Source organism: Nicotiana tomentosiformis, chromosome 4 (assembly GCF_000390325.3).
Source record: "Nicotiana tomentosiformis chromosome 4, ASM39032v3, whole genome shotgun sequence".
Lineage (NCBI taxonomy): Eukaryota > Viridiplantae > Streptophyta > Magnoliopsida > Solanales > Solanaceae > Nicotiana > Nicotiana tomentosiformis.
In genome coordinates, this window is record NC_090815.1 from 135,706,038 (window position 1) to 135,778,126 (window position 72,089).

A 72,089-nucleotide genomic window follows, 5' to 3' on the forward strand; every position below is an offset into this window, starting at 1 on the left:
TAACAAGGCATCATCATTCTTCCTCCTTTTATTCCCTACATTCCTACTCTACTCTAAAAGAAAAAAACTACCCGGTTCAAACTACATCCCATGGAAAAGAACCGAGGCACAAAGAAAAACCACAGGGGATTATTACTACCTAAAGAAAGCTAAAAGACATATTTTGAATTTTTGTTTAGACTTTAATCCCTCAAGAAAACTGTCTAGGAGATCAATCGTCGGGAAAAGTCTAATTTTTCTACTTTTTCGTTTTTTTTTTTAAAATTTCTTTTTTTTTTCTTTTTTTTTTTTCACAAAAGCTACTACACTTAAGAATGAGTACTACAACTAAGCTAAAATAGCACAGAAACTCACCCCACACTTAGTCCCTTCTTACTTCTTTTAGCGCTCATCTAACAATTAAAGTGCTTTAAGAGGTAAAAGGATCAAAACAATGTCAATTAAGAATAAAAAGGGTATATGCTTGTAATGTGGGTACCAAATAAAAGGTCTACAGGCTCAAAAGGGTTAACTAGGGATAGATTTTATTTGTAATAAGCAATAAGCTCAAAAAGATCAAAGAAAGCCTAAAATCATTTTTCAAACCGAGCATCACCTAAAATTTTGCTTCAACTCACATACTGGGCAAGTTCTAGACACAAGTACACTACATGGACTACACAAAAACCTTACCACACATGGCACATGACTCATTAAGGACGGTCACATTCCGACTCTCAAACAATGTAAGTATTCACGGAGCAACGAGATATTAAGCATTAAGCGCAAAGTGAACACAAGTCAAGAAAATGAGAAATAGGCGCCACAAAACATGCTATCCATTTTAACAAGGCATCATCATTCTTCCTCCTTTTATTCCCTACATTCCTACTCTACTCTAAAAGAAAAAAACTACCCGGTTCAAACTACATCCCATGAAAAAGAATCGAGGCACAAAGAAAAACCACAGGGGATTATTACTACCTAAAGAAAGCTAAAAGACATATTTTGAATTTTTGTTTAGACTTTAATCCCTCAAGAAAACTGTCTAGGAGATCAATCGTCGGGAAAAGTCTAATCAATCGTCGGGAAAAGTCCAATTTTTCTAATTTTTCATTTTTTTTTTCCTTCACAAAAGCTACTACACTTAAGAATGAGTACTACAACTAAGCTAAAATAGCACAGAAACTTATCCAAACGATCTCCTCACCCCACACTTAAAATTTTGCAATGTCCTCAATGCACATTATAAATAATAAGAGGGTAAACGAGACTCCCTGGTAGGCCAAAGGCCGAAGCAATAGCGGCTCACGAGGTACTCAGACTTCCCCCAGGCATCGTCCTTTGTGTGGGCACCCCACACTTAGTCCTCACCATCTAGCTCGCTTTTGCACTCTTCTAATGGCTTTGCTTCCTATGCTCATAATCCTACAAAACAAAAATAAATACTACAAAATAATAAAAATAAAATAAAATAAAAAGTAAACAAAAATAAAAGAAAGCAGTAACGCTGGGTTGCCTCCCAACAAGCGCCTGATTTAACGTAGCGGCACGACGTGAACCACTTTTTGCCTCCACCTCGAACTTATGAATTGAGCCCCTAACATGGCATCCAGTTTGCGGCTATGCTCCAGTGGTGGGGCTACAAAGATAACCAGGCCAAGTAATAAATTTTTCACTCTACACTTCTCGGCCTTTAGATGAGGAATGTATTTTTTGCTTTTTGGCATGACAAATTCAAAAATATAGGCATCATGTTCCTCTTCCATTGACTCCTCCAAAGGCTTAGATGACTCGATTTCCATGTCATCATCCAAATACAATGTCGAAAAATATTTAGAATGAGGACCAACACGCCCCAACTTTAGAATTGTATTACTATTTATATCCTCATATGTGCACACATTAGAGTCTTCAAATATAACATTATCTGCTACCTCGCATGGCTCTAGTGTACTTTTCTCAACATGGGCATCATCAACAGAAATATGCTCGAATGATTGGCTCTCCACTTTTAGCTCCTCAATTTGGCGTATAAGCTCCTTTTCAGCTTCTGACAACTCATTACTATTTTGTTGGGCGATAGATGCAACAACCTTTGCATTTAATTTATCTTGCAAGTCGTGAATAGTAGTGACAAATTTATAGATCCCTTGTCCCAGTTTAGATCTTCCCTCTATAAAGTGTCTCATCCCATCAGTAAGTTCCTCATGTTGAGCTTCATATATTTCTAACTTTTCAGCCTGTTCTGCCAGCCAAGTTTGGCTCAAAATCTCCTCTTTTTCAAAAATTTTCTCTTGCTGGTACTCGCTCTCTTCATTCAATTCTTCCATATTGGCCTTCATTCTTGTGATTGCTGCCCTCATTCTTTTCATATCTTTTTTGAGTTCATCCTGTTGCTCTGCTACTTGCCTCAGAATATCCCTAATATATGCATCAGGCTCCATATCCTGCACTTCATTGCCCCTATCAAACTCAGAAATATCATTAGAAAGATCATAATAAGGGCTCAGAGAAGGATGAACAAAATTAGGACAACCATCCCAATGGCCATCTTGACCACCACACATATTATAAATATTCCACTCAAAGGATTGAGATTGTGCGCACAACTCGCTCCTGGGAACATTCTGACAATTTTTCCACCAGTGGGGTCCTCCACAATATGGACAAAGATCATCAAAATAAGAATAACCATCATTCGAACAATTTTTATTCCAAGATGCCATGCTAAAATAAATAAAAAATACTAACTAAAATAAAATAATAAAAAAAACATGAATAGATAAAAAAATGTCTAATCTAGAAAAATAGCAAATTTCTAAGTCCCCGGCAACGGCGCCAAAAACTTGTTGCGACCAAACACACTCACGCAAGTATACGCGGTCGTCAAGTAATAAAGTGACTAAAAGTCGGATGTCGAACCCACGAGGACTTATGATTAACTATTAACTAAATTAGACTATCCTAATTATCTAAACAAGAATTAAACCTAAAAATATTTGATTCTAAACTAATTAAATAAAAAAATATAAATAATGAACTTTGAACAGAGAAAGATCGGATTTTTATGATATCAATGTAATGAAAACGATCTAGGGTTATGGGCTATCTAACAATCCTATTGTATTCTTCAATTGAATTGACAGACTAATTTATCTAGCTTATTGGTTGACAGGGTTAATATTGCTCATAAGAATCTGTCGAGTTCTTACTCGCCTATTCAAGCTAACCTAACGCCTATATGTCTATGGAGTTAGAATCAACAAGAACGCATTTATAAATCCTGTAAATCAACCAAGCAAGGCAATTAGGTATATGTCTATCCTAACCACGAATCCGTTTCCCGATGCCCGAGTTCAAGAACTTGCCCTACTCAATCCTGTATGCAATATAGAATTCCCACTTTCGAGTTCAATTCTAGATTCGTAGATAATATTCAATTGGTGATCAAGCAATTAAATAATTAAGTGCAAGATTGAATAAATAAACTAATATGATAAATCAAGAAGTCAAAATCAATATCCGAATAACAATAGTCATGAAAGAACCACAACCCTAGAACGTGAAGTTTAACTCCACATAGACATGGTAGCCAAACAACAAATCATACAAAGAAACATAAAAATTACTAAGTTTGGTGGGAGAAAGATGAAACTTGATGAATTCCGGCCTCCACAGCTTTTTCGTGGCTTTTTCCCCTTCCCAATATGTTAGATAACCTAAAATAGGCGTTTTTAGCTTATATATTGCGTACAAAAGTCGTGGGCCAAAGCTCTCCTATTCCTAGTCCAATTCGGCTTCAGGGATTGATGCTAAGGTGGATGCGACGCATCCACCTTATCCTCCATTTCAATTTTTGCCTGCGAAGGTGGATGCGACGCATCCACCTTGTCCTCTATTTCTCAGCTTTGCACGCGATGGCGGACGCGACGCATCCAGCCTTCTCTTCTACTTTCCAGTTTCGCACGCGATGGCGGACGCTATGGCCCAACTTCACTGCTAAGGTTGCATGCAGGATGATGTTTTCCTAGGTTGGATGCGACGCATCCAACCCTTCTTCCTCTGGCTAAACCACCTTTTCTTCATATTTTGCACTCCGAACACCTTAAATCGTCACACATAACTTAATTAGTCATCAAACCAATAATTACACCATGTTGGGTGTTTTAAAGATTAAATAACATCAAAAAGTGGTTAAAACATGGGCAAAGTAACATCAACACATATCGAAATATGCCAAACATCAGTTATCATCAGTAAAGCATTTGTGTGCTCTACATTACAATCATTTTCCTTAAGCAGGAAACAACTAATCATCCAATAAAAGGAGCAATACAAGGAATTAATAATGTTATGATCCAACATCACCGATTTACTAGCACCAATCTCTAAAGACGAATTTGAATGAGTTTCTGCGATGTATATAATAAGAAACATAAAATACAAGAGAAGTTATTGGTTATCCTTTAGAATCATATTGAACTTAAAACATATGGTATCTTTTCATTATATGTTAAACTTTTGGAGAAGGTAACCTTTTAGAATGTACAAAATAAGATCTATCTTTGGGAGAGTCCAATCAGGTCATAAGGTAGGATAGAGGAACTGAATTACACCAGGGCATAGCTTCAGCATGAGAATTTGGTGATATATCAATGTGAACTGTACATGCAGTAGAACAATACTTCTGCAACGCCACCTGAAGCTAACTTCCTAAAATCAGAGAATGAATGAACACAAGTTTGAGTCTACTTCTGTGCCTAAGGAAAAATTATAAGTACTGCAATTAAAAAAAATTAAATAATGCATTATCTACTTTGGATGTCTAAAATTTTGTCCCCTAATTAAAGTGTAGGACTTTTTATAGCAAAAGAACATTTGCTGATGTAGAAGGGAATGGTTATATAATGTGGACATCATGATATCAATTGAACACAGACAAAGCACTAACAATCAGTGTTATTAAAGGCTCATTCAAGTTGCGCTTATGCTTTGAAGCTTAGTTAAAGACAGGTTGTGCATTTTTTCTTCATTAATGCTTTTCTTTGTTCAGAATCACGCTTAAATTCCGCGATTTGCGCTTAAAGGCCCGACAGATTCAGCCTTTAACTGCGACTTACTTTTGACTATTTTTTTTATGGAGACTAGGCATTTCATTAATTACCAAGTGAAACAATACAAAACCGGCTAGACCAAAGCTCAGACTCTTGCTCCTAGAAACTGACCAGTCCAACTATAAAGACTAAACTGAGTGTATGAAATCTTGAAGCACACCTCCTAGGGAGAGTTTCTTCAAAGTTTCCATACTCAGACTAACAATTAAAAATCCTATTACATCATACAGACTAGTGGAAATATAACTTTTGAAGTAGACACCTAACTGTCTCTGATGTTCTCACATTGCAAATGCATGCTATGCAACTTGCAAACTATGTAGCACAGACTCTTTAAAATATTGCGCACTCGTGTCGGATTCTCCAGAAATATGCTATTTTTGGAGGATGTATTTTTGTAGGATCCAACACGCAACCGATGATGTTTTCGGAGAGTCCAAGCAACATAGCTTGCAAATAACTTTGATTACTTCGCTAACTATGCAGATTGTTGACATTATTACACTAAATATACCCTTGCAAATAGCTGTTGAAAAATAGTTTCATATAGTTTCTCCATTTGAAATTGGACGTCATATATTCCTTTTTTTCCCCCACCAAACTAAGCCCTCGTTTTCTATTACAGCCAAAGATGAAATGACTTCCTCTTTAACTACCCCAACAAAGTAAAATTAACTAAAAGTAATGATAATTTTTCACTTTGGCACCCACTTCACCAATTTAAGATTTTGTTGTGTGACAACATTGACAAGAGTGGGTTGTTCTAGTGGTGAGCACCCTCCACTTCCAACCAAGAGGTTGTGAGTTCGAGTCACCCCAAGAGCAAAGTGTGAAGTTCTTGGAGGGAGGGAGCCGAAAGTCTATCGGAAACAGCCTCTCTACCCTATGGTAGGGGTAAGGTTTGCGTACACATTACCCTCGCCAGACCCCCACTAATGAGATTATACTGGTTGTTGTTGTGTGGCAACGTTTTATGCTTAAAATCCTATATAGTCAGCCTATGGTTTTTAATTGGAAAAGAAGGAAGCAATACTTCATTTATTGATGAGCTCATTTAATCTGTGAAATTGTGGCCATCACTTTTAATAACATGAATATATGTTTGTTACAGTATTAGGGATACTGCAAAACATGGATCCTATTCTGCAGGGATACAGTAATTTCACCCTCCCTGCACATCCCAATCTTGATAAAACACCAATAATGACCTTCATTAGTACCTTAAACTTCTATCAAGAAAATATTTTAACCAAACATTTGAATTACAAGTAACACTGAATTTATAAGACTATTATACAAGCAGAAAACAAAAGTAAGAGGATACATTCTGTATCTACAGGGGTAACAACAACAACAACAACAACAACAACAACAACAACAACAACAACAAACCTGGTGAAATTCTATAAGGTGGGTCTGGGGAGAGTAAAGTACACGCAGACCTTACCCCTACCTTATGATGGTATAGATGTTGTTTCCGAAAGACTCTCGGCTCAAGAACGATGAAAATAAAAGAATAAACAAATAATAGTAACAATACGGTAATAAGACACGGAAGCAAATGGTGCAACGTGCAATAACAAAGATCTAAGAATACGACACTACAAGAATAGAGCCAATCCTACTAGAAATAATGATATATCGTGTAATAGCAAGGGGCTAGGAATAGGAAAATACAAGACTAGAACTAATACAGTAATACTACTGAAAAGACTAGGTGAAACTCTAGACTGCCTGTCATCCCACAACCCTAATTCTCGACATCTACATCATCCTATCGAGTGGCATGTCATCGGTAAGCTGAAGTAGAGTCATTACTACCTAATCACCTCACCCCACTATTTCTTAGGCCTCCCTCTACCTCTCCTCTGACCCGTCATGATCAACCTCTCATACCTCCCAACCGGAGCGTCAGAATCTCTCCTCTTCACATCTCCAAACCATCTCAATCTTGACTCCCGCAACTTATCTTCCATAGGAGCCACGCCAACCTTGTCCCTAATATATTCATTCCTATTCTTGTCTTTTGTGGTATGCCCACACATCCATCTCAATATCCTCATTTCCGCTTTTTTCAATTTCTGGACATGAGATTTCTTGACTGGCCAACACTCGACTCCATACAACATAGTCGGTCTAACTACCACTTTGTAGAACTTTGCCCTTATGTCTAGGTGGCACGTTCTAGTCATACAAAACACCAGAAACGAGCTTCCATTTCCTTGCAAGGTTTTTAACGAGACAACCAAAATGCGTATTGTTAGATATGTGTATTCTTTTTCGTTCATTAGAATTTTTTTCCCAGTGGGTTTTATTTTAGTTAAGGTTTTAACGATTCACATTATCTGTTGAATAGACATTCAAGGGGGAGTGTTATAAATAGAGTTGTATTTAAGGTGAATGTCTATATTTTAGAGAGATTTTAGGGATTATTACTTGGTGGCTAAGTCACTCTTTCCCTATAAATAGAGGGGTTCTATTCTATTATAATTCATCCCAAATCAATAAGAATTATGTCTCTCTACTTTTCTCTGCAATACTTTTCTTTTTCTTTTATTGTTTTATAACAGAAACCAAATAATCTAGAATAGTACATGGACCTTTTATCTTACTTGATTACCTACATTTTTAGTAGATAAAAATAAGTATTTGCAATTCAACCTTTCAAATGTACCGATAAGATTTGAGCTTTAAAACTTATTGATATATAAATAAATAATGCCTTGTATATATGATGAAACTGAAAAATTTGTGCATGACATATACATTAAAATAGAAAAGGCATGGCTTGAATCCAGAAAGAGTAATCGACCCTGAAAAGACAATTAAGCCAAAACGCAATTGTGTGATATTCTTAATCTTATGGATGGAGGACATAGAGAAGATAAAGTTGATAAAAAAAAAGTATTGCTTCCAACATCGTCTATTGGAGCAATAAAATTTCATAAGCTAAGGGAGGTACACTAAGTTTAATAGATGGATAAAAGGTTCTAAGGTTATGCGAGAATGCTAGCAGTTGATATATTTAAAATTCTAATCTATAACAATTAAATGTTTTTCAACTATGTACGCATCACTATTTTTGGTTTACGGCCAGACTAAAAGTGCTCAAGTTTTAGCTTCCGTTTGGCAATAGATTTTGGATTCATATTTTCAAAAAAAAATTAAAAATATTATTTGTTTATGAAATATGATCATGTTTTGGGAAAAAAATTTCAAGTTTCCAAAAACTGGTTTAGGGCAATTTTTGGGTGAAAATTTTTCTTCCACTCACAACATCAACGTTTCTTCAAATAAAATGCATGTCCAAACATAACTTCAACTTCCAAAAATTATTTTTCAACACAACTTCAAAAACTTTTTTTTGTAAGTTTCAATCAAATATATGTCCAAACGCTAGCTTACAAATAACAACACACTCATTATTATCCCACACTGTGCAAACGCTAGCTTACAAACTTGGAGAAAGCTAGCTTGCAAACTTGGAGAATAAATAGTGCTCAGGGTTATACTTGGAGGACAAAGTTTAGCCTATCCTCAAAGATAAGGGTTAATTTTGGCTAAAAATTCCACTTTTTTGCATGGACATTTTATACGAATTCACTTTATCTAAGTCGAGACTCAGAAGAAAAATGATCGATGCAGGAGATTGCATCTCTAGTCGAGGTATAGTTCGATATTAGAGATAGATTGCATGGCAAGCAGAGGTCAAAAGAGTAACTCAAGAAAACACATGCAACTCTGCCAAGATAAGTCCTGTATGTTAATCACATTACATTCACCTAACCTAGACCACCTCCATTCTCATTTCATTGACATCAACTCGACAATACCAAAAGCCACTATATTACACACACAAAATGTCGGAATGATTAAATATCATGTTTGTTGCATTTGCTTCTTCAGACCTCCAAGAGGACCATAACCCTTCTCCTCTACCTTTCGCATATGACAACTACAGCTACTGATGTTAAGATTAGAACCACATTTTAGGCATAGACCTTTGCACTTGGAATCACAGACAGCATTAATGGTGATTTCTATGTGCACCAGATCTCTAATTTGTTTTGAAATGTCGATAACTTTTTCTTCAGGAGGAAAATGCAGCTGGTCTTCTAAATCGATCCAAGCATCATCGTCCTCCATTTCCTCTTCGCCGTGTCCAAAACTTTTGAATTTGTCCTCCCCAAACATTACGCCCATATGTGTCTCTGGTTCCTTAATAGGTTCCTCACTGAGTAGGAGTGAAAAGTTTGAAAAGATACTTTCTGCAGCTGGTTCACCGCACCTTCACAAATACAATATTCACCATGAGCTAAATGACCAATATTTCTGCTTTGAAGTGAAAGGAAAGCGAAATTTGACAACAAACAAATACTGAGCATTAGAATTAGAGGTTATGTATATGTGCAAGACAAGAATTTTTATTTTCTGAACCATTTTTTAAGGCACGAAGATAATCTAAACGGTACCCAATCACTTTCAACGATAATAGGGAAGACCTGTTTTAAAGTGCACATTCCATTGAGTTACAGGACAAGTAAATGTCCTATGAAGAAAATCTTATATCCTCTTTTGTCCCCTCTTGAGCAATCTTTTAGTTCTGGATTAAATGGGTCTGTTTCGTCCAATCTAGTCAGTAGTCACCACTTGACCACCTTATGCAGATGTAAAACTAGGTACTAACTTCTTTTACAATCTCTAGGTAACACAAGTTATTTCATAATTTCCAGCCTAGTCATCATCAGAGACTCTTTTTTTTCCATTTTTTTAGGTGACCGAGAAATTCCTGAGAGCCATTGGCGGGTCCGTCCCTCTCCACTTAAATACCAAGCATATCAATGGCAGGGTTCGAACCAGTGACGTGCGCCGAACCTGCATATCTCACGTTGCTCTCTTACCACAAACCAAAGCCATGGGGGCTTCAAGGCTGGTCATCATCAGAGAATCTCATGAGGCATTCCTTCCAACTTGATGTACTTCGGACCTTTTTGGCTTCCACCGTGGCCAGTATTATTAGAAATCCTATACTTTGAAAGTCATTCATCAAACCATTTATGTGTCCTTATGTATTGGCAGAAGAAGTGCTAAATAAACTTAGGAAGAAGGAACCAAAAATCATGAATATATATTGATTTCAAAGGCATTCACTTTAACTCAAGAAACAGTCGGAACTCAAGAAAAAGGATAAAACCGCATGCAGGTGTCATCAAAGCTAATAAAGTTACAGAACTCACCCTTCTTTTTATTACAATCATGTCGATGAAAATCGTTAAGCCTGTGTTTCATCCTCTATCTAAAGAAGGAAAAATTGGTCCATTGATCACCAAGATTGGAACTCATGACCATCTTAACATCCCCATATTATTATTATGATTTACTATTTTTGCCTATTATTGCCGGAAGTTCACCTATTAAATTTATGACAGTCCAGTAAACTTAGAAAATATTTCGCCTCCTAGAAATATTTCGCCTCCTACTGCTTCAAGCTTATTTCTGGTCCCAACTCTCTATGGAACTTGACTTTAACTGCAAACTTCGGATAGTCCAATAAACTTTAAGAAACTAAGTTGAGAAGTATGAGACCTCCCACTCATGTAAGTTACAACCATTTTATTTCAGAAAGCAATTTTGCACTATTCAACTTGTTATCAGTCCTTCTAAGAACTGGAGCACTTATATTTGCTACAGAAATGGTTGATTAGCAAAATATACAAGAAGATACTTACATCAACAACTTTAGAAGCACATAAAATGTGTTAGGATTTTGATTTTACTGTGGCATAGATCTTAGAAGTGCAATATTTACTCTCATACAAATATTCATATAAGGGTGGAACCAGAACTTCATGCAAGGGATTCAAAAAATACTAGAACGTTACAGCTAGATTTGAACCTATGTCCTAAAACAATTTTTGAACCCCCTTTTGCCACTGCACCAGAATCTTTGCTTATGTCAAGGGGACTAACAGTTTATATACAACCAAAACAGTTCGTTTTGCCCTATTTTTCTAGCAAAAGGGATTGAATTGAACCCCCTTGCCTGAAATTAGCTACGCCCCTGTTAGGTATAGAATAACAACAACAACCCAGTACAATCCCACTAGTGGGGTCTGGGGAGGGTAGGTGTACGCAGAGCTTACCCCTACCCTGGGGTAGAGAGGCTGTTTCCGATAGACCCTCGGCTCCCTCCATCCAAGAACTCCCCACCTTGCTCTTGGAATGACTCGAACTCATAAACTCTTGGTTGGAAGTGGAGGGTGCTTACCACTAGAGCAACTTAGGTATAGAATAAACTCAAAAATTACATCAAATAACTGAAGCAACATGAAAGAGAATATGAAAGTTTACTACCTGAAAAATTAACTGTAAAACTACAGAAGCATAAACAAATGCAGTACCTGTTGCAACCAAGTGAGAGGACTGTCCTGATGATTCCATCAAGCCTCAACTTTTGCTTCTTCCTTGTCACATCAAGGGAAATCAATACGGGAGTTCCATCAGGATAATCTTTGACATCTTTGGTCACCCGAAGTCCCATTACCGAAGCCCGAGACCTCGAAACCCTTGTGGAGAGCTTGCCCAAACCCAGCCTTTCTAAAGTGGTGCAATACTCCAAATGTGTAACTGAAGAATTTCTTTTATACACAACCGCCCCTTCCCACGGCGACCCCTCATCTTCTTGTATGTCACCTTGCTCCTCATCCTCCCAATCAAAATCGGGATAGGTTTCCTCTAAAAGTAAATTACTTTTCTGGTTTCTAATTACAAACTTTGAGCTAGTAAGCGAGTACTTCCTAAATCTAACATTCCCTAGTCCACTAGCAGCAATATGACCGTAAGAGATGTTACAGTAACCCAAATGGACATTTGGGTGCAAATTGACCTTCTTTATGTGGTTTACATTTTGTAGTTTATATGGAATAGCACATGAAGGGGAAAAGGATGACGAACATACAAGAGGCATTTCCAACAAAGTAGAATAGAGAGTTCTTCAGAGATACAAGCTAACAAAGCAAAAGCATCTGCAAGAGAACAAAAAATATAGAACAATTACATGAAAGCGGCAAAACAATTAACTACCTATTTATTGAAAGATGGATAAACTTAAAACCCCTAAAACCCAGTTGCTATCTGACAAAGAAGTAGAAAAAGATTAGGAAATTTGAAGCAAATACAAAAGGAAAAAGAAGAAATTTAAGGCGAGGACAGCGATTGATTTGTTTGTGGCAGAGGGAATAGAGAGCTGTTGTTACGCTTGCTGCGGCTTCACATTCCTTATCCAAATGAAGTTTTGAGTTTCAGCTGTCTACTATGTATGAAAAATGGAACGAAAAGTTGTGACGCTGGGTGGCAGTTTTGGCTTAATACATATTTAATCCCCCACTTAAGGAAAAGGGCCACAGAAATGCCCTCAAACTGTGAGATATAGAACAATTATGCCCCTCGTTTGAACTTGACCCCAAATATACTTTTCTTTTTTGTTGAACCGACATATATATCACTAGTAAATTTACGAGTCCGGAACCAAAATAATATATTTTTGAATTCAAAGAACAAAAATATGTGAAAAATATACATAGTGACCAAAATATATATAGCGTCGTTTTAAAAGACGTTATATCTTAACGGTCGTTTGGCCAGTTAGGTATAGCGTCTTTTAAAACGACGCTATATATATTTTGGTTTAAGCGGGAACTAGAGCGTCTTTTGTTAAAACACTATATATATAGCGTCTTAACAAAAGATGTTATACATATAAATATACATCGTCTCCTTCCCTTCCCCAAAACAGAATCGTCGAGCCTCCCCCCCAAAACCCCCCAAAAAAATTAAAAATCTAAACATCCTCCATTTTTAATACAAAATAAATTGTGTGGAGCCCACCCGTCCCACAAAAGTAAAGATTCTCGGTCCCACGTGCTAGTTAAGGCGTTATCTTGGACATTGTTGCTTGTTTCGGATCTAAATCACAAAATCTTCGACTTTCTAAAAACCTTAAATTGAGGTATTCCGACTTAGTTTTGGTTAAAACTTGTATAAAAAATGCATATTAGTTATTTTTTATGTGCTCTATGTTATTTTGTGATTGTTTTGCGATTTAACTAATTTGTTATTTGTTATCCGGACTATAGTTTTAGTGTGCTAAAAAAATTCGTAAAATAGAGAAATTGTTATTAGTTGTTAAAAAAATATTAATTAGTTACTTTTTACTGTGGTATATGTATTTTCGTGATTGTTTTGTGTTTAAATTAATTTGTTATTTTTATCCGGTTTAGATTATTTATTTGCTAAAAGACTAGTAAACTAGATAAATTATTACTTTAGTTCCCTGTAGTGGTATCTTGTGGCCTAATGTAGTGCTCGTATTTATAATGTAGTGACCTTTTAGCTTAGTAAAATATAGTGTCCTTTAGCGTAGTATCCTTGTAGTTATAGAAATTAATAATTTAAGTATTTCTTATTCCCAAAAATACGTCAAAAAGCTGACAGTTCAAATACAAACTATCTCCAATTATAGTCAACAAACGTAAGAACATAAGAATTTAGGATATATTGGTGCTTCTGGGCCTCAAATATTGTGTCCGGAACCAAAATGTGAATATTTAATAATTAAATCTTGTATAGTTATGAAAATTAAATATTTAATTTTAGTATAGTAAAAAATAAGTCAGTAACAAACAAACAAACATATAAAATAATAAAACCAGCATATTAAATAATAAAACTAACATATTAAATAATAAAACTAACATATACAATAATAAACTAACATATAAAATAACAAACTTGTTGAGTGAAAAATTGAAAAACATTTCTCATCATGAACATAAGAATTCAGGATACATTGGTGCTACTGGGCCTCAAATATTGTGTCCGGAACCAAAATGGAAATATTTAATAATTAAATCATGTATAGTAAAAAATAGGTGAATAACTAACAAACATATAAAATAATAAAACTAACATATTAACATAACATATAAAATATAAAATTATAATATTAAAAATGTATCAACCTAATCAACAATATAGTAAAAATATCAAATAAAATTTAATATTCAAGGTATTACAATATATTTAAGCAATGGAAAAGAAAAATAATGTAATTAATTTTGTTAAATTTACAGTAGTCGTCATGGAGGTTCCGCCTTTGCATCCGGGACCTGCCTCTAGCTACTATTGCTACAGGCCGAGCATGGGTCTTCCTACATATGGGAGGGGCAGTTATTAGCCCAGACTTTACGTTCTAGGAGAGTAGACGATATGTGGGACTTTCTTAAGACCCGCCAGCTCCATCCCCGTATAGTCAGACGCCTGCAAAATACGGGTTTCTATAGGATCATTGAGATCGGCCGGCTGCAGCTGGATTGGTCGTTGATCACGGCTTTGATAGAGCGGTGGCGACCAGAGACGCACACATTCCATTTTCCCATTGGCGAGGCCATTATCACGCTGCAGGACGTGGAGATCCTGTATGGGTTGCCAGTTGATGGACTTCATGTTGCTTTGCCGCATGCCATGAGAGAGTATACGGGAGATCGGTACCTAGAGACGTTGCATCGGCTCACCGGTTTCCGGCCAGAGGATGAGGGTGTATTGATTGGGGCTAGTCGTCTTGCGTTGACGCCCGTCCGGCTGCATTTGGAGGCCATGCATAATGACATTACTCATGATACACCAGATCTCCATATTAACCGGTACACGAGGTTACTGCTGCTGCTTATGTTTGGAGGTGTATTGTTCCTGAATACTTCGAGAAACCTAGTCAGCTTGAGATTTCTTCATCATCTTGAGCGGCTAGATGATTTACATCAGTACAACTGGGGTGTTGTTGTTCTTAGTTACTTGTACAGGCAGATGTGTCGGGCATGCATGGGCACCCAGCGAGACGTTGCAGGATTTATGTCGTTGCTGCAGGTGAAAACATAGTCAATTACTCTCTTCATTATAACATACATCATAAAAATATACCTTAAAGTTTACGTCCAAATTGTATATTAGGTTTGGGCCTGGGAGTAGTTCCTGCAGTTTCAGCCACCTCTACCACCCATAGCTCAGGATGCACCACCTCCATTATTTCTCCCTTTGGCTAGGAGGTGAGTTGATAGGCGGGGATACGAACGCGAGTATAAGGCTCGACATAATCTCCCCTATTGCAGAGATTTATTGGATTTACTGGAGAACGCGCAGGTAATTCTATACTTAAGTTTACTTGGCATGGATTTATATGTATTACGTATACTCACGGTTCCTATTTTTACGTAATAGTTCATTTAGAGGCCATACAGCGACGAGCTAATAGCTAGTTTGCCCGATTATTGCTCGACCGGACGACTTATCTGGAGCTCTTCCGTCCCGTTGATGTGTCTCGATATTGTCGAGCATCATGCCACCGAGCGAGTCCTTCGCCAGTTTGGTCGACCGCAGCTTGTACCTCCACCGTCCGCTTAGCTTATGACATATTACCAGCGGGATAATCGTTCGAGGGTTGACCAGACATATGAGGCATGGCTAGAGTTGCAGATCGAGACTTGGGACCAGCGGAGTGACCTGATTCCGCCACCCCCTCCACCCGATCTTATGGATGGTGAGCATGCGTATATGGGCCGGTACTGTAGCATTACCCGACTTTTCATCGGGAATCCCGTTCATCAAGCTGACGGTCGGTTCGTTCCATACACCGGGAGGCATGAGGCGCTGGTATGTTATTTGGTATACTTAGTTATAACGTTAACATTACTATTTCACAATTAATATTTTACATGTTGTGTAGGTTATTGGCCTACATCTTTTCCATCAGTTAGGGCTGCAGATGCAGCAGCATACCGGCGAGGGAGCGGCCGCTTTGCATGACTATGGCCGGGGGGTTACAGATTTGGCTGCCCAGACATTGCAGCGAGCCCGGGATGATGAGCACTTAGGACACGAGGTTGATTATATGGCGCCAGAGCAGTACCATTGTGGGCTAGCAGTCCAACATGCACGTGGTCGACATGGAAGGGGTGTCCCACGAGGCAGGAGTGTCCCACGAGGTAGGGGTGTCCCACGAGGTCGTGGGGGTCGGCGAGGAGGTGGTCCCCAGCAAAGGGGCGTTGAGGCACCTATTGAGGATGTTGGAGTTGATCAGCCGGGTGACCACCCTGAGCCACAGTCATCTCCTACTGATATTCCATCATTTAGCCTGGGGGTTACTTCAGGGACTTCGCAGGTGACCCCGTCAGCTCCATTGTTGATCGCGGGCACGACCTTTATCTCACATGACTGGGATACGTATTTTCCTGACCCTCCAGAGGCATCGACTGTTGCTGTTGTTCGTCCGCTACGAGATGTAGATAGTGGGTGCCAACTGAGTTATGGCTCATCATCGAGGGATGCTGAGGATCTTTTACAGGATTTGATTAGTTTGTATTACTATTATTTATATTTGTGTTTATATCATTGATTAGTCATAAATATCTAAAGACTGTATTTTTTTGGAGCCATCTTCCTCGCCTGTCACGGACAGACCTGAGACAGATGATTATATTGAGGAGGCCGCTGAGACCATGGTAAGACATTTTAATTTATTTTAGCTAACACGTACATTACTAATATATATTTCATATACTAAAATATCTCATTATTTTGTAGGTTATTGCTGGATCGACGACCCTTTCTACCGAGCGTGCCAGCCTTACTGACGATCATGATGCAGCGCATCCTCCGATAAAGAGACGACGTGATGAGAATGATTCTGATAGTGTAGCCGGGCGGGATGGGATGCGCCTCAGGCCAGCGGCTGCTTTAAAGCATAAAGGTTGTAGGACACATTGATCTTTTTTGATTTTATGTACATATGACAATCAGTAAATAATAGCAACTTTATCTATGGTTTAGCATTATATGCGCCTTATGTTATTATTTCTCGGTTTCTTTGTTATTTTAATACTAAAACTGGGCAAAACAAACATAGCAATTTAACATAATTTAAATTCGATACAACTAATAAAAATACATGACATGGAAAATATAAAGATAAAATACCACACTCAACACATACATGTGTTTGTTTAGTCACTACCGCCCATTACCCTCTACTCCAACCACTTAAATTTCTCTTCCATTTTATTTTTTCTTCTTCCGTCTCTTTTAGTTTCTCCTGCAGTGCCGCAATTTCTTGTTGCATTTCAGAGATTTGGCATTGGTAATCAGCGTTCATATTCCAAACATACTACAAAATTAATTTGTAGTATTCCTGGTTAATGGGTTCATCATACCATTCCTCAAACATACAATGATTTTCGTCATTGCCTCCAAACCTGTATAGATACATCCAGTATCTACGCCCAATATTACCATCGGACCAACATGCCTTCATAATCGCACGTTTACCATAATAGCACCTTGGTTGGTTATTGCTTCCAGACATTTGTTAATGCAAGAAAAATAAAAAAATTTATGAAAAATTTTGCTATTTGTTTTGGTTAAGCGCAGATAATAACTAAAATGCTCTAGTCATTTATAGGTAAAAGAAAACACATAACGTGGTATGTAACCGCGCTATGCTTCGCGTGCTAATGATTCTTTACGGTACAATAATACTTTTCCAGAAGACAGCTTTTTCAGAATGGCAGCTTTATCATGTTGACAAGACAATACAAATAACGTGGTATGTAACTGCGCTATGCTTCGCGTGCTAATGATTCTTTACGGTACAATAAGAAAGCTTCATAAACTGAACCAAGCCATATGTATTTGAAAGACCTTTTGAATAAATATTAAAACATCCATTAAAAAAATGCCACTACGTGTATTAATGTTAAATATAAAAAAGATTGTTTTGAAGGTTTTTTTTAAATGGGTTTATGTTAGATTGTTATATTGAAGTATTAATGTTAAATATCAAAAAGATTTAACAGCAATGGAAACATAATTTTATTTCATACATTCTGCAAGATAAACAAGTACATACACATATTACAACTACATAACGGAATAAAAACACTATGTGTATCCTTGATTATTGGGCACATTAGATGAACTTCCACCAGGAGTAGGATTACCACCGACACACAAATCAGCTGAAGGACATTTACGACGGTCGTGTCCTGTTTGCGAGTATATGCCACATTTACGCGCATAAACGGTATCACCAACATCTATTTGGTTCCGTATACGTGTTCTTTGTTGCACTTGTAGCTTATGCAAATACTCCTTGTTACACACCATTTTAAATGATTCCGGCAACCAATAATGCTTAGCACCCACTGGCTGCAACTGCCCACTATAGGTGTTTAAGTATGCAGCAACACTATATTTCTTATCAACGTACCGGGTTATCGCGAAACCTGTATGTTGAAAGAACTTCATGGCATGTGAGTATGACATATGGTAGATGGACCATTTCCCACAAGAACACAACCTGCTGGCTTCATTTATAGTGTGTGTATTATTCCCCCAATTTTGATGGATAGCGGTGCGAACTTCAAAAATATTTCGCTCGTTGGAATACTATAAAAATGAATGCCAATGTGCTCGCCTCCTGTATTTCTCAAATCTTTTCATTGGTATTGGCATAAATTCAACACCCATCTACATCAATTCTGATGCACCTCTATGCCTTTCAACAAACCTCTCCGCCATCTATTTGAATGACATCCGCACCATGGCAGTGGTAGGCAATCCACATGCAGACTTCAATAACCCGTTGAAAGACTATAACACATTTGTAGTCAGGGTTCCCCATCGTCTGTCACCATCCGCATGCAATGTCCAATTGTCAAGCTCATGTTGCATCAACCAATGATAAGCTCTTTCGTCTTCCTGCCTGATAGATTCCATGCGCCTCCTGAATTTGCACTCCTGGTGATCAGTTGTAGCCATCCACATTAAATCATGCAAGTCCTTGTTGGGATGTGCCTTCTGGAAATTGGCCTTCAGGTGCCTCATACAGTAACGGTGGTATGCATACGGTTCCTGCCATTCAGGCAAATGCTGTACAGAACTTAAAATACCGCCATACCGATAAGATATTAGACAAATACCTGAATGTTGTTTGACAAAGTGCTCCTTCAAGTGGTTCAAAAATAGCGTCCATGTCTCTTGGCTTTCATTGGCACAAATAGCAAATGCTAGGGGAAATATTTCTCCATTAGCATTTACTGCAACGGCGATCAACGGCTTAATATCATACTTTCCATAGACATGAGTGTCGTCTATGGATATTACCGGCCGGCAATGCACAAAACCATCAATTGCTGGTTTGAAGGCCCAGAACACGTATCTGAATATATATTCCGGTATTCCCGGACTCTGCTCAAGCTTCCATTCAACAACAGTCCCGGGATTAAAGTGTTGCAATGCGGCCACGTACCTGGGTAAAGATGCAAATGACTTATCCCAGTTACCGTAAACAATTTCAAACGCACGTTTGCGCCTCAGAAATGCCTTTCTTTTGGTAATGGTACACCCATATTCCTGGTAGACAGATGTAATATTCACTCTTTGATCTTGTACCTTATGGAGGCTTCAATGTGTGGAATCAAGATAAGAGAAATCAAGTCAACATCCAAGTTAAAGTAATTTCCGCTGAATGTGTCCATTTCACAATTGTGGGTACCAATGTATTTACCCACAACCCACATATTTGTTTTCTTCTTCCTCACACGCAGCATCTAATTATAACCCGTAAACCATCTACGGCAAACAACCTTATATACATTCGGAGATGACTCCCATACCATCATCTCACAGCACTCTTTTATGCTGTATATTTTCACCGCCCTGATTAGGCGCGCCTTATCAGGAAAAAGCATTCCCTTTGACAGCACTGTTGGTCTAGATTCATCCCATATTGCTGATCGAATTTCATCAATATCCCTTGTGAGGGCATCCATATTTGGCATACTTGGCAAATGATCAAGGTAGGGAATATGCCTCGAATGAAACGACATGTAGGACTCGTATACTTTTGGTCTAACGGGAGGTGAAGCATGATCCCTCGTCAAATCAGGTTCGACATTTATTTCCTCCTTAATATCACCCTCGTCAGGGAAGGGTGTGTCATCTCTAGACTCATCGGCATTATTGTCATAATCACTATTCTCTTCCTGACTCTGCGCATCTACCAGATCCCGATTAAATATGCCGTCTTCGGGAAATTGAGTAAGGACATGACCATCAAGTTGCTCGTTTTCACTGCACAACCAAAGAAATAATGAGTTACTCAAATTGGTCCAAAAAATACATATAACTTTATATATTCACTTTCAAATCATAATGTGTTGATATCCCATGATGCACATTATCTTGTTGATGCTGACTCCCAGATGGACCACCATGATCTAACACACCAAAACTCGTCATATTCCAACTGACCGTTGGTTCATAACTTGTAAAATTCATATCTGGTCGGTACCCCCTGTAGAATATATGAGTGTTAATACAAATACAATACACAAAAATATACATCGTAACATAATAGAAAAATTGAAGTTTACCACTCTACTTGTGGATTATGTATACTATGGGAGAAATTATATTCTCGCTCCTCATGCGCCCGTGGAGATAAGTTTAGATCCGGCCAAACTCTTTCAGCTGGAACCTGTTCGGCTAAAACTGCTCTAAAATAATCACCCGATGATTGAGGAATTTTCCTACTTTGCGCAACCACATTATTGCGAACGTCTTCAGCCTTGACGTACATTTTTAATATTTTTATCACAATAAATTCTCGGTATTCATCTGGAGTCCTCAAAAAATCTCTCATAGTTTCATCGTCTTCGATGTTAAACTCAGTATAACAAGCAACCCCTTGCGGAGTCACAAAATACGGATATCTTCCAGTTATTTTAAGATTCATCGAACGTTTTCTCACACTCATTTTTTTACATAACAACGATACCAATGTATCGTACTCCATTGTAAGTGGCAACTTAACATGAGACTGTGGAGATAAATTATAGCTTACTGAGTTATTCACCACCACAACCTCACCCCCCCCAATATAATGAAACCCTAATTTTTCGCTCTTCAGACATTATGACAAATGAAAAACAACTAAACAAATAAAAATTTCACAACACTTAGAGTAATTCTGAATAGATTTTTACAAAATCCTTAACGTCCTTAAATAAGGCAAAAACCATTCCGGGGGTGAATTATTTGAGGTATAGCGTCTTAGCTTAAGACGCTATACCCAGTTGAATTATTGTTATATCAGTTAAGCCTAGAAGAATTATTTGTGGGCCCACAATAATACATATAGCGTCTTTTAAAAAACGTTATATATATATATATATATATATATATATATATATATATATATATATATAGCGTCTTTCTAAAGGACGCTATACTTAACTGGCCAAACGGCAGTTGAGGTATAGCGTCTTTTAAAATGACGCTATATATATTTTGGTCACTATGTATTTTTTCTACATATTTTTGTTCTTTGAGTCCAAAAATGTATTATTTTGGTTTCGGACTTGTAAATTTACTCGCGCGGTTATAAAAAATAAAAATGTGGCTAAATAATTAATGTGCTATAAAAGAAAATCAATCTTGATCAATCAAACATTTTTTCATGATTCTTTAATGAACTATTATAATGGGCAAAACTACATTAACATTTAATAATAAAAATCTTTTACACTTCCAGTGTATATCAATTAAAATTTGCAATTTTAGTCACTCGAAAGTGAAGGCCAAATATTCATGTAATCTCTCTAGCTTCACCTACGTAAAGTATTTCCTCCATATTTTTATACTTTAGAAAATCACTGTAAATAACAACTTAAAAATAAAAATTGGACAATATATATTGTATTATACTAATGTAAAAGTTTTGAGAAATCAGAAGGAAACATTGTTTGAGAAATTGCGAATTAACTTACAGAGGATAGGTAAGGAAGAAAGAGATAACAATGTTAAAGAAAAATAGCTCAAGTTTTTGTCTTCTTAAAGTAAAAGATGAAAGATGGAAAAGGCACCCCAAAAAAATTATAATAAAAACTTGTAAATATAGTGGAAAGTTCCCCAGTTAAATTCATGTGTTCAAATTAAGCCTTTGTTGGTGCTTCTTCCACATTTGCTAATACTGCTTCACTATTCAGCAGGGCGGATGCACGTAGGCTCAAGCGGTGTCACATGACACGGCTTTGTCCGAAAAATTTAACTAAATTCGTTTATGGTAGATGATATATAAAAACAAATAAGACATAAAATAACTAAAGTGACACAACATTTCAAATCCAGGTCTCAGTCCATTGGTCCACCGTCTAGCTCTCAAACTGAATGTCGGGTGTTTGATACCATATGCTTTCATGAGTTTACTTTTTGGAGCATCTTTTGCTACTAATTAAAAAAGAGATGCTCCGGTTTGCACAGGTTCGAACTGCACCCCTCCTACAAAATACAAGGAACAAGCCAGTAGACCAAAAACACAATGACTGTTTAAGTACTCATAAGAATTATCTATTTAAATACTAATACTCTACTTGGCTTTCCATCTCTCCTCTAACTTCTATGAGTCACCGTCTACCGATTAATTGTGACACCCCTTACATAAAATTCTGCGTACACTACTGATTCTCAGTCCCTGCTTCTGCAGGAGGAGAAGCTGCGCAGTGTCATGGTGTGAGTTCCTCGTCTTCCTCACTTTCTGCCTAAAGTTTCAACAACTATTTTCTTCTCCTTACTACGTCACAACACTCTGATATATCTTCTCAACAATGCCTCAAAACTCAGCCTGTAAAACTTGCTTATCCTCTGTATCAAACTGATTAAACAAACAGAAATAAATATCTTAATATCATTATCTATGCATAAAAAGTTAGATGAAAAATTCAGTAAGTGAACCCATTCAAGATTAATCAAATCTCACTAAAATGGACAACAAAATAACCAAAAGATCCAAACCTTAATGCTACAAATCAAGAAGAATTCAACAATATTGAATAACAGATACATTTTTTTTAATTTAAATAATTATACTATTTGTTTTATGAATAATGAACAATGCCAATTTGATGGACACAATACTGAAAGAAGTAGTTACCATATGTTACAATGATGCGATAAGCTTCTGAACAAAGCACTCTTGGTAATATCATATCAAGCAGACTGAATTTGGTTAACTCGATCTTTTTGAAAATATGAAAACTTCAAAGGTCATTGCTATTTTGGTTATGAATACCAGAGAGTTATTTGCAGTGTATAAAAATATTGAATTTTGAGGAAGTCCTCGAGTTGGAGGAGGATATTGATCCGTGATTTGATGACTGCAAAATTTAGTAGTAGTTTTTTTTTCCACAGGTAACGTAGGATTGTAGGTCTCAATGCCATGAAATAAACCTGCGCTTTGTGAATAAAATCAATTGCCAACAATCAACATATATTTTGTAGAAAGTGCAAAGCGCTAGTTCTTCGTACGACCTACATGTTATCTACGATAAACATTTAAAGACTAAACATTTCCATTCCTAAACACTAACGGAAAGAAATAATATTGATTTCATTATAATTGCAGTTGCAGGTATCTGAATGTTCCACCTGAAACTATTAAAGCTATTGAGTTTTGAAATAAAATAGGCCATAACAGAAAAGACAAAGAGTGAAATAATAAACAGAGAGCTGACATTCAGACAAAATTTGGAACACTAAAAATTACAGAGCTAACAGTTTCTAATACTCTCTTCTTTAAGAATTGAAATGGCATCGCAGAATATCCTTCAATATGTAGAACTTTAGATCATATGCAATCGGCCACCTACTTTAGCCATGGCCAAGTGAAACTAAAACTCCTTTTTTAGGGAATGATAAACTATACTGACATACATTCATTTTATGTTAAGAACATAAATCGTTAAAGCATACATCGATAAACCATCAAAAGTTAGATAATTCTTTACTTCTTCGCAAGCTAACTAGTCCTGATAGATGAATGCATGTAAGGATCTATAAAAATATGTTAGTAATCCACACTTGCATGGCTAAGGTGAATTGTATGTGCATTATTTACAGTAGAACACAACCTAAACTACAGGTTATGCAAGTTCATCACCATAATTCTGTAATCTTGTCATCTTTGAAGATATTACTATGTGTCTATCTTTTTTCTTTTCTGATGAAAGGTAAACTTCACTGCTACATACCAAGTTGGTGCCAAAAATGTACAGCGGGAAAGGATTTATGATATAGAATATACCATCAGGTACCAATACCTCAAGTAAGTTAAATATGCTAGAACAAACATTCAATTCAACATTCGGCATTGAAAGCCAATTAACAGGATTATATTTTGGGTAAAATCTCCTATAATAGTAATAACAAAGCAAACCTTATTTACGACACAAATCTTATCAACTGTAATTCATCTTTTAATTTTTTATTCACTTTTCCACCTATCGTCAAGCTTATACTGCAACTAAAAGAATAAACCGATGATAAGATCACAAACAAGATAGGTGAATGAGTACCAACTAAAGCAAATCATAAATTGCCATATTTTCTTTCACGAAGGTTATAAGGAAGGTCCTTTATCTCCTCCTTTTGATTTCCAGACATTTAGTCAGCGTAAATTTTTTTTAACTCAAACACAAGAATAGCCTCCTGGTAAAAAAGACATTAAACACAGAGTGTAGACTATCAGATGATTAGGAAGTTGTTGCTCTAAATAATGGTTTATGCTGAGAAAAATATGCCCATCTATGTACCTGTTACGACCCAAAATTTAGCATGTCGTGATGGCGCCTAACGTGGTACTAGGCAAGCCGACACCGCAAAACATTTCCAACACTTTTAAGTAAACAATGAAATAACACAGGTTTGAATAATTAAAGTTCTCATAAACTAGATAGGAAGTCAAAACTCAATACGGAAGTTCCCAAAATCAGGTTGTCAGTGAGTACATGGGCTTCTATACAACACAGGTCTGAAAATACTATCTATGAAAAACTGAAACTAAATACATAAAGTTGAAAGATAGGGGAGAGTCAAGGTTTGCGAACGCCGGGCAGTTACTTGAAATCTCCGAAATGGTGGAGCTGCTCAGATAATCAACACCCACCATATCTGAAAATATCTGGATCTACACACGAAGTGTGGGGTGTAGCATGAGTACAACTAACTCAGTAAGTAACAAGACTAACTATTGGACTGAAAGTAGTGACGAGCTTCACAGATACAGTTCAATTTCAGAAAATACAATACAGAAAAATAGGCATGCTTTCAAGTTTGACAGTTAAAGCTTAAACAGATAGTTCATGCCAAATTCAATTGAAACAGGATATATTATCTCTCGAAAATTTCATGTCAGTGATATATGCCAGCTGAAGTACAACAATAATGAAATCAAGTGCATATTCTCAGAGTGGCAGTCACTCAATCCTCCCACATTCACTCCAACCTCATAGTCACTCATTCCTCACAATCTCTCATTTCTCTTAGACACTCGGCCATCGCGCTCGACACTCGCACTCGCACTCAGTAGGTACTGTCGCTCATTGGGGGTGTACAGTCTCCAGAGGGGCTCCTTCAGCCCAAGCGCTATAACAAGCTAATCGTGGCATCAATCAATAAAACATGCTATAGCATGCACCCCATTCCCATAAATATCCTTACAATCAGACCCTCAGCCTCACTCAGTCATCAATCTCTCCAGTCTCTCGGGCTTTCAAAAATCATGATAATCAGCCCAAACAATGATGATATAATGTATCAATAAAGAATAATAGAGAGTGAGATATAATATGCAGTAAAACTGTGACTGAGTACAAAATAGCAATTTAAGAGATAATTCAACATGTAATATGACCTTTGTGGGTCCCTACAGTGCCAACACATAGCCTAAACATGATTTCTAATATGATTTATAGTTCAATTTTTATAACACATGGAGAATATAGGGATAACAACATATTATTCAACTATACAGTTCTATAGAATTTGACCAAGTCACAATTCCTATGGTGCACATCCATATGCCCATCACCTAGTATGTGCGTCACCTCAAAACCAATCATATGACACATAATACGGGGTTTCATACCCTCAAAACTAAATTTAGAACTGTTACTTACATCAATTCCTGCAAATCCATACTGCAACATACCCTTGCCTCGCGAATCGACCTCCAAATGCCCCGAATCTAGCCACAAATAGTTCGATACAATCAACACGAGCTAAATGAATCAATTCCATAAGAAAATACTAAGTTATTAATCAAAAGTCAAACGTCAACTCAAAATCCAGCCTCGAGCCCACATCTCAAAATCCGATAAAAGTCATAAAATCCGAAAGTCCATTCAACCATGAGTTTAACCATACCAAATTTACCAAAATCCGACACAAAATCGTCACTCAAATTCCCAAATTAAACTCTCCAAATCCCTAGCCTCAAATTCCCAATTTATACCTTTAAACCGCACAATCTAGGTGGGAAATCAATGGGGAATCATAATTATTGAAAAAATTAAACCACAAGTGACTTACCTCAAGAAACCCCTCGAACATCCTGTCAAAAATCACCTAATCCCGAGCTTGAAATGTTCAAAATGAAAAAACATCGTGAACCCTTGAATTAATATGCACCGCCAGTGGCTCTGCTTCTGCGGCACCGCTTTTGCGGTCAAGGATTCGCGCATGCGGTCTTACACTCGGCCCCGACCTACCGCTTTTGCGGCGAACGTCTCGCACCTGTGAGACCGCACCTACGGCCTCGCGTCCGCTTTTGCGCGCCTAGAGCCAAGACCGAATTCCGCACCTGCGACCACAATCCCGCTTCTGCGGACACGCAGGTGCGCTTCTCCTTCCGCACCTGCAATACACCCAAAGCCAGACCAACCTCGCTACTGCGCCACTCCATCCGCCTCTGCAGCCAAGACCCTCACAGGTGCGATCACACAAGAAGGCTCCCAGTTCAGCAATGCATTAAATCTCATATTCGATCAGTTAACCATCCGAAATCAACCCGAGGCCCCCGGGACCTCAATCAAATACACCAACAAGTCCTAAAACACGATACAAACATAGTCAAGCCCTCAAATCACATCAAACAACATCAAAAACATGAATCGCACCCCAATTCAACCCTAATAAAAACTAAGGAATTCCAACTTCTATAAACGATGACGAAACCTATCAAATCACGTCCGATTGACCTTAAATTTTGCACACAAGTCACAAATGATACCACGGGCCTACTCCAACTCCCAAAACCTCAATCCGAGCCCGGTATCCACTAATTCCACTCTCAATCAAACTTCCAAATTTCTAACTTCCGCCATTTAAAGCCTAATTCTACTACGGATCCCGAAATCACAATCCATGCATGCTCCTAAGTCTAAAATCACTTAACGAAGCTTATGAAATAATTAAAACTCTATTCTGTAGTCGTCTACACATAAGTCCATATCTGGTCAACCTTTTCAACTTAAATTTTCATTCTTGAGACTAAGTGTCTCAATTCATTCTGAAACCTCTCCGCTCCCGAACTAACTACCCTAACAAGTCATACAACAATTGTAAAGCATAAAAATGAGCAGTAAATGGGGGAACGAGGCTACAACTCTTGAAACAACCGGCTAGGTCGTTACATCCTCCACCTCTTAAACAAACGTTCGTCCTCGAACGGATCTAGAAACGTACGTAGAGTCTCAAATATGTATAGATATCTGTTCTGCATCTCCCAATCGATCTCCCAAGTAGCCTCCCCTCCTCAACTGGCTAACCTCTCCACTGAAGCTATGTCCTTTGACCTCAACATTCGAATGTGCCTATCCAAAATGGCCATCGGCTCCACATCATAGGTCAAATCACCATCCAACTGAACCGTGCTGAAATCCAAAACTTGAGACAGATTGCCGACATACTTCTGGAGCATAGAAACATGAAACACTAGATGCACACTCGACAAACTAGGTGGAAAGGCAAGCTTGTAAGCCACATCTCTAATCCTCTAAAGTACCTCAAACGACCCAATATACCGAGGGATCAACTTGACCCTCTTCCCGAACCTTATAACACCCTTCATGGGTGACACCTTGAGTAGTACCTTCTCCCCAACCATAAAAGAAACATCACAAACCTTCTTATAGGCGTAACTCTTCTGTCTCGACTGCTCCATGCAAAGCCGATTCTGAATAAATTTAACCTTGTCTAAAGTATCCTGAACCAGGTCAGTACCCAATAGCTTAGCCTCACCCGACTCAAACCAACCCACCGGTGATCGAAACCATCTCCCATACAAAGCCTCATATGGAGCCATCTGAATACTCGACTGGTAGCTGTTGTTTTAGGAAAACTCCATGAGCGGCAAAAACTGATCCCAAGAACCCCCGAAATATATGACACAAGTGCGTAGCATATCCTCCAATATCTAAATAGTGCACTCAGACTGTCCGTCCGTCTGAGGGTGAAATGTTGTACTCAACTCAACCTAGGTCCCCGACTTTCACTACACAGCTCTCCAAAACTACGATGTAAATTGTGTGCGCCAATATGAAATGATGGACACCGGCACACCGTGAAGGCGAACAATCTTGAGAATGTAAATCTCAACCAACCGCCCCGAAGAATAAGTAGTCCCAACTGAAATGAAGTGCGTGGACTTGGTCAGCCGATCCACAATCACTCAAATAGCATTAAACTTCCTCGAAGTCCGTAGAAGCCCAACTACAAAATCTATGGTGATTCGCTCCTATTTCAAATCTAGAATCTCTAGCCTTTGAAGAAATACACCTGGTCTCTGATGCTCATACTTTACTTGCTGATAGTTAAGGCACCGAGCTACAAACCCCACTATATCCTTCTTTATTCTCCTCCACCAATAATGCTACCTCAAGTCCTGGTATATCTTCGCGACACCTAGATGATGGAATACCGCGAACTTTAGGCCTCCTCAAGAATCAACTTACGTAGCCCATATACATTTACCACACAAATTCGACCCCACATCCTCAACACCCCATCATCCCCAATAGTAACATCCTTGGCATCACTGTGCTGAACTGAGTCCTTAAGGACAAGCATATGGGGATCATCATACTAGCACTCTCTGATGCAATCATATAAGGAAGACCGAGAAACCACACAAGCTAGAACCCGGCTGGGCTCCGAAACATCTAATCTCACGAACTGGTTGGCCAAGGCCTGAACATATACTGCAAGTGGTCTCTCACCATCACAAATGAATGCAAGGCTACCCATACTCACCGCCTTTCTACTCAAGGCATCGGCCACCATATTGGCCTTCCCAAGATGATACAGAATAGTAATATCATAGTCCTTTAGCAGCTCCAACCACCTCCGCTACCTCAAATTTAGATCTTTTTGTTTGAATAATTGTTGGAGGATCCGATGTTCCATAAATACCTCACAAGACACACCGCAGAGATAATGCCTCCAAATCTTCAATGCATGAACAATGGTAGCAAACTCCAAATCACGACCAAGGTAGTTCTTCTCATGGGGCTTCAACTGACGCGAAGCATAAGCAATCACTCTACATACTGCATCAATACGCACCCAATACCAATTCGAGAAGCATTAAAATACACTATATAAGAACCAAAAGCTGAAGGTAGAACTAGAACCAGAGCTGGGGTCAAGGCAGTCTTGAGCTTCCGAAATCTCTCTTCACACTCATCCGACCACCTGAAAGGAGCACCCTTCTGGGTCAATTTGGTCAAAGGCGATATAATAGACGCGAAACCCACCATGACGTGACTATAATAACTGGGCAAGCTGAGAAATCTCCGAATCTCAGTAGCTGAGGATGGCTTGTGCCAACTCTGAACTGCCTCTATATTCTTTGGATCAACCCGAATGCCCTCACTCGACACCACGTGCCCTAAGTACGCCACCGAACTAAGCCAAAATTCACACTTGGAGAACTTGGCATAAAGCTTCTCCTCCATTAATCGATGTAACACAATCCTTAAATACTAGGCATGCTCCTCCTTGCTACGAGAGTACACCAGGATATCATTAATGAATACTATGACAAACGAGTCGAGATAAGGCCGAAATACACAGTTCATCACATGCATGAATGTTGTTGGGGCGTAGGTCAGCCCAAAAGACATCACAAGGAACTCATAATGACCGTAATGGATCCTGAATGCTGTCTTTAGAATATCCGAGTCCCGAATCTTCAACTGGTGATATCGAGACCTCAAATCAATCTTAGAGAATACGCTCGCTCCCTGAAGCTGGACAAATAGATCGTCAATGCGCGGCAAATGATACTTCTTCTTGATTGTAACTTTGTTCAATTGCCTATAGTCGATGCATATCCGCACAATTGCATCCTTCTTCTTCACAAACAAAACCGGTGTACCTCAAGGCGACACACTAGGCCTAATAAACCACTTATTAAGAAGTACTTGAAGTTGTTCTTTCAATTCCTTCAACTCAGTTGGTGCCATATGATACGGAGCAATAGAAATAGGCTGAGTGCTTGACACCAATTCAATACCAAAGTCAATATCCCTGTTGGGTGGCATGCCCGGCAGGTTTGCAGGAAACACATCTGGGAAATCTCGCACCATTGGAACGGAATCAATAGTAGGGGTATTAGCACCAACATCCCTCACAAAGGCCAAATAAGATAAACAACCCTTCCCAACCATTTGTTGGGCCTTCAAATATGAAATCACCCTGCTGGGAACATAATCTAAAGAACATCTCTACTCGATCCTTGGCAACCCATGCATCGCCAATGTCACGTTCTTAGCGTGACAATCCAACATAGCATGACATGGAGACAACTAATCCATACCCAATATCACGTTGAAATCAACCATACTAAGCAATAAGATATCAATTCTAGTCTCCAATCCCCTAATAGTCACTACACATGATCGATATACACGGTCCACAATAATAGTATCGCCCACTAGCGTAGATATATGGACAGATGAGACTAAGGACTCACGGGGGCATATCCAGATAATGAGCAAAATACGATGATATATACGAATAAGTGGAACCAGGGTCAAATAATAAAGAAGCATCCATGAGGCATTCTGAGACAATACCAATGATCACTGCATCTGAAACAACAACATCTGGCCTGACAAGAATAAATAGAATTGGGTCTGATCGCCACCTGATCGGCCTCCCCCTCTAGGTCGACCTCTAGCTACTTGGGCCCCGCCCCGAGCTGGCTGGGCGGGTGGTGAAGTAATTGGTGCTGAAGTCGTAGCCTGATTCCTATGCTACACTGGACCTTCCGGGCGACAAGGATATTGTCTCCACATATGCCCAAACTCCCCGCACTCGAACCAACTCCCCGGAAGTGGTGGTAGGGACTGAATCGAGCCCCGAGTACTAGAGTAACTGCTAGAAGGGCCTGGCATAGATGAACCCTAAACTGATGGAGCACAAGACGAACTCTGAGCTTGAAGGGCACTGAGAGATGATTGACTCTGATGAGAACTGTATGAACCATGGCTGGATGATGCACCACGATGAACTGGATGGGTCATCTGAGCGTGCCTGTAAGGACGACCCCTGTTGTGGTAAGACTGTCCCCCAGAACGAATACTACTGGGACCACTCGAACCATGAGGCCTCTTAGCCTCCCTCTCCTCATGCTCCTGACTACAGACCATCTCTATTTGCCGAGCAATATCGACCACCTCATAGAAAGTAGCACCAGATACCCTCTCCCTAGTCATGAGCAACCGCAACTGATAGGTAAGGCCATTAATTAACCTCCTAATCCTCTCCATATCTGTGGGAACTAAGCAAACTGCGTGACGAGCTAACTCGAAAAACTACATCTCATACTGGGTCACAGACATGCCATCCCGATGTAGCTGCTCAAACTGTCTACGCAGTTCCTCCCTGCGAGACTGTGGCACGAACTTCTCCAAGAAGAGAACGGAGAACTCACGCCATGTAAGTGGTGCCACACCGACTGGCCTGCGCCTCTCATAAGCCTCCCACCATCTGAAGGCATCCATAGTAAATTAAAAAGTAGTGAATGAGATCCTACTGGTCTCCAGAATACCTGTCGTGTGAAGAATCCCTTGGCACCTGTCCAAACAGTCCTAGGCATCCTCAGACTCAGCCCCACTGAATGTTGGAAGCTGGAGTCTCCCAAATCTCTCTAGTCTTCTCTACTCATCATCAGTCATAACGAGACCCACCTGGGGCTGATCAACTGCAATCGGCTGGGTGGTGGTACCCCCGGTGTCTGAGGTCCCTACATCACCTGCTCTGGTGTACCGGAAGTGGGAGTCTGAGTACCTCCCCCGGCCTGAGAAGTGGCTGACGCGGCCAGAATAGAAACTTCTTGAGCAAGGCTAGTGCACACAGTCAAAATCTGAGTCAATGCCTCCTGAAGGCTTGGAATCACAATGGGCATGGCTAGTGTCTGAGTTGTCCCCATTGGCTCCACCACATCTGGAACCTGCTCCTAAGCTGGAGCAATTGGTGGACCTACAGGTGCTGCTCTAGCTGTTTTACGAGCTACACCTCTTCCCCTACCGTGACCTCGGCCTCTCGTGGCCCTTACTGGTGGTACTGGTGGGTGGCCGTCTTGTTCGATAGCACGTGTCCTCACCATATGTGAGAGAAAATAACAATAAAAGTTTCGTTTTTGGAATCAACAAATTTGCACGACAAAAAACAAGAATGTGAAGTTTCCTAAGGGTTCGGCAGCCTCTCGAAGATAATTACAGACGTCTACGTACCGATCCGCAAGACTCTACTAAACCTGCTCATGATTCGTGAGAACTATGCAACCTAGGCTCTTATACCAACTTATTACGACCCAAAACTTAGCATGTCGTGATGGTTCTTAACGTGGTACTAGGCAAGCCGACACTCAAAATATTTCTAACACTTTTAGGTGAACAATGAAATAACACAAGTTTGAATAATTAAAATTCTCATAAACTGGATAGGAAGTCAGAACTCATTACAGAAGTTCTCAAAACCAGGGTGTCAATGAGTACATGAGCATCTATACAACACAGGTCTGAAAATACTATCTATGAAAAACTAAAACAAATACATAAAGTTGAAAGAAGGGGGAGAGTCAAAGTATGCGAACACCAGGCAACTACTTTGAAATCTCTGAAATGGTAGAGCTGCTTAGATAATCAACACACACCGTGTCCGAAAATACCTGAATCTACACACGAAGTGTAGGGTGTAGCGTGAGTACAACTAACTCAGTAAGTAACAATACTAACTATTGGATTGAAAATAGTGACGAGCTTCACAAATACAGTTCAATTTCAGAAAATATAATACAGAAAAATAGACATGCTTGCAAGTTCGATACTTAAAGTTTAAACATATAATTCATGCCAAGTTCAATTGAAACAGGATATAGTATCTCTCAGGAATTTCATGACAGTGATATATGCCAGTCGAAGTATGACAGTAATGAAATCAAGTGCATATACTCAGAGTAACAGTCACTCAGTCCTCCCATTCTCTCCAATCTCACATGCGGTTCATTTAACCCGCGTCTGTGGCACTGCTTTTGCGGTCAGGGATCCGCATATGAGGTCTTACACTTGACCCCTGACCTACCACTTATGCGGACAAGGTCTCGCACCTGCGAGACCGCACCTACAGCCCCACGTCCGCTTCTGCGCGCCCAGAGCCAAGAAAATTCCGCACCTGCGACCACAATCCTGCTTCTGCAGACTCATAGGTACGCTCTGATGAGTGGTAATTTTACCATTTATTCTAGTCTCTTTTCTTTAGTTTTTGTGTCCTTTAATTATAAAATAAGGTGATTTATGGTGTGCATTGCTAGATTTTCAAGTAAATGAAGTCTCGAAGAGAATTGAAATTAAATGAAGTGGAATCGTGCAAACAAATAGGGAAAGAAGTGCAAAATGCCTTTAGTGAAATCACATCTGCGGGATGGTGCCCGCTTTTGCGGGCCCGCATCTACGAAAAAAGGGTCGCATCTGCGGAATAGAAGAAATTTCACTGGAAGCACACCTGCGACCACGAATTCGCTTCTGCGATTGAGGTCCGCATTTGCGAAGCCGCTTCTGCAGTGACATGTTCGCTTCTGTGAAGTAGGCAATTCTCCACAAAAATCGCTTCTGCAAACAGGTATCCGCTTCTGCGGAGTAGGCAATTATCCACAAAAATCGCTTCTACGAACAGGTATCCGCATCTGCGAAACCGCACCTGCGAGGATTCTTCTGCAAGTGAGATCAACGGGTTTTCACACCTGGGCAGTCTTAATAATTCACATTTTTCTCATTCCAAACCCACAAATACATGACCTAGCTTAGGGAAAACACATCCTTTGGCTTATTTTCAGTCTCTTGACTAGAGAACATAAGTTTTAGAGCTGGGGTTCTTGCACTCACACTTGGGTCTTGAAGATTTGAAACTTTTGATTGAGAATTTCTTACCCATTTATGTTCATTTCTTCATTTCCTTGCTTTGTATTGTATATCTAAGTGTGTAGTATTTTTTTCAACACTTGAATCTTGTTTATGGGAATATTCGTATTTAAAGTGTGTATTAAATATCTTGTTGTGCTTATGTATTGAATAATTTTTATTTATTATGAAGTGAGTTATTGTTTATTTAGTTATTCTTGTTCTTTAATGTTTCCAAAGTGATTAGCTAACCCTAGGACTCGCCCATTTACTTCGAATTAATTTTGAAAAAGATAATTTGGGGTTGAAAAAGATTAATTAACAAGAATTTGGGGGCGTTAACCCTCATTTTATAGATTCTACCTAGAGATAGGATTGAACTACTTGTAGCCGTATCGGGTGTGCTTAATCTCTTAATTGTTTTAGGGATAATTTAATTAGGAAGTCTTGTTAGTTTTTGGAAGAAGCTAATATAGAATTATTACCCGAGACTAATTAACATAAACTCGCTCATATTTGTAAAATCGTAAAATACATTGGATCGTTACTTGAGTGTAATTCCCCATGTATCCATGCTTGTAGCCATTGATCATTTTACTTGCTTTCTAGGTTAGTTTATATTTTTTGCATTTAGACATAAATATTTTCCCAAAACCCTTTTTGTGTTTGGCTTAGCATAACAAGTGATAATTATCATACACGCCTAATCGCTTACATATTATTCTCTGTGGGATTTGACCCCGACTCATAGTTGGATAAATTATATTGCATGCGACTGTGTCCATTTACTTTTTCGTAGTGGATTTTGACGTCATCACGCTCCTCCTTCCACACCTACGATACACCCAAAGCCATACCAACCTCGCTTCTACGCCACTCCAGTCGCACCTGCGGCCAAGACCCTCGCAAGTGCGATCACACCAGAAGGCTCCCAGTCCAGCAATGCATTAAATCTCAATTTCTATCTGCTAACCATCCGAAATCAACTCAAGGCCCCCAGGACCTCAATCAAACACACCAACAAGTCCTAAAACACGATACGAACTTAGTCGAGCCCTCAAATCACATCAAACAATATCAAAAACATGAATCACACCCCAATTCAAGCCTAAGGAAAACTAAAGAATTCCAACTTCTACAAATGATGTCAAAACCTATCAAATCACGTTCGATTGACCTCAAAATTTACACACAAGTCATATATGACACCACGGGCCTACTCTGTCGTGACCCAATTGTCCTATAGGTCGTGATGTCACCCAACGTTATCGCTAGGCAAGCCAACAGTGAATTAAACCATGTTATTTCTCTTTTAATAAGTTCTCAAGTAATTAAATTCCATTAATTAAAAGGTTAAGAAACAACAAATTTAAATAAATAGACGAAAGCAGTTGAGTGCAATCATAACAATAGAATAATCCAAAACCATATGACTGCTAGTGCGTGTGCCAAGACCCGGTGTCACAAATATATGAGCACTAATAAATTATACAAAACTCTAGATATTGTCTGAAATAAAAATAGACAGAAATAAATGCAAAGGAGAGATTCTAGGTGCTGCAGAACGGCTCAGGAAACAGCTCACCACTAGGCCTCGGAATATCTAGGATGCGTGCCGGTAGGACCGCCAGATGCACGTGCCTCAGATCCTTCACGATTAGTGCAGAAGTATAGCGTGAGTACATAAACAATATGTACCCAGTAAGTATCTAGTCTAACCTTGAAGAATTAGTGACGAGGGATCGACTTCGACACTTACTAAGGGCTAACAATATGAATACAGAAATTCTAAATAAGCATGAGTCATGAAAATAATTATAATAACTCATTAACAAGCAGGAGCAAATAATTATTTCACAATTTAATAAATCCCACATAAATTCCCGTCATTAAAAAGAGTACCCTCATAAACCACAAAATAATATCAAGTATGATTAGGCTCCGAGAATTATTAAGCATGATTTATGCTGAGGTCATATGGCTTGATCCAGAATAATGTGTACACTGCTGAGGGACATACGACACGATCCATAGATGCATCTATCTACTGCCGAGGCATTCGGCTCGCTCCACAAGAAGAGAGGATACTTTATAAGCATTTGACTTAAACGTTATAACAAGGCTAATACACAATATAATAAAATTTTCATTAACGGTCAAGTAATCCGCTAAAAAATCAAGTAAGTGAAATTCTATCTTTTGCAATTCCTCGAACAAGTTCTAATATAATTATGCACTTAAATTAACAAGTAGGGTACAAACATTACAAATAATTCATGATTTGGGTCCTAAACTACCCGGACATAAGCACAAATTGTAGCTACGCACGGACTCTTGTCACATCGTGCGTACGTAGCCCCCACAATTAGAAGCAAATATTAATTTAAATCACCTATGGGGAAAGTTCCCTCTTACAAGGTTAGACAAGAGACTTACCTCATCTCAAGGCTCACTTTCCGGTCACAATTTCGTTCTAAGGCCTCAACTTGGTGCCGAACAATCCAAAACTAGTCAAATATTATATAAATTAATCAGTACATGTTCAAAAGTTCATATTCCAACTATTAGAGTGATTACCCAACCCCAATTAAAGGATTCCTAAAATTTACCCCCGGGCCCACGTGCCCGGACTCCGAAAATTGTCGAAGAAAGTTGTTACCCATACCCTCATGAACACTCAATTCCATAACCATTTTCGTGGTTAAATCCCATTTTTATCAAAACATAGATTTTTCATCTAAATCCATGATTTTTATAATTTTACATGTTAAAATCTACCCATAATCTATGTATTTAACTCACATTGTATAGAAATTACTTACCTCAAGATAGGTGAAAACCCATCTCCAAGAGCTCCAAAATCGCCCAAGAGATTGAAAGAAAATGAGTCAAAATAGCCTAAGTCCCGCATTAAATGGACCATTCTGCAACCAGGACTTTCGCATATGCGGCTCCGCATCTGCGGAAGGTTAATCGCAGATGCGGTCCTCTCTTGGCTGGCCTAAGTCCGCATTTGCGGATTGAGGGATCACTTCTGCGATGCCTCTCCTACGACAGATGAGCCACACCTGCGTAAGTCCCCGCTTCTGCGGTCGCCTTGTCCGCATATGCGGTTTCTGAGCTGCCCATGTTGGGCCGCTTCTGGGGCTGCTGGCTCGCTTCTGCGAGCTCGCACCTCCGGCTGGCCGTGCGATTACACCAGAAGTTGGGTGCTTCAGTTGTTCACCCATGACTAAACAACCACCGCGCATCGTCCGAATGGCATCCAGGGAGGCCCTGTCCAAACATGCCAACAAGTTTGAAATTATATAACGGACTCGGTCGCACCCTCGGAATGCGGAAAACAACATCAAAACTAAGAATCTCAACCCAAAACCAATAGAATCAACTTATGATCTTCAAATTCTTCCAACTTACTCTGAACGCACCGAAACATACTTAAACTACTCGGAATGACTTCAAAATTTACGTGCAAGTCTTAAATTACCATACGGAACTATTCCCAGGCTTGTAATCCCAAACGGACCTCGATAACATCAAAACCTACTAGCAATAAAATTTAAAACCCTTCCAAATCCCGAACTAATCATCCCCGCTAGCAATAAAATAGTAAAAGCAAATACAGGGAGTCTTATTTAGGGGAACGAAGATCTAGAAAGTAAAACGACTGGTCGTGTCGTTACATACTCCAACTCCCAGAACCCCAATTCGAGCCCGGTATCCACAAAGTCCACTCTAGATCAAACTTCTAATTTTTCAACTTTCGCCATTTCAACCCTAATTCCATTACGAACCCCCAAATCACAATTCGGACATGTTCCTAAGACCAAAATCACCCAACGGGGCTAACGAAACCATCAAAATCTATTTCGGAGTCGTCTACACATAAGTCTACATCCGGTTAACCTTTTCAACTTAAGCTTTTATCTTTGAGACTAAGTGTCTCAATTCATTCTGAAACCTCTCTGGTTTTGAACCAACTACCCCATTAAGTCACATAACAACTATAAAACATAAAATGATCAGTAAATGGGGAAACAAGGCTACAACTCTCGAAACGACTGACCAGGTAGTTACAGTAACAGAATTGACACAATATCGTAACAAATTCAGTTAATATAAGACGCAAAGGATATTAAAAAATAAAATCAAACAATAATTGATTTCGTAGCCCAAGTGAAAAAAGACACCATTACATCTAATAATTCAGAATTGACACTGAATATTTAAAAAAATATAGGCATGTGCAGAATAGAAAAGACAAAGAGTAAAAGAATAAACAAAGAGCTGACATTCAGACAAAATTTGGAATACTAAAAATTACAAAGCAAATGGTTTCTAACGCTCTCACCTTTAAGAATTGAAATAGCATCACAGAATATCCTTCGATATGTAGAACTTTGGATTAGATGCGATCGGCCACCTACTTTAGCCATGGCCAAGTGAAACTAAAACTCCTTTTTTTAGGGAATGATAAACTTAACAGATATACATTCATTTTATGTTAGCACATAAGTCGTTAAAGCATACATCGATAACCCATCAAAAGTTAGATAACTCTTTACTTCTCCGCAAGCTAGCTAGTCCTGACAGACGAAAGCATGTAAGGATCTATAAAAATATGTTATTAATCCACACTTGCATGGCTAAGGTGAATTGCATGTGCATTATTTACTATAGAACACATCCTAAACTACAGGTTATGCAATTTCATTACCATAATTTTGTAATCTTGTCATCTTTGAAGATATTAATGTGTGTCTGTCTTTTTCTTTTGTGATGAAAGGTAAACTTCATTTCTACATACCAAGTTGGTGCCAAATATGTACAACGGTAAAGGATTTATAATATAGAATATACCATCAGCTACCAATACCTCAAGTAAGTTAAATACGCCAGAACAAACATTCAATTCAACATTCAGCATTGAAAGTCAATTAACACAACTATATTCTAGGTAAAATCTTCTATAATAGAATTAACAAAGCAAAGCTTATTTACGACACAAATCTTATCAATTGTAATTCTTCTTTTAGATTTTTATTCACTTTTCCACCTATCGTCAAGCTTATACTGCAACTAAAAGAATAAATTGATGATAAGATCACAAACAAGAGAGGTGAATGAGTACCAACTATAGAAAAACATAAATTAGTATATTTTCTTTCACAGAGGTTAGAAGGAAGGTCATTTATCTTCTCCTTTTGATTTTCAGATATTTAGTCAGCGTAAATATTTTTTAACTCAAACACAAGAATAGCCTCTTGATAAAAAAGATATTAAACACAGAGTTTAGATTATCAGATGATTAGGAAGTTGTTACTCCAGATAAAGGTTAATGCAGAGAAAAATATGCCCATCTCTGTAACGGAATTGACACAATATCGTAATAAATTCAGTTAACAAAAGACGCAAAGGGGATTAAAAAATAAAATCAACAATAATTGATCCATAGCCTAAGTGAAAAGCAAAATCGTTACACCTAATGATTCAAAATTGACACCAAATATTTTAAAACAAATATAGGCATGTGCAAAATAAGTTAAAAAATAACCAAAGACAGTGCTAAATATAGAATAGGCATAATAAAATTCAGTACCTTGTAGAAAATAGATAATATTTGCCTATGAAGTATGAACTGAAGAGGGAAAATTCCCCAAATCAATAGACCATTGTAATTGCATCTTTGTCGGATGTCCAAAAACCATTGCTAGAGGCAATCAAACTTGACTTAAGATTTTCCATTGATAAGTTGTTGAATTTTGCCCGTAGTAGTGAAAAACGTCCCATAATCAGCACAATTGCATTATTTTTGGTTATTAATACCACAGAGTTATTTGTAGTGTATAAAAATATTGAATTTTGAGGAAGTCCTCGAGTTGGAGGAGAATATTGATACGTGATTTGATGACTGCAAAAGTTAGTAGTTTTTTTTTTCCATAGGCAACGTACGATTGTAGGTCGCAATGCTATGAAATAAACCTGCACTTTGCGAATAAAATCAATTACAAACAACCAATATATATTTTATAGAAAGTGCAAAGCGCTAGTTCTTAGTACGACCTATATGTTATCCATGATAAACATTCAAAGACTAAACATTTCTATTCCTAAAACACCAACAGAAAAAAATAATATTGATTTGGTTATAATTGCAGTTGCAGGTATCTCAATGTTCCACCTGAAACTATAAAAGCTATTGAGTTTTGAAATAAAATAGGCCATAACAGAAAAGACAAAGAGTGAAAGAATAAACAGACAGCTGACATTCAGACAAAATTTGGAACACTAAAAATTACTGAGCAAAAGGTTTATAATACTCTCACCTTTAAGAATTGAAATGGCATCGCAGAATATCCTTCAATATGTAGATCCAAAATATCCTTCAATATGTAGAACTTTGGATCAGATGCGATCGGCCACCTACTTTAGCCATGGCCAGGTGAAGCTAAAACTCTCCTTTTTATGGAATGATAAACAATACAGACATACATTCATTTAATGTTAGCACATAAGTCGTTAAAGCATATACCGATAAACCATCAAAAGTTAGATAACTCTTTACTTCTCTACAAGTTTGCCAGTTCTCACAGACGAAAGCATGTAAGAATCTATAAAAATATGTTAGTAATCCACACTTCCATGGCTAAGGTGAATTGTATGTGCATTATTTAATATATAACACATTCTAAACTACAGGTTATGCAAGGTCATCACCATAATTCTGTAATCTTGTCATCTATAAGGATATTACTGTGTGCCTGTCTTTTTCTTTTTTGATGAAAGGTAAATTTTATTTCTACATACCAAGTTGGTGCCAAAAATGTACAGCGGGAAAGGATTTATGATATAGAATATACCATTAGCTACCAATACCTCAAGTAAGTTAAATATGCTAGAACAAACATTCAATTCAACATTCAGCATTGAAAGCCAATTAACAGGACTATATTTTGGGTAAAATCTCCTATAATAGTAATAACAAAGCAAACCTTATTTACGACACAAATCTTATCAACTGTAATTCATCTTTTAATTTTTTATTCACTTTTCCACCTATCGTCAAGCTTATACTACATCTAAAAGAATAAATTGATGATAAGATCACAAACAAGAGAAGTGAATGAGTACCAACTATAGAAAATCATAAATTTCTATATTTTCTTTCACTGAGGTTAGAAGAAAGGTCCTTTATCTCCTCCTTTTGATTTCCAAGCATTTAGTCAGCGTAAATATTTTTTAACTCAAACACAAGAATAGCCTCTTGATAAAAAAAGACATTAAACACAGAATTTAGATTATCAGATGATTAGGAAGTTGTTGCTCCAGATAAAGGTTTATGCTGAGAAAAATATACCCATCTTTGTAATGGAATTGATACAATATCGTAACAAATTCAGTTAACAGAAGTTACAAAGGGGATTATAAAATAAAATTAAATAATAATTGATCCATAGCCTAAGTGAAAATCAACACCATTACACCTAATGATTCAGAATTGACACCAAATATTTTAAGAAAATATATGCATGGCAGAATAAGTTAAAAAATAACCAAAGACACTGCTAAATACAGAATAGGCATAATAAAATTCAGTACCTTGTATAAAATAGATAATAATCGCCTATGAAGTATGAACTTAAGAGGGAAAATCCCCCCCAAAAAATAGACCATTGCAATTGCATCTTTGTCGGATGTCCAAAAACCATTACTAGAGGCAATCAGACTTGACTTAAGATTTCCCATTGATAAGTTGTTGAACTTTTTCCGGTAGTAGAGGAAAACGTCCCATAATCAACACAATTGCATTATTTTTATGAAGTTTCAAGGTAGAATTGCAAACAAATAAATGAACACTTCCCCTGAAATAATTTTCTTCTAAGAAAGAAGTAGAGAATACTATCACCGGTGATTATGGTTTTGTTGGGATATTTCAATTAGTGTTTTTATCGGATGGCACCGAAGCGATGCCTCTTCAATAAGTTATGCCACGATTTTTAAATGATGAGTTTTTGGGGTCAAAAAAATAGGGAAAATCTGTAAAAAGGAGAAACAAATTTAAAGGGAATCCCTGGTGTGACGACCCGACTTGTCGTTTTGAGAATTTACGTCCCATTCAGTGACTTAAGGTCCCAAGCAATTTTGTAATATGTATTGTGACCCGTGAGTGTGGTCGAGTTTGGTTTTCAGAAGATTCAGAATTTAATTAGAAGAATAATCCTTATTTTGAAGTTTAAATGAAAAAAGTTAACCGAAGTTTGAATTTTGAGCAAACGACTCTGGAATTGGATTTTGACGGTGTCAATAACTTCGTATGGTGATTTCGGACTTAGGCTTATGTCCATATTTGGATTTGGAAGTCTGTAGGACAATTCGGCGCATTTTGGCGAAAGTTGGAAAATGAAAGATTTTTAGAAAGTTTGATCGGGAATTGACTTTATTGATATCGGGTTCGAAATTTGATTCCGGAAATTGGAACAACTCCATTATATCATTTTTGACTTGTGTGCAAAATTTAAAGTTATTCCGGATTGATTTGATATGTTTTGGCGCAAGTTATAGAATTTAGAAATTTCATAAACTCATAAGTTTGATTGAAGATGCGATTCGTAGTTTCGTTGTTATTTGATATGATTTAAGGCCTCGACTAAGTTCGTATCGTATTTTAGGAATTGTTGCCATATTTGGTTAAGGTCCCGATGGCCTCGGGTGTGTTTCGGGTGTTATCGGATCATTTTGATCAACTTTGGATGCTGGTTTTCTGATGTCTAGTGTTGTACTTCATGTTCGCGAAGTAGGATTTGGCTTCTGGGATTTTGTTCTTCGCGTTCGCGAAGAAGGAATTTCTGTTGTCCGCCACCCGACTTCGGAAGCTTATATATTGCAATCTATAAGGAATTTGGAGATGATTCAAAAATAAAAGTTATAGCTCTTTATGTTTAGTTTTCATAAATGCAAACTTTTTGCCATTGGAGTTGTGTACAAAGAGTTATTGTAGATATACTACAGGTTGTTCGGGAAGAGTTTAGCGAAGAAGAAATTTCTGCTGCACTAGGCTAACTGTGGAAGCTTATATATTAAAATTTATAAGGAATTGGGAGATGAGAAAAATATGAAAGTTGTAGTTCTTGATGTCTGGTTTTCAAAAAGTTAAACCATTTATCATTTGAAGGTGTGTATAGAAAGTTATGACCATTATACTAGAGGCTGTCTAAGAAGAGTTTGGAAATAGTTGTGGAAGAATTTGTTCATCGCGAACGCGAGGGTAAGGTCACGAACGCGAAGAACAAACCCCTAGGCAGTAGAATAAAGTTAAAAAATGAGACTTCGTCTCATTCTTCCATTTTTGGACGAAGAAATCTCGGGTGAGGCGATTGTTCGAGGGTTTTTCGAGGAAAACATTGGGGTAAGATTTTCTAACTCGATTTTGGTTAAAATACATAAATCTATTATTGTTTTTACCATGAAATTAGTGAATTGGGTTGAAAATAGTAGAAATTTTCTATACCTGAAATTGAAGATTTGGAGGTCGATTCTTTATCGGAATTTGATAAAATTGGTATGGTTGAACTCGTATCGGAATGGGTGCTCAGATTTCGTAAAAATTCTTTCGGTTCCGAGAGGCGAGCCCCGTGTTGATTTTTTATAATAAAATTTTAAGTTGATATTTTATTATCCGGAATTATTTTCGATGAATTTTGAAGAAGTTGTAAATTAATTTGGATAAATTTGAGCTGTCCGGAGGTCAATTCAAGCAAGAAGGTTATTTTAAAATATCGGCATAACTTCAAAAAGGTAAGTATCTTGCCTAACCTTGAGTGGGGGAATCACCCCTTAGGCATTGAGTCTTATGTGAAAATTATATGATTGAAGGCCGTATACGCAAGGTGACAAGTACTTACTTGATTTATATGTGTAAATTATATCGGTTAAAATTCGTAGACACCCTTATATATTAAATTGGAAATTTTTGGAACTTAGTAAATCCTTGATTTGCCATGCCTCATTCCTTGTTTATCGAGTTTGTATTTTATATGATAATTTAGGGTGATCGCCACTTGGATTTTTATGTAAATTCCGTGTGTTTGTTGATTTGATATTTCTTGGAATTAATTTCATTATGGATTTTCCATCTGCAAATAATTATTAAATAAGTTTAAATTGAGGCGTTAATATATTTATCAAAATTTAGATTTAAGAAGGTGTTGTCCTATGTTGAGTTACTTTTCCATCTCTGTTGTTGTTTTTGAGGTGTTATATACGTTGTGTGGAGTCTTGGGCTATTTGTTGTGAAATTTATTGATTTTGTTATATCTTTGAAATTTGTTGTTACCATTGGGGAATTCGTGATATGAATTTATTGTGTTTTGTTGTCGTTATAATATTCCGTGTGAATTGTTGTGTGATTTGAGTTATTATTATGAGGACATAAGGGTGGCATTGCACTGTTAATATTGTGTGGGTATAAGGGTGGCATTTTACTGTGGTTATATGTGTTGGGATATTGTCTGAGTTGAGTGATAATGGTGTCTATTAAACGAAGCGATAAGGGTGGCTATAGGAGCGATAAGGGTGGCTATAAGAGCGATAAGGGTGGCTACTGATATTGTCAGGGCGGAGGGATAAGTGAGGCTATTATAGGAGTGATAAGGGTGGCTATATGAGAGATATAGGTGGCTATTGTCAGGGATGATAAGTGATGATGTAGGGTTATTGTGTTGGTAATTTTTATTTGATGATGTGGGGTTATTGCATTGGTAATTTTCATGTGATATTGTGATTTTCCTTGTGTTTATTCTTAAATCTTGTGCAACTTGTCTTGTTGTTTCGGTAAACTTGATAATAGTCTGATCTATGTTAAAATCGTGAGCCTGTGGCTATTGCCGGGCAAATTATGTTATATAGGATCGGGTTGCACGCCGCAACAGGTATGATTAATGTTATATGGGATCGGGTTGCACGTCGCAACATAAATGCAATGTGGGCACGAGGTGCCAGAATAAATATGATGATTTTTATTATTGGCATGTGAGTTGTCCGTGCGGTTTTGATAGAAATATGGGCACGAGGTGCCGTAGAAACATGAAAGTGGGTTGGGACCCGTATTACGAAAAATATAAAAGTGGGCTCAGACCCGTATTTTATGATTATAAAATGAGGTGTCACAGAGTGACTTTTATTTGAAAGAATTTATATTCGAAAAATATTTATTTGAAAGAAGTATATTCGAAAGATATTTATTTGAAAGAATTTTATATTCGAAAGAAATATATTCGGAATGTATTTATTCGATAGAATTATATGTGAAAGATTTATATTTGAAGGATTTGTTTAATTGGTTGTACTTGTGTTCCTTATTCGTTTGAATAATAATTATGATGTTCTTGTAGCCTTGCTGTTTATATGACTGGTTGATTTTTGTTGCTATCACTGCTAGTTATTTTTCAGTACTATTGTATGCTGCTATATTGCCCAGGTTATTTGACTAGTGAGTGTCTTGACTGTACATCGTCATTACTCCACCGAAGTTAGTCTTGATACTTACTGGGTACCGACTGCGGTGTACTAATACTACACTTCTGCACATTTTTGTACAGAGCCAGGTATTGGAGATATCGGACTCGGGCAGAGTTAGTGTGTTGATCGCAAGGATTCAAGGTAGAGCTGCTTGGTCGTCGCAGTCCCTTGGAGTCTTCCCATTTTATTGTACTGTTAATTATTATTCGAACCGTATTACATATTCGATCCTTGAGATCATTTCATGTATTCAGTTAGAGTTCGTGATTCAGTATTACCAGTCTTGAGAGGTTGTTATATTTGTTTCCGCTGTTGGTTTCGATTATCTATAAAAAATAAAAATAAAAAATGGTTCGAAATGTAATTGTAATCGGCTTACCTAGTCTTAGAGACTAAGTGTAATCACGACGCATGTGGTGAGATTTTGGATCATGACACCTGGTTAGTGAGAGGTGCCACGTCACCGTGCTCATGGCCTTGAATTTTATATATATATATATATATATATATATATATAAATTATACTAGAGTAGGAAGCTTCTAAAATTAAAGTTAGATTCCTAAAATGCTCATAAACAAATTAAACAACTATTTCACCCTTCTTTTAAATCCTACTTCTATAATATTTTTGTAACAAAAAAGTAAATTTCTTTTCTAATAAATGATCAGTAAATTTATACTACAATCAATCAGGTAATAGAAAAGACGTTGCTGGAAGATAACTATAATGAACAGAGTAAATGATAATTAAGTTGTATTGATACAGTTGATAAAGTTGTATCACTGTAGCCTTTCAATTCCTCCGAATCACTTTTCTGTTCTCTCCACCAAACCATAATAATGGAAACCATTAAAGTTGGATTCTGAATTTTAGATTCTTTATTTGAAAAGCTAAGAGTTTTAAATGGGTGAAGGACGAAAGTCTGCAATCGGACATTTAAACTTTTGTGAAGACACGCTTCAATGAAGATGCATGTGTATTGGCAGATACTGAAAATATTAATTACTGCAGGCGATCCATTAATTTTTACTACTAAAACATGACTTTCTTTTGGCTCCTAGTATAATTCTTTACTTAACCTTATTTATATTTTTTATATTCTGCCCTTCAAATAATTATTGAAGGTGAAGATTTTAGACATGGAGATAGTACTTTAATTTGTCTATTCCAGTATCTCATATTTCTTGTTGCATTTTCTTTGGCATTTTCATGTTGCTATTATTCTTATTTTAATTCCTTAATTCTTCTTTAAACGGCGATTACCATTAGGTATTGAACCCACGAAAAGTAAATTCTTTTTAATAGTATTCTTAAACTCAGATAAGGTGTTTCGCATTCCTCTAGTGCCTTATTTTTTCGATTTTAGATGTATCTTGCTTGAATAGAGTAGTATATAAAATTATAACATAATATCTATATATATTATATCAATGTCTATAACTAATACCTAACATCATTATAAACTTCAAGTTCAAATATCTTAACGATTACTCATAAAGTTCAATTAATCAAAATCTAGAGGAGATTAATAGACTATGCACCAAGTTTATCATTTAATTTATTTATGTTTAGTATATTATGCTAGCTAATCTCAAAAGAAAGAAGATAATTGGATAACTTTGGTAATAGGAGGTAAAGCGTGAAATCATAACAAAACATTTTTTCTTTTATTTTTATTTAATAACTCAAATATATTATTTTAATATTATACTAGATTTTTAAAATTTTATACTCATTGACATAGAACACATGCGCAAAGAGCGTGCCCAGTCGGTGAAGCGTTGTTGCTCCCAAATGGTATAGTATTTAAATCTACATTACCAGTAACAGACAAGACAGGATTGTGATGACCCAAAAGGTCATCTTATGTTTTAGAACTTGAATCTGCGCTCTTAAGCCTTAAAAATCTCATTTTTACCCTCTTCGATTTGCGTGCACAGTCCGGGCAAATTTTCGGAAAGCTTTTATGTTGAAAACTAATGAAAATAAGAATTTTTCCCTTAAAAGTTGATTTTAGTTGACTTCGGTCAACTTTTTTGGTAAACGGGCCCGGATCCGTGCTTTGACAGTCCCGGTAGGTCCGTATCGAATTATGAGACCTGGGCGTATGCCCGAAATCGAATTTGGAGGTCCTTAGCTTGAGTTATGAATTTTTGATGAAAATTAAAAGTTTGGAAATTATTTATTTTTAAGAATTGATTGATATTTGGCATTGTTAGTATCGGATTCGTATTTTAGTTCCGGAGCCCGGTACAAGTTCATTATGATATTTAAGACATGTCTGTAAAATTTGGTGAGAAATGGAGTTGATTTGACGTGATTCGGACGTCCAGTTGAGAAATTAGAAGTTTTAAAGTGTTCTTAAGAATTTTATTTGATTTGGTACTAAATTTAGAGTTCTAGGTGTTATTTTGGCGATTTGATCGCGCGAGCAAGTTCGTATAATATTTTTAGACTTGTGTGACTGTCGCCCAGCACTTAACAGAATCCAAAACAGGAGTTTTGCCAAAAAACTTATTTTTCTCAAAAATCAAACGGTGAGGGGCGATTTTTCAAGAGTCATTCCTTCCCCACATTGTTGGTAAGTGATTCTAAACTATTTTCTTTCAATTACCCATTATATTTCTTGAATTTTCAACCTAAAATCTAGAGTTTTCATGGTAGAATTAGGGGTTAGGGTAGAAAATAGGAATTTCGGAAATTTGTGGATTTAGACCTCAATTTGAGGTCGGATTCCAAAACTAATTACATATTCGGGCTCAGGGGTGAATGGGTAAAAAGATTTTGGTCCGAACCTCAGATTTTGACCAAGCGGGCCCGGGGTCGATTTTTTGACTTTTTGGAGGAAAAATTGGGAAATTTAATTTATGCAATATAATTGATTCATTTAGCAATATTTGATATTATTGAGTCATTTTTGAATAGATACAGGTGGTTTGGAAGTGAATTCCAAAGGAAAAGTTGTGATTGAGAATTAAGCAGCCTTCGGAGCAAGGTAAGTGTTGTGTCTAACCGTGACTTGAGGGAATTAGGAACCTTAGATTACTTGCTAAGTGAAATCCATGTGAGCGGCGTATATGTGAGGTGACGAGTACTTATGCGCCGCCAAATTTACCTATTTTTCCATATTTCTCTGTTTTTCTTATATTGTCTTTTCCTATGTTAATTGCTACGTGTTATGCTAGTATTGTTCAATTTATCGTCCTTATCATGTTTACGGATTTTTTTTTTATGATAATTGAGTTTTTATTTCAAAGTTGAGATTGACATTATAGAACCAAATATTGAAGTAAGGTTTGTACTTGTCATTCTGTCTCCCTGTTGTTATTTATGCATTGCATTATGGTAAGGGAGAGTGTTAATGCACGAAGGATGATGTCGTGCCATATTGTGAGTGTTAATGCACGAAGGGTGATGCCTTGCCATATTGTGAGTATTAATGCACGAAGGGTGATGCCGTGCCATATTATGAGTGTTAATGCACGAAGGGTGATGCCGTGCCATATTGTGAGTGTTAATGCACGAAGGGTGATGTCGTGCCATGATATGAGTGTAAAAGCACGAAGGGTGATACCGTGTCGTTTCTATTAATTTTATGGTGAGATTGAGAGTAAAAGCACAAAGGGTAATGCCGTGCATTTTTCCTTACTGTATTCACTATTCCTGTTGATTCATGGTATATTGACTGCTCCGGTGATCATTCTGTTGTAGTTCTTTATCTTGTATTCCCTTCAGTGTGTTTCCCCTCCCGACATTTTCTGTTTAGTTCTTCATTCCTGTTATTTGCGTATACACCGTTAAATTGTACAGGTTGATTGTAGGTACCTTGCCTTAGCCTCGTCACTACTTCGTCGAAGTTAGGCTCGACACTTACCAGTACATAGGGTCGGTTGTACTGATGCTGCACTCTGTACTTTCTGTGCAGATTTTGATACCGGCTCAGGTTGATCGAGATTTGCTATTGGTCCGATGTCCGGAGACTCAAAGTAGATTTGTCGGCGTTCACAGACCTTGAAGTCCCCGTCTATCTTTTTATGTCCTACTGTTTTCTTTCATTCAGACAATTGTATTTTTTTCAGACTATTACTTGTAGTAAATTCTAGAATGCTCGTGAATTGTGACTCCAGATCCGGGTGGTAGTAATTAATATAATTTTATGATATTTCGCACTTATTATATTTTATTTGAGTTAATTATTGATATTTACTGAATTGAAATAAGGAAATGGTTTAATGATTCTCTAACGTTGGCTTGCCTGGCAAGTGAAATGTTAGGCGCCATCACGGTCTCGTTGGCGAAAAATTTTCGGGTCATGACAGATGGTATCAGAGTACTAGGTTGCCTAGGTCTCACGATTCACGAGCAAGCTTAGTAGAGTCTGGAGGATCAGTACAGAGACGTTTGTGCTTATCTTCCAGAGGCTATGAAGTTTACGAATAAGTTTCACTTCTATTCTTCCTTGTCGTGCGATTTTGCTTTCTCAATACTGATTGAACTCTTCTACTCTTATTCTCTCGCAGATGGAGAGAACACGTACCGCTTCCTCAGCTGAGCAGCAGCCAGAGCCTCCAGTGACAGCTCCTACGCGGGGCAGAGGTCGAGGCCGAGGTCGTGCCAGAGGCCGAGGCAGGGGCTGGGCTCAGCCTAGGGCCCGAGCAGCAGCCCCAGCAATGGAGCCTCAGATAGAGATTGACGAGGAGGTTCCAGCCCAGACTATTCCTGTCGGACCAGCTCAGGTTCCGGAGGGGTTCATTGCTATCCCGGTACTTCAGGATGCTTTGGTCCGTTTGGTGGGCCTTATGGAGAGTGTGGCCCATACTGGCGCATTTCCTATGGCACCAGCAGTCTCCCAGGCTGGAGGAGGAGCCCATACTCCTACCACTCCCGCTCCGGAGCAGATGGCTCCCCAGTATCAGGCTCCAACAGCTAAGCCAATCTGATTAGTTCAGCCGGTTATTGCGGCACAGGTCGAAGATGGGCCAGTTATGTCTTCTGAGGCTTTATGGAGATTGGACAGGTTTATCAAGCTCTTTCCTGTTCACTTTAGTGGTGCTCCTTCAGAGGATTCCCAGGAGTATCTTGACTGCTGTCACGAGGTTCTACAGAACATGGGTATAGTAGAGACCAATGTGGTCGATTTTGCTGCATTTCAGATGACTGGTTCTGCCAAGAAATGGTGGAAAGATTACTTATTGACCAGACCAGCTAGGTCGCCTGCTCTTACTTGGGACCAGTTCTCTCAGCTCTTCAAGGAGAAGTTTCTGCCTATCACATTGATAGAGGAGCGTCACCGTCAGTTTGAGCATCTCCAGTAGGGCAGTATGACTGTTACTCAGTATGAGACCCGTTTTGTGGATTTGGCCCGTCATGCCATTCTTCTACTTCCTACTGAGAGAGAGAGAGGGTGAGGAGGTTTATTGATGGACTTGCTCAGCCTATCAGATTGCAGATGGCTAAGGAGACTGGGAATGAGATTTTTTTTCTGGCGGCTGCTAATGTCGCCAGACGAGTCGAGATGGTTCTTACTCAGGGAGGTCAGGGGTCTGACAACAGGCCTCGTCATTCCGGTGAGTTCAGCGGTGCCTTATCTAGAGGCAGGAGTACTTTTGGTAGAGGCCATCCTCCAAGGCCATTTCATTCAGCGCTCCAGGCATCCCACGGTGCCTCGGGTGGTCGTGGCCCTCAGATGCATTATTCCGACCAGCTAGCCTACAGTGCACCACCACTCCAGAGTTATCAGGGTGGTTATTCAGGTCGACAGGGTCAGTTTCACGGTCAGCAGTCACAACAGCCGAGGTTATGTTATACTTGTGGTGATCCGAGGCACATTGCTAGATTTTGCCCTCTGGCAATGGGCAGCTCACAGCATCAGAGTTCTCGTGCCATGGTTCTGGCACCAGTTGCTACACCACCTGCTCAGCCAGCCAGAGGCAGGGGTTAGGTAGCCAGAGGTAGGGGCCAGACAGTTAGAGGTGGAGGTCAGGTCGTTAGAGGTTGAGACCAGCCAGCTAGAAGTCGTCCTAGGGATATAGTTCAGGGTGGCGGGGACCAGCCCCGGTGTTATGCTTTCCCAGCCAGGCCCGAGGCTGAGTCATCTGACGTTGTTATCATAGGTACTGTTTTAGTTTGCAGTAGAGACGCTTCAGTTCTATTTGATTCGGGATCTACTTACTCCTATGTGTCATCCTATTTTGCTTCCTATTTGGTTGTGCCCCGTGATTCTTTGAGTGCTCCTGTGTATGTATCCACACCAGTGGGAGATACTATTGTTGTAGATCGTGTTTATCATTCGTGTGTGGTGACTATTGGGAGTCTTGAGACTCGTGTAGATCTTCTACTTCTCGACATGGTTGATTTTGATATCATACTGAGTATGGATTGGCTGTCACCTTATCATGCTATATTAGATTGTCATGCCAAGACGGTGACCTTAGCCTTGCAGGAGTTGCCTCGATTAGAGTGGAGAGGGAATCTTGGCCATTCTGCCAGCAGGTTTATCTCTTATGTGAAGGCTCGGCATATGGTCGAGAAGGGGTGTCTAGCTTATTTGGCTTATGTCCGCGATTCTAGTGCGGAGGTTCCTTCCATAGATTCAGTGCCAGTTGTTCGTGAGTTTCCAGAGGTGTTTCCTGCAGACCTGCCGGGGATGCCACCCGACAGGGATATTGATTTCAGCATTGATTTGGCTCCGAGCACTCAGCCTATTTCCATTCCGCCATATCGCATGGCCCCGCCAAAGTTGAAAGAATTAAAGGAGCAGTTGCAAGATTTGCTGGATAAGGGCTTCATTAGACCTAGTGTCTCGCCCTGGGGTGCACCTGTGTTGTTTGTGAAGAAGAAAGATGGATCGATGAGGATGTGTATAGATTATCGGTAGTTGAACAAAGTCACCATCAAGAACAAGTATCCATTGCCGAGGATTGATGATTTATTTGATCAGCTTCAGGGTGCCAAGGTGTTTTCAAAGATTGATTTGAGATCTGGCTACCATCAGTTGAGGATTAGGGCATTTGATGTTCCTAAGACAGCTTTTCGGACTCGGTATGGGCATTATGAGTTTTTAGTGATGTCATTTGGTCTGACAAATGCCCCAGCAGCATTCATGGATTTGATGAACCGGGTGTTCAAACCCTACCTGGATTCCTTTGTGGTTATGTTTATTGATGATATCTTGATCTACTCCCACAGTCGAGAGGAGCATGAGCAACACCTTCGGATTGTTCTTCAAACTCTGAAAGACAGCCAGTTATATGCTACGTTCTCAAAATGCGAGTTTTGGTTGAGTTCAGTTGCTTTCTTGGGTCACGTTGTATCAGTAGAGGGTATTCAGGTGGATCCTAAGAAGATTGAGGCAGTCCAGAATTGGCTTAGACCCACATTGTAGTTTCCTGGGTTTGGCGGGTTATTACCGTCGATTTGTGGAGGGGTTTTTCATCCATAACAGCCCCGTTGACCAGATTGACCTAGAAGGGTGCCCCGTTCAGGTGGTCAAACGAGTGTGAAGCGAGCTTTCAGAAGCTCAAGGCAGCTTTGACTACGGCACCTGTATTGGTGTTACCCACAGGTTCAGGATCCTATACAGTATATTGTGACGCATCTCGTATTAGTCTGGGTGCGGTATTGATGCAGGGTGGAAAGATTATTGCATATGCTTTACGGCAGCTAAAGGTTCACTCGAAGAATTACCTTGTTCATGATCTAAAGCTGGCAGCCATTGTTCACGCGCTGAAGATTTGGAGGCACTATCTTTATGGCGTGCCATGTGAGGTATTCACTGATCATCGGAGCTTGCAGTATTTGTTCAAGCAGAAGGAACTCAATTTGAGGCAGATGAGGTGGCTGGAGCTATTGAAAGACTATGATATCACCATATTGTATCATCCCGGGAAGGCCAATGTAGTGGCTGATGCTTTGAGTAGAAAGTCAGTCAGTATGGGTAGCCTTGCATATATTCCAGTTGGTGAGAGACCGCTTGCATTGGATGTTCAGGCATTGGCCAACCAGTTCGTGAGGTTAGATGTTTCTAAGCCCAGCCGTGTTCTAGCTTGTACAGTTGCTCGGTCTTCTTTATTTGAGCGCATCAGAGATCGGTAGGATGACGATCCTCATTTACTTGTCCTTAGAGACACAGTGCGGCACGGTGGTGCCAAGCAGGTTACTGTTGGAGATGATGGAGTTTTGAGGATGCATGGTCGTATTTGTGTGCCTAATGTGGATGGACTTCGTGAGTTGATCCTTGAGGAGTCCCACAGTTCCCGGTATTCTATTCATCCGGGCGCCACCAAGATGTATTAGGACTTGAGGCAACATTATTGGTGGAGGCGAATGAAGAAGGACATAGTTGCCTATGTAGCTCGGTGCCTAAATTACCAGCAGGTAAAGTGTGAGCATCAGAGACCTGGTGGTTTACTTCAGAGGTTAGATATTCCTGAGTGGAAGTGGGAGTGTATCACTATGGACTTTGTTGTTGGACACCCATGGACTCAGAGGAAGTTCGATGCAATTTGGGTTATTATGGACAGGCTGACTAAGTCAGCGCATTTCATTCTTGTGGCAGTTACCTATTCCTCGGAGTGGTTGGCAGAGATTTATATTCGTGAGATCGTCCGTCTTCACGGTGTGCCCGTGTCTATTATTTCTGATCGAGGTACGCAGTTTACCTCGCACTTTTGGAGGGCAGTTCAAGATGAGTTGGGTACGCGGGTTGAGTTGAGCACAACATTTCATCCTCAGACGGACAGGCAGTCCGAGCGTACTATTCAGATCTTGGAGGATATGCTCCGCGCCTGTGTTATTGACTTTGGAGGTTCTTGGGATTAGTTTTTGCCGTTAGCGGAGTTTGCCTACAATAACAGCTACCAGTCGAGTATTCAGATGGCTCCCTATGAGGCATTATATGGTAGACGGTGTAGGTCGCCAGTTGGGTGGTTTGAACCGGGGGAGGCTCGGTTATTGGGTACAGATTTAGTACAGGAGGCCTTGGACAAGGTCAAGATTATACAGGATCGACTTCGTACAGCTCAGTCCAGGCAAAAGAGTTATGCTGACCGTAAAGTTCATGATATTGCATTCATGGTTGGAGAAAGAATATTGCTTCGGGTATCGCCCATGAAGGGTGTTATGAGATTTGGGAAGAAGGGCAAGTTGAGCCCTAGGTATATCGGTCTATTTGAGATCCTCGAGAGAGTGGGGGAGGTAGCTTATAGACTTGCGTTGCCTCCAGGGTTATCCTCAGTTCATCCGGTATTCTATGTGTCTATACTCTGAAAATATCATGGTGACCCGTCCCACGTGTTAGATTTCAGTTCTGTCTAGTTGGATAAGGATTTGACTTACGAGGAGGAGCCGGTGGCCATTCTAGACCGGCAGGTTCGTCAGTTGAGGTTAAAGAGTTACCCTTCAGTTCGAGTGCAGTGGAGAGGTCAGCCTATTGAGGCAGCTACTTGGGAGTCCGAGTCCGTTATGCGGAGTAGATATCCCCATTTTTTCACAAGCCCAGGTATTTTTCTATGTCCGTTCGAGGACGCACGGTTGTTTTAGAGGTGGAGAATGTGATGACCCAAAAGATCATCTTATGTTTTAGAACTCGAATCTGCGCTCTTAAGCCTTAAAAATCTCATTTTTACCCTTCTCAATTTGCGTGCACAGTCCGGGCAGGTTTTCGGAAAGCTTTTATGTTGAAAACTAATGAAAATAAGAATTTTTGCCTTAAAAGTTAATTTTAGTTGACTTCGGTCAATATTTTTGGTAAACGGCCCCGGATCCATGCTTTGACAATCCCGGTAGATCCGTATCGAATTATGGGACTTGGGCGTATGCCCGGAATCGAATTTGGAGGTCCCTAGCTTGAGTTATGAATTTTTGATGAAAATTAAAAGTTTGAAAATTATTTATTTTTAAGAATTGATTGATATTTGGCATTGTTAGTATCGGATCCGTATTTTAGTTCCGGAGCTCGGTACAGGTTCATTATGATATTTAAGACATGTCTGTGAAATTTGGTGAGAGATAGAGTTAATTTGACGTGATTCGGACGTCCAGTTGAGAAATTAGAAGTTTTAAAGTGTTCTTGAGAATTTCATTTGATTTGGTGCTAAATTTAGAGTTCTAGGTGTTATTTTGGCGATTTGATCGTGCAAGCATGTTCGTATGATATTTTTGGACTTGTGTGCATGTTTGGTTTGGAGCCCCGAGGGGTCGGGTGAGTTTCGGATAGGCCACGGGATGTTTGGACTTGGGAAAAATCTGGTTTTCTACAGATTCTAGTGTCTGTCATATCCTTCTTCGCGTTCGTGACAGTCCTCTCGCGAACGCGAAGAGTAATCTGATGAGGCTGAGACTTCTTCTTCGCGAACGCGAAGGCCTGGTCGCGAAGTGATGGGGGATTTACCCTTCGCGAACGCGACCGGCTCAACGCGAACGCGAAGCATGTGGGGACCTGGGGGGAGGGGGTTGGTCGTTCCTTCAGCGCGAATGCAAAAGGCCAGAGGGGAGTGATCATCGCGAACGCGAGCTGGGTCTCGCGAACGCGAAGGCTTGGCTGCCAGTACCCTTCGCGAACGCGACAGTGCTCTCGCGAACGCGATGAACACTGTCGCCCAGCACTTAACAGAATCCAAAACGGGATTTTTGCCAAAAAACTAATTTTTCTCAAAAACTAAACGGTGAGGGGCGATTTTTCAAGAGTCATTCCTTCCCCAAATTGTTGGTAAGTGATTCGAAACTATTTTCTTTCAATTACCCATTACATTTCTTGAATTTTCAACCTAAAACTAGAGTTTTTATGGTAGAATTAGGGGTTATAGTAGAAAAAAGGGATTTCGGGAATTTGGGGATTTAGACCTCAATTTGAGGTCGGATTCCAAAACTAATTACATATTCGGACTCGGGGGTGAATGGGTAAAAAGATTTTGGTCCGAACCTCGGGTTTTGACCAACGGGTTGATTTTTTGACTTTTTGGAGGAAAAAATGAAAAATTAAATTTATGCAATATAATTGATTCCTTTAGCAATATTTGATATTATTGAGTCATTTTTGAATAGATACGGGTGAATTGGAGGTGAATTCCAAACGAAAAGTTGTGATTGAGAATTAAGTGGCCTTCGGAGCGAGGTAAGTGTTGTGTCTAACCTTGACTTAAGAGAATTAGGGACCTTAAATTACTTGCTAAGTGAAATCCATGTGAGCGGCGTATAGGTGACGAGTACTTATATGCCGCCAAATTTACCTGTTTTTCCATGTTTCTCTATTTTTCTTATATTGTCTTTTCCTATGTTAATTGCTACGTGTTATGCTAGTATTGTTCAATTTATCGTCCTTATCATGTTTACGGATTTTTTTTGTGATAATTGAGTTTTTATTTCAAAGTTGAGATTGACATTATGGAACCAAATATTGATGTAAGGTTTGTACTCTTCATTCTGTCTCCTTGTTGTTATTTATGCATTGTATTATGGTAAGGGAGAGTGTTAATGCACGAAGGGTGATGCCGTGCCATATTGTGAGTGTTAATACACGAAGGGTGATGCCGTGCCATATTGTGAGTGTTAATGCACGAAGGGTGATGCCGTTCTATATTGTGAGTGTTAATGCACGAAGGGTGATGCCGTGCCATGATATGAGAGTAAAAGCACGAAGGGTGATGCCGTGTCGTTTCTATTAATTTTATGGTGAGATTGAGAGTAAAAGCACAAAGGGTGATGCCGTGCATTTTTCCTTACTGTATTTACTATTCCTGTTGATTCATGGTATATTGACTGCTCCGGTGATCATTCTGTTGTAGTTCTTTATCTTGTATTCCCTTCAGTGTGTTTCCCCTCCCGACATTTCCTGTTTAGTTCTTCATTCCTGTTATTAGCGTATACACCGTTATATTGTACAGGTTGATTGTAGGTGCCTTGCCTTAGCCTCGTCACTACTTCGTCGAGGTTAGGCTCGACACTTACCAGTATATGGGGTCGGTTGTACTGATGTTGCACTCTGCACTTTCTGTGCAGATTTTGATACCGGCTCAGGTTGATCGAGATTTGCTATTGGTCCACTGTCCGGAGACTCAAGGTAGATCTGTCGGCGTTCACAGACCTTGAAGTTCCCGTCTATCTTTTTATGTCCTATTGTTTTCTTTCATTCAGAAAGTTGTATTTCTTTCAGACTATTACTTGCAGTAAATTCTAGAATGCTCGTGAATTGTGACTCCAGATCCGGGTGGTAGTAATTAATACAGTTTTATGATATTCCGCACTTATTATATTTTATTTGAGTTAATTATTGATATTTACTGAATCGAAATAAGGAAATGGTTTAATGATTCTCTAACGTTGGCTTGCCTGGCAAGTGAAATGTTAGGCGTCATCACAGTCCCGTCGGTGGGAATTTCGGGTCGTGGCAAGGATGGATATATGTGTGAATGCGGGAAGAATAAATATAATATAATACATGACTCTCATCCTCACCTGTACGGAAACACCCATCGTGCCTATGACGACCCGATAGGTTATTTTGAGTACTAGCTTTCTTTTTTATTTTTCGAGACCTCCCGTAGCTTTATTTGATGATATATGACTTGCGTAAGTGGCCCGTGTCGTTTTTCGAAAAGTTTATATGTGAAATTTTAAAAACAAATGTGATTTTTGGATTTAAAAATGACTTGAGTTGACCACAGTCAACGTTTTTGGCAAACGACCTCGGATCGGTATTTTGATTTGTATGCATGTTTGGCTGGGGTCCCGGGTGATCCGAGGCCGTTTCGGCGCATTATGTGAAAAATTGGAAAATTGAGTTTCAAACTTGAAAATCTTGAGTTTTGCTGATCGATTCTTGATATTTGATATTATTTTAATGATTTGAGCTAGCAAGCAAGTTTGTATGATATTATTACACTTATGTGAATGTTCGGATTGGAGCACGAGGGGCTCAGATGAGTTCCGGATGTGTTTTGGAGTTTTTTTGGGCTTTTAAAGAAACCTGGTGCAATTGGTCTTCAGTGTGAGCTTCGCTTTTGCGAAGTCAGGCTCGCATTTGCGAAATTGGAGTGGGAACCGAATCGCTTTTGCGAAGGAGGAATCGCAATTGCGAGCTGGAAGGGCATTGCTTTTGCGATCTAGGCGTCATATTTGCGACCCTAGGTTTGGCTGGGTAGCCTTCTCACAATATAACATAGAGGAGGCAATAAATAGGGTATCAATGCTAAAATACTCTAAGCGGCTGGCCGGGTCGTTACATCCTCCCCTCCTTAAAATAAACGTTCGTCCTCGAACGAGTATAGAGACATACCTGAAGTGGCGAAAAGATGAGGATACCGGTTACACATATCATGATCGGTCTCCCAAGTCGCCTCCTCGACTGGTTGATCCCTCCACTGAACCTTCACTGAAGCAATGTTCTTCGACCTCAACTTTCGGACTTGCCTGTCCAAAATGGCCACCGACTCCTCAACATAAAACAAATCCATGTCCAACTGGACCGAGCTGAAGTCTAACACATAAGACGGATCATCATGATACTTCCGGAGCATCGAAACATATAATACTGGATGAACTGCAGCTAGACTAGGTGGCAATGCAAGCTTGTAGGCCACCTCTCCAATCCTCTCAAGAATCTCAAAATGTCCGATATACCTAGGGCTCAACTTTCCCTTCTTCCCGAACCTCATAACACCCTTCATGGGCAAAACTCGGAGCAAGACCCGCTCCCCAACCATGAATGCAGCGTCACGAACATTCTGATCCATATAACTCTTCTGTCTAGATTGGGCTGTACGAAGTCAATCTTGAATCAATTTAACATTTTCCAAAGCATCTTGAACCAAGTTTGTACCCAATAGACAAGCCTCACCCGGCTCAAACCAACCCACCGGAGACCGACACTGCCTCCCATACAAGGCCTCATATGGAGCTATCTGAATACTCGACTGGTAGCTGTTGTTGTAGGTAAACTCCATAAGTAGCAAGAATTGATTCCAAGAACCCCAAACTCCATCAAACATGCACGAAGCATATCCTCAAATATCTAAATAGTACGCTCGGATTGTCCTTCCATCTGAGGGTGAAATGTTGTACTCAACTCAACCTGTGTGCCCAACTCACATTGTACGACCTTCCAGAACCGCAATGTAAACTGCGTATCCTGGTTAGAGATGATGGATACCGGCACGCCATGAAGTCAGACAATCTCGTGAATATAAACCTAAGCCAGCTGCTCTGAAGAATAAGTAGTCACCACTGGAACGAAATGAGCTGATTGGTCAACCTATCCATAATCACCTATACTGCATCGAACTTCCTCTAAGTCCGTGAGATATATATTTGTGTTAGTACAATGATATGCGCCGCATAATCTTGTTGGGTGGTTCTTGTTCTACTGTAAAGCGGTGCTTTTCTAAATTGAGCACATTTACCAACCGATAAACTTTTCTTTTTCTTTTTGGTTGGACGGAATTTGTTTTGGGTGTGGAGGCTAGTGTTGGAGTAGAAATATCTAATCTTCTGGTTACTTATATTGCACAACAATAGAAAATGTGATATTCATTTACCGCGTTCGCGGCCTGTGGAGTGCGATCACGTAGGTCATTTTGTGAGGGCAGTGATAAGTGGAGATTTTAACTACTTATTAGCGCCTTTTAGCTTTTGTTTTAGTCCAAAAACGGTTAATTGTGTTCCCAAAAGCTGATGAAATGTGCTTAATTGCAGAAATATTGGAATATGAGCTCCCAAGATGAAATCTAACTCAAGAAGGAGTAATCTGAACTCAAGGACAAAAACTGGCACAAAAGCTCAGAAGTGCAGACAGCAGAATATCATCTGTGGCCGTAGGTTATGAAGAAATCCCCATCAGAGAAATGTGCAAAGTGCGGTCCGCACATAAATTGTGCGGCCGCAGAAGCTGGGTTAGAGCAAAAGTTTAGAGAACCTACATCTCAAAGTGCGGATCGCACAATTATTCTGCGGCCACAGAAGAAGAGCCACGCGGCCGCACTCAGAATTGTGCGGACCGCAGTAAGAAAGCAGTGCGGCCGCATATCAGAATTATGCGACCGCAGATTTTCACGTCCGTCAAGCTGAAGAAAAATACGGACCGCGCATGAAATTGTGCGGCCGTAGAACCTCCGAAAGGGCATTTTTTGTCTGAAAATTCCAGCTTTGTATAAATAGAAAAGTTTCACTTTTTTAGGTTAACTTTTGAAATCAGCTGCTACAGTAGACGGTTTCTTTTACTCTTTTTAGTAGTTTTTTCTATTTTGAATTATTTAAACATAGATTTTGTCATCTTAATTATCACTATGGGTTTAATCATCATTTTTTCTCCTATTTCTTCTAGTTTAAGCATGAGTAGCTAAATTTTCACTAGGGTTGTGACTCAACCCTAGTGAGTAAACTTAATGGGTATTTGATTTATTGCTTGTTTATGGTTGGGTATTTATTATCTAGCCTTGTTCTTGTTTTTATTTGAAGAATTAATAGTTGCAAACATTAATCCATGCCTATTTAACTTGGTCTCTACTTGAAAAAGAGAAACTTAGTCCAGGAAAATTTGGCTAGCAAGAAATTGGGTCAATCGAGAGATTGATAAGCCCAATTAAAGGGTTGAACCTAGAGATAGTAAAATCCGACTTGAGCTTCTTATCAACTATTTTGTTCAATACTCATTTGGACTTGAGAGAGCCAAATTGGGCAAAATCACTCTCTGGCCGAGAGGTATTGAGTGGGTACTTGAGTGTTGATAGCTATAATGCACCCCGACCAATAAAACAAGCTTTAAAGTTTATAATCCATTAGGCAAACGCCTAGGTAAAGGTCATAGCCCTAGGCCTTTTATATCATTTGAAAAACAACAAAAATAATTTCCTAGTTTCATTCTTTGAATCGCAATCGTAGTTTAATTTTGATTTTCAAACAAAACCAAATATTGCGGAAGTACAAATTTAAATATACAAACTCACGTGCTAAGATATATACTACTAACACCCATTCATATAACTCCCTACGGAATTCCACCCCGACTCTTGTTGGGTATTACTATTACATCGACCGTTTTCATAACCTCAAAGAGAGGAGTGAAATTAGACGAGATTAATTTTTGGCGCCGTTGTAGGGGAGCTAAAAAACGGTGTTAGCTATATAGTTAGGTGTGTTTTTGGGATATCTTCTTTTCCTTCCTTGTTACTAACGTGTGAGTGTTATAGGTGCAGTCATGGCAAACAATGATCTCGGAAACATAGCCGTGGGGGATGTGGATGTTGAGGATGATCAAATGGATGAGGTTCCTCTTGAACCTCAGGCCAATAGACGAGGCCGACCGCCTCAAGATAATGTACCCGCTCCACCCCCACCTCCACCACGAGCGGCTCCACATCGGGTGTTGCCGAATGAAGGGTATGCAAGTGCTATAGTCCCTCCCCGCATTAGGGCGGGCAATTTCTAAATAACCAATGTGATGCTCACTTTTCTCGAGCAGCGAGGGTTCTTCACCAATGCACCAGGTCAAAATGCATATAAACATTTGAAGGGGTTCGTAGATACGTGTTGGGGGAGCAAACAAATAAATGTCTCTGAGGATGCTTTGAGGCTAAGGTTTTTTCCCTTCTCTCTACGGGGAAAAGCTTTAGATTGATTGGAACATTTGCCAAATTATTCCACTAATACTTGGAATAAACTAGCGGAGAAATGTATTTCAAAGTACTTCTCTCCCGGGCACATGGCTATTCTTCGGGATGAAATTCTAGGATACAAGCAAGAGCCCAATGAACCACTGCACGAGATATGGGAAAGGTATAGAACAATGGTGAAAGAGTGCCCCAACAATGATATGATGGAGAACATGATTCAACAAACTTTCTATCGGGGAATCAATACCACCAACCAATGTGTAGTGAACCTATTTGCCGGTGGGAACTTCATGACTACGCCCTATGCGGAGGCATGTGATATTTTGGATGAAATGGCAGATACTTTATCGGCATGGAAATATAGAGCCAATGTTCCACAAGGTGATCCAAATGCGATTCTTCTTCATAAAGAGTAACATGACCATGGGCAAGCCATAGCCGATTTGACAACCACCATGAACCAATTGGAAAAGGCTCAACTTCAACAAGTGCAAAACCCGAGGCAAGTCAATGCTGTGGAGGGAGTCAATATAATGGTAAACAAGAGAAGAACAAGAAGTCCACAAGTGCAACAAAGAGTGGACAATTTTGTGCAAGATGATAGCGGATTTGATCAAGGTGATTCTTACAATGATCAAGAAGAATAGGTCCAATATGTGAACAACTTTCAAGGGCAAAGAAACAACTTCCAAGGCCCTAGTCAACAATAATGGAGACTTTCAAATAATCAAGGCAATTAGAATTCCAACAACCAAGGTAACTGGAATAGTGGAAACAATCAAGGCAATTGGAATAACAATAATCAAGGCAATTGGAGTGGAAGCAACAAACAAAGGGAATTGGCAAAACAATAATAACCAAGGCAATTGGGGAGGCAATAACCAAGGCGGGTGGAACAATAACCAAGAAAATCGGGGGTCGGGTTTTCAAAGACCCCCGATGAATCAATAATTGAGCAACCCACCTCCTTATCCTTCTCATGGTCCTAGTTCCTCCAACAATGAAATGGGTCGTATTGAGAACATGTTCAAGCAAATGATGGAGAAGAATGCCGATTCTGATGCCCAACTTGCTTCACACAACACATCAATCAGAAACTTAGAAGTGCAAATAGGTCAAATCTCTCAAACTTTAAATTCTCATCCTAAGGGGGCACTACCAAGTGATACGATGGTGAACCCGAAGGGTGGAAACAATACGGGGAATTCCATGGCCGTTACTACAAGAAGCGGAAGAGGTGGGAATGCACCTACCTCAAGTCAAAGGCAACTTGTGGATAATGAGCAACTGGTAGAGAAAGAGGAGATCCCAAACAATGTTATGCACGCAAATGATGAAGTGTGGATTGATATTGATGACACGGTTGAAGAGACTCAAAACGATGTGAACCCGTCTAGGGATCATGTGATTGACATACCGAAACCGGTAGTGCAAAAAGTTAAGGCACCATTGCCTAAGCCATCTCCCCCCCTATACTCAAAGGCTTGCCAAGAAAAATGGCGAGAATAAATTCACAAAGTTCATTGATATGATGAAGAGTCTCTCGATAAATGTGCCATTAGTTGAAGCCTTGGAGCAAATTCCCGGATATGCAAAGTTTATGAAGGACTTGGTGACAAAGAAGCGGTCGATGAATTTTGAAACTATCACAGTCACTCACCAAGTGAGTTCAATTGTGCATTTTATGGCTCCTAAGTTGGAAGATCCTGGTGCTTTCACAATCACTTGTACCATTGGAAGTGCCGAGTTTGCAAAAGCTCTATGTGATCTTGGGGCGAGTATCAATTTGATGCCCTATTTGGTTTTCAAGAAATTGGGAATTGGGCAACCAAGACCCACATCTATGAGATTACAAATGGCTGATCATACAATGAAGAGACCGTTGAGGGTGATTGAGGATGTATTGGTTCGAATTGACAAGTTCATTCTCTCAGCGAATTTTATTATTCTTGATTGTGAAGTGGACTATGAGGTCCCGATTATTCTTGGTAGACCTTTCCTTGCTATGGGGAAGGCTCTTGTTAATGTGGAAGCCGGTGAACTCATTTTCCGGGTGGGTGATGAAAAGGTAGTGTTCCACGTGTGCGAATCTATGAGGCAACCGAATAGCAATGAAGTGTGTTCGTTCGTGGACTTGGTGACCGATGTGATTATTGATGATACAAGTACCACGATTAATGTGGGTGACATGTTGGAGGCCGTCTTGCTAAATTTTGATGATGACGAGATGGATGGCTTCATGGAATGTGTTAATTATTTTCAAGGAATGGGGTCGTACAACTATGCACCCCGAAAACTTTCCTTGGATCTTGCAAATAGGAAAACTCCTCCTACAAAGCCTTCAATTGAAGAACCCCATCTCTTGGAGTTGAAGCCATTGCCTCCACATCTCAGGTATGAATTCCTTGGCCCTCATTCTACTTTACCAGTTATTCTTTCCTCTTGTTTGACTAACGTGCAGGTTGACTCTACATTGGCAGTGCTCCACAAGAGGAAGAATGCTATTGGGTGGACTTTGGCGAATATTCGGGGAATAAGCCCCGCATTTTGCACGCACAAGATTAACTTGGAGGACGATGACAAACCATCCATTGAACATCAAAGGAGACTCAATAAAGCTATGCAAGACGTGGTCAAAAAGGAGATTATCAAATGGTTGGATGTCGGGGTGGTCTACCTTATTTCTGATAGTTTGTGGACTTCTCCGGTGCAATGTGTCCCGAAGAAGGGGGCATAATTGTGGTCACCAATGATAAGAACGAGTTGATTCCCGCAAGAACGGCGACCAGGTGGAGAGTGTGTATGGACTATCGAAAGCTAAACAAAGTCACAAGGAAAGACCATTTTTCATTCCCCTTTTTTGACCAAATGCTTGATAGGTTGGCCGGCCGTGCTTACTATTGCTTTCTAGAAGGATATTTGGGCTACAACCAAATCCTTATTGCCCCAGAAGATCAAGAGAAAATAACTTTCACTTGTCCCTATGGCACTTTCGCTTTCAAGCGTATGCCATTTGGCTTATGCAATGTACCAGTCACTTTTCAACGGTGTATGATGGCAATCTTACGGATATGTTAGAGGACTACCTTGAAGTCTTCATGGATGACTTTTCGGTAGTCAGGGATTCCTTTGATGATTGCTTGGCAAATTTGGATAAAGTATTGGAAAGGTGTGAAGAAACAAACTTGGTGTTGAATTGGGAGAAATGTCATTTCATGGTCAAGGAGGGAATTGTCCTTGGCCAAAAAATTTCAAAGAAGGACATTGAGGTCGACAAGGCAAAAATAGAGGTGATTTCTAAACTTTCACCTCCAACATCCGTGAAAGGCATGAGAAGTTTCTTGGGTCACACGGGGTTCTACCGGTGCTTCATAAAAGATTTTTCAAAGTGGTGAACCCCTTGTGCAAGCTTTTGGAGAAAGATGCTAAATTTCACTTTAATGATGATTGCATGAGAGCCTTTGAATTGATCAAGTTCAAGTTGACAACAACTCCCATCATCACCGCTCCTAATTGGAGTATTCCTTTTGAGCTCATGTGCGATGCTAGTGATGTAGCGGTTGGAGCAACTTTGGGGCAACGTATCAACAAGATTTTTCATCCGGTCTACTATGCTAGTAAAACCATGAATGATGCCCAAGTCACTTACACTATTACTGAAAAAGAGCTCCTTGCCATTGTGTTTGCTATTGAGAAGTTCTGCCCATACTTGATAGGCGCAAAGGTTATTGTTCATACGGATCATGCGGCACTTCGCTATCTTATGAGCAAGAAATATTCAAAAGCTCGGTTGATGAGATGGGTGCTATTGTTGCAAGAGTTTGATATTGACATCCAAGATCAAAAAGGGAGTGAAAATCAAGTGGCGTACCACTTGTCTCGTTTGGAGGAGGAGGGGAGGCCGCATGATGGCCTTGAAATCAATGACTCCTTCCTCAATGAGAAACTCTTGGCTATTTAAATGAAGGAGGTGCCATGGTTCGCCGATCTAGCAAACTTCCTTGTATGTGGAATCATCCCCGATGAGTTCTCTTAAAATCAAAGAAAGAAGCTCAAACAGGATTGACAAGACTATTATTGGGACGAGCCTTACCTCTTTCGGATTTGCACAGATGGGGTAATTAGAAGATGTGTACCGGATGAAGATCAAAATGTTATTCTTGAGGCTTGCCATTCTTTGCCTTATGGTGGTCGCCATGGCGGAGCGAGAACGGCTGCTAAAGTGCTAAGTTGTGGTTTCTATTGGCCCACTCTTTACAAAGATACAAGTGATATGGTTAAAAGATGTGATGAATGCCAACGGGCCGGTGGAATCTCGAAGAAGAATGAAATGCCTCTCACTACCATATTGGAAATTGATATCTTTGACGTGTGGGGTATTGACTTCATAGGTCCTTTTATGAGTTCTTGTGGAAACACCTACATCTTAGTCGTGGTTGATTATGTGTCTAAATGGGTTGAGACCGTTTCTCTACCCAACAATGAAGCGAGAAGTGTGGTGGCATTTTTGATGAAGAATATTTTCACAAGATTTGGTATGCCGCAGGCTATCATAAGCGATGGGGGGTCGCATTTTTGTAACAAGTCTTTTGACACCTTGTTTAGCAAGTATGGTGTCATTTATAAACTTACGACTCCCTATCATCCTCAAGCTAGCGGTCAAGTGAAAATCTCCAACCGGGATATAAAGAGTATCTTGTCCAAAATAGTGAATGCTAACCGGACGAATTGGTCGAAGAAGCTTGATGATGCATTATGCGCTTATCGGACTGCTTTCAAAACTCCTATCGGGATGTCTCCATACCGGTTGGTGTTTGTCAAAGCTTGTCATATTTTGGTGGAACTTGAGCACAAAGACCTGTGGGCTTTAAAGAAGTTGAATCTTGATTGGGATGCAGCCGCTAACTTGCAGGTTGCACATTTGAATGAATTGGATGAGTTCCGATACCATGCATATGCAAGTTCGTCCTTGTACAAAGAGAGAATGAAGTACCTTCATGACAAATACATCCAAAACAAGGAGTTCAAGGTGGGCGATCTTGTTTTGTTATTCAACTCACGATTAAAGTTGTTTCTCGGAAAGCTGAAATCCAAATGGAGTGGTCCCTTTGAAATTATGGGTGTGACACCTTTTGGTGCATTGGACTTGAAGAACAAAAATGATGAGGTATTCTGAGTCAATGGTCACCGGGTGAAGCATTATTTGGGACAAGCAGATGATGACCACGTGGTGGCAGTTATTCATTTTAAGTGATGGTAATTTGCGTCGTGCTGCGACGTTAAATCAGGCGCTTCTTGGGAGGCAACCCATATTTTCTTTTTCTTTTTCTTTTCTTCTTTTGCAGATAGGTGTTATTTTGTGCTAATTGCATTTGAAGTGTGTTGTAGGAATGAGTGTTCTTTACATGAACTGTGCTTAGAAAAATTGGCTAAGTGTGGAGAAAGTACGGACCGCACAATTTTGAATGCTACAGCAGAAGGTAACTTCGGAAGCACAATTCTTGTGCGGAGCGCACAAATTGAGATGGGAAATTTCAAACTCTCTGAAGTTCGGTCTGTCAGAGAATTGGCCATTTCACGGCCGCACATCGAATTATGCGGTCCGCAGCCAAAATCTGTGGTCGCACCACAAATTGTGCGGACCGCAGATCAACAAGGCTATTGAGCCTTCAGGTAACAGAGTGCGGACCACAGAAGGAATTCCGTGGCCGCACTCCTCCTTTGATTCCCCAAGTCTGCGTCTAAGTATAAATAGTAACCTTGGGCTACTGTACAAGTTTTTCCCTCTCTAAGCACTCTAAATTCTAAAACTTGGAAATCATCTGTTCAATTATCTGCCACACTCCATACACATCTGTGATCACTTAGTTGCACTCCTTCATATCTGGTATGTTTAATTTCTCATAGAATTTTTCACTTTTTAGTTAAATTTATAATTTGTTAGATAGTTTTAGGCCATTTGTCAATAGATTTCAATTTTACTATCATGTGGGGGTTAATCTGTGTTGGGTCAATTGCTAATTGCTTTATGGGGACTGGGTGACTTGATTTGCATGCGTAATTGTTAATACCATGTTGAAACTGTGCAAAAACTTGAAAACCCTAGAGGTCTGATCGAGTTGATTTTGAAATTTGCGGCCGCACAAGCAATTGTGGGGTCCACAAAGTTGAGATCTATGGTCCTTGGTCAAGTAAGATTTTGTGGCCGCACTTGAAATTGTGCGGACTGTAGAAATTTCACCGCGGCCGCAGAAAAGTGTGTGCAGTTGCAGATCACGCCAATCTCTGTCATCCGAGAGTTGGCACTTTTTGGGAATTCTAATGTGCGGCCGCAATGAGAAAAGTGCGGACCACGCTTCAATTCTGCGTTCGCACTCCAAATTGTGCGGACCGCAGTTCCATCTTTGCGGTCTCAATTCCAAATTATGCGGTCTGCACAACCAAGTCTGCGGCCGCACTTGCAATTGTGCAGACCGCACTTCCCCACCCTGCACTTATGTTCTGCAATGTGATATAATGTTTGTGTTCAACTGAATTACAACTGACTTCTGCTGTTGCTTGTTACAGAAAATGGTCAGATCTCGAGGTCGTGGTGACACTTCAAAGGGGAGGGGTGAGCCTTCCAGAGGCAGAGGCAAAAGAAATTTACCCCTCGCCCTCCAAAGGGTAATCAACAAGAAAGCTACAATAGGTTGAGGACGATAGCTTGAGCCCTCCGAATCTAGTTCATATGCCATATCTCGGGAAGCATCGGAGGGCGACTCAGTGCAAGAGCAGCCTATTGTTCAATCACAGCCACAACAGCCACAGGGAAGGTACCAACTTAGAGACGAACCTTCCTCCTCATATAGAACTTCCAAGGGTTCGGAGAGTGCAAGTCAGGCTTCAGAGCCCTCTACTACACATGTCCCTGAGACACCAGCAGCTGTTGTTGATGATATTCCGAACGAAGGTCGAGGGGGTGATACTACAGTTGCCGGCCTTGAGAGGTTGAAGAAGAAATAGGTCTGGGAGGACCGCTTTGTGAGCCTAGCTGCCTTCACCAGCTTTTGTGGGTAGTGGCCGATGAGATCGCTCACTCTAGAGTGACAATTCTAACTCAAAGATCTTGACAAGTACAATCTAGAAGTGTTAAGGCAGTTCCGAGAGAGAAAAGGATGGATGTGGTTCACCCAGTCAGTTGTGGACGCCAAAGAGTATTTGGTCCGGGAGTTCTATGCCAATATGGCACATATCAAGAAAGGGACCAAAGTTACAAAAGTGAGAAATCTGAAGGTGCGGTTCGACCAGATCACACCGAACTCCTACTTGGGGTTTAAGGATGTGGAGACAGTGCAGTACTTGGAGAAGCTGGCGATGGGTGATGCAGCTCGCCCTTGGCTAGCTGAGCTTTTTGCAGCCCTAAGGTCACCACCACCATGGATCACTGCAGTGGTTCCTATTCAGCGGAACACCCTAAATTTCGAGGCAAAGGGATGGCAGACCTTCGTATGCAGCAGACTAAACCCGTGCCAGAACGAGATAAACTTACCTATTCCACGGGCAGTTCTAGTCGCCTCTATTATGGTCGGGTACCCGATCAATGTGGGTGCCGTGATGTCGGCCAACATGTCAGTGGTTGCCATGTAGACTGATACTTCTTACCTGTATCCCAACACAATCACTGAGTACCTTACAGATGCACAGGTAGAGCCTAGAGACTATGACATGAAGGTTCGGGCGAAGAAGCCCTTCTCTTGGTATTCTCTGATGGTTGCACACAACCCAAAGAGAAAGGGTCAGCTGACTACCACCGTAGGCCAGTTTGATGAACCATCGTTGGTAGGTAGAGAGATAGCTGATATTCCATCCACTTCAGCAGAACCTTCTACCAGTGCAACTGCCATGTTTCCACCTTCAGCCTCAGTACCTCCCACCTCGGCTTTGAAGCCGGTTCCGATTCCATTTGCTCCACTCTCTGTGTTGCGAGTCTCCCAGATACTGGCGAGCCTCAACAACTAGATACAGACAGCTACTGCAAAGCTGACTGACATACCCAGTCATGTTGCAGCACAGTCATCCTCTCTGGCACCCCAGATTCCTCCCACAGTTGAAGAAATATTGAATAAGATCCTGGACAACCAGAACACTATCATAGCTACTCTGGCACATCATGGGTCCATGATTGAAGAATTGGGCAAAGAAGTAAAGAAAATGCGGAAGTCACATGCTTCGAAGAAATCGGTGGATAAGCTCCACCAAGCTTGCAATAGGCAGAGACATTCCATTCGACATATTGATAGACCCGCACCACCCAGGACCAGATCCCACAGAGCCCACCACAGCAGCTGGCCAGTTTGAGGAGCCAGACCTTGCTACTGAGGCAGTCCGTCAGATGTTCACCAACCCAGCTACTCCCGGACTTGAGGATGATGAGATCCAATTAGAGACTGAGGTCGGTGCCACTACTGGGGACACAGAGATGGCTACAGAGCCATAGGGAGTTTTCTTCACTTTCACCCTTCTTATACTCTTAATTTTTTAAGCATTGAGGACAATGCTTATTTTTATTCAGGGGGTGGAGTTTCTTTAACATTTTGATGATTCTAATTTTGTATTTTGATAACTATGACACATTTGGCATGTAATTAACCTATTATTATTTTCTTCTTCTTTATCATTATGTATATATTCTCTCTATTCCCTCATTATGTATATTCGTTTAGCTTTCAATAATTTTTGTTTTATAGCTTCTTTATATATTTTTTTTGTCTTCCTTTTGACTTACTAGCTTCTTTTGGATTTGCCTTTTGAATTAGTAGCTTCTTTTGGATTTGCTTTTTGAATTAGTAGCTTCTTTTTGCTTTAATAGCTTTTTTTAATGATTTAGTGGATAATAAGACTTAGGTTTTCTTAATGCCACGGTTCTTTACAAAGGTGTTTTATGTGAACCGGGTGACCATTCCCAACGATGGATGGTGTAACAACCTTCTTAAAGGATTGAGTCCATTTTTTGTGTTTAGGTAAGAATAGTAGTAATAATGAATAAAAAGACCTAATTGAATCATGCTCGAAGAGTCAAACATGCTTCACTTGGTACCAACACACTTAACTACATACTTATGGTTAAAAACAAGGGTTTTTGGAAATAAATAGCTCCAGTTAGTGATCTTTTGACTCTTGTGTTGACTTAGGCAATCATCAAGTGGTTTAGTCGAACCATAGTAATTTTCAATCTTGAATCTGGTCATTGTGGGCCCTCGACTCTATCCTCTTTAACAATCCAGCTGCATGAGAGGTGAGATGTTGTTGTTGCAAGTCCAAGTACCTGTGCGAATGGTCTAGAACTTACCCCGAATGTGTTTCTAGGCAAAATTTTAAGTTTTGCTTGGCTTGAGAAGTGATTGTAGGCTCTCCTTGACCCGCTTGAAATTTTCCATTGCCCACCAATGTTGTTATCCCTAGTCAACCCATTTGAGCCTAAAACCTTTCTCATTTGATAACCATGTTACAAGACTTTACCCATTTTGTCGTGACCCTCTCT

At 39.5% G+C, this 72,089-nt stretch overlaps 1 protein-coding gene and 1 long non-coding RNA gene across 4 annotated transcripts; both read right to left on the reverse strand.

The window, feature by feature from the left end:
- Positions 1 to 8,813: 8,813 nt before the first annotated feature.
- LOC104088904 (large ribosomal RNA subunit accumulation protein YCED homolog 1, chloroplastic) lies at positions 8,814 to 12,458 on the reverse strand. The gene is made up of 3 exons (XM_033654175.2): positions 12,353 to 12,458; positions 11,498 to 12,121; positions 8,814 to 9,384 (listed from the first exon to the last, which is right to left on the reverse strand). Exons 2-3 carry the CDS (start codon positions 12,061 to 12,063, stop codon positions 8,976 to 8,978), a joined length of 975 nt encoding a protein of 324 aa, XP_033510066.1. The 5' UTR covers positions 12,064 to 12,121; positions 12,353 to 12,458; the 3' UTR covers positions 8,814 to 8,975.
- Positions 12,459 to 22,107: 9,649 nt separating this feature from the next.
- Positions 22,108 to 42,416, reverse strand: LOC104087932 (uncharacterized). 3 transcript variants are annotated; one of them, XR_004504703.2, is made up of 5 exons: positions 42,044 to 42,416; positions 40,771 to 40,827; positions 36,030 to 36,093; positions 34,050 to 34,244; positions 22,108 to 25,167 (listed from the first exon to the last, which is right to left on the reverse strand). It is a non-coding gene; the product is annotated as an uncharacterized lncRNA (long non-coding RNA). The 3 variants fall into 3 exon arrangements; XR_011415686.1 differs by lacking the exons at positions 22,108 to 25,167; positions 34,050 to 34,244 and having other exon boundaries at positions 34,828 to 36,093; XR_684415.4 differs by lacking the exons at positions 22,108 to 25,167; positions 34,050 to 34,244 and having other exon boundaries at positions 34,828 to 36,093; positions 40,771 to 40,903.
- Between the last annotated feature and the right edge of the window lie 29,673 nt (positions 42,417 to 72,089).

Excerpts from the sequence above, each read along its gene's own strand:
- LOC104088904 (XM_033654175.2), bottom strand. The coding sequence starts at position 12,063 with ATGCCTCTTGTATGTTCGTCATCCTTTTCCCCTTCATGTGCTATTCCA. Across the intron at positions 9,385-11,497 it reads CTCTCACTTGGTTGCAACAG|GTGCGGTGAACCAGCTGCAG; the intron begins GTACTGCATTTG and ends GTATTTGTGAAG.